Raw genomic sequence first — 71401 nt, forward strand, 5'->3', positions numbered from 1 at the left:
AGACTGAGATACCATCAGTAACATGGAGTACCATCACATCCTTACACACACTTACACAGGCTCTGACTTTACTCAGGAATTACTAACCTCATCACACGCAGTGACTACACAATACTGAGATACCATCAGTAACATGGAGTACCATCACAGCCTCACACACACTTACACAGGCTCTGACCTTACTCAGGAATTACTAACCTCATCACACACAGTGATTACACAACACTGAGATACCATCAGTAACATGGAGTACCATCACAGCCTCACACACACTTACACAGGCTCTGACCTTACTCAGGAATTTCTAACCTCATCACACAAAGGGATTATACAAGACTGAGATACCATCAGTAACATGGAGTACCATCACATCCTCACACACACTTACACAGGCTCTGACTTTACTCAGGAATTACTAACCTCATCACACGCAGTGACTACACAATACTGAGATACCATCAGTAACATGGAGTACCATCACAGCCTCACACACACTTACACAGGCTCTGACCTTACTCAGGAATTACTAACCTCATCACACGCAGTGATTACACAAGACTGAGAAAACATCAGTAACATGGAGTACCATCACAGCCTCACACACACTTACACAGGCTCTGACCTTACTCAGGAATTACTAACCTCATCACACACAGTGACTACACAAGACTGAGATACCATCAGTAACATGGAGTACCATCACATCCTCACACACACTTACACAGGCTCTGACCTTACTCAGGAATTACTAACATCTTCAGACGCAGTGAATACACAAGACTGAGAAACCATCAGTAACATGGAGTACCATCACAGCCTCACACACACTAACACAGGCTCTGACCTTACTCAGGAATTACTAACCTCAACACATGCAGTGACTACACAAGACTGAGATACCATCAGTAACATGGAGTACCATCACATCCTCACACACACTTACACAGGCTCTGACCTTACTCAGGAATTACTAACCTCATCACACACATTGACTACACAAGACTGAGAAACCATCAGTAACATGGAGTACCATCACAGCCTCACACACACTTACACAGGCTCTGACCTTACTCAGGAATTACTAACCTCATCACACGCAGTGATTACACAAGACTGAGATACCATCAGTAACATGGAGTACCATCACAGCCTCACACACACTTACACAGGCTCTGACCTTACGCAGGAATTACTAACCTCATCACACACAGTGATTACACAAGACTGAGAACCCATCAGTAACATGGAGTACCATCTCAGCCTCTCACACACTTACACAGGCTCTGACCTTACTCAGGAATTACTAACCTCATCACACACAGTGATTACACAAGACTGAGATACCATCAGTAACATGGAGTACCATCACAGCCTCACACACACTTACACTGGCTCTGACCTTACTCAGGAATTACTAACCTCATCACACAAAGTGATTATACAAGACTGAGATACCATCAGTAACATGGAGTACCATCACATCCTCACACACACTTACACAGGCTCTGACCTTACTCAGGAATTACTAACCTCATCACAAACATTGATTACACAAGACTGAGATACCATCAGTAACATGGAGTACCATCACAGCCTCACACACACTTACACAGGCTCTGACCTTACTCAGGAATTACTAACCTCATCACACAAAGTGATTATACAAGACTGAGATACCATCAGTAACATGGAGTACCATCACATCCTTACACACACTTACACAGGCTCTGACTTTACTCAGGAATTACTAACCTCATCACACGCAGTGACTACACAATACTGAGATACCATCAGTAACATGGAGTACCATCACAGCCTCACACACACTTACACAGGCTCTGACCTTACTCAGGAATTACTAACCTCATCACACACAGTGATTACACAACACTGAGATACCATCAGTAACATGGAGTACCATCACAGCCTCACACACACTTACACAGGCTCTGACCTTACTCAGGAATTACTAACCTCATCACACAAAGGGATTATACAAGACTGAGATACCATCAGTAACATGGAGTACCATCACATCCTCACACACACTTACACAGGCTCTGACTTTACTCAGGAATTACTAACCTCATCACACGCAGTGACTACACAATACTGAGATACCATCAGTAACATGGAGTACCATCACAGCCTCACACACACTTACACAGGCTCTGACCTTACTCAGGAATTACTAACCTCATCACACGCAGTGATTACACAAGACTGAGAAAACATCAGTAACATGGAGTACCATCACAGCCTCACACACACTTACACAGGCTCTGACCTTACTCAGGAATTACTAACCTCATCACACACAGTGACTACACAAGACTGAGATACCATCAGTAACATGGAGTACCATCACATCCTCACACACACTTACACAGGCTCTGACCTTACTCAGGAATTACTAACATCTTCAGACGCAGTGAATACACAAGACTGAGAAACCATCAGTAACATGGAGTACCATCACAGCCTCACACACACTAACACAGGCTCTGACCTTACTCAGGAATTACTAACCTCAACACATGCAGTGACTACACAAGACTGAGATACCATCAGTAACATGGAGTACCATCACATCCTCACACACACTTACACAGGCTCTGACCTTACTCAGGAATTACTAACCTCATCACACGCAGTGACTACACAAGACTGAGACACCGTCAGTAACATGGTGTACCATCACATCCTCACACACACTAACACAGGCTCTGACCTTACTTAGGAATTACTAACCTCATCACTCGCAGTGACTACACAAGACTGAGACACCGTCAGTAACATGGAGTACCATCACAGTCTCACACACACTTACACAGGCTCTGACATTACTTAGGAATTACTAACCTCATCACTCGCAGTGACTACACATGACTGAGATACCATCAGTAACAAGGAGTACCATCACATCCTCACACACACTTACACAGGCTCTGACCTTACTCAGGAATTACTAACCTCATCACACACAGTGACTACACAAGACTGAGAAACCATCAGTAACATGGAGTCCCATCACAGCCTCACACACACTTACACAGGCTCTGACCTTACTCAGGAATTACTAACCTCATCACACGCATTGACTACACAATACTGAGATACCATCAGTAACATGGAGTACCATCACAGCCTCACACACACTTACACAGGCTCTGACCTTACTCAGGAATTACTAACCTCATCACATGCAGTGATTACACAAGACTGAGAAACCGTCAGTAACATGGAGTACCATCACAGCCTCACACACACTTACCCAGGCTCTGACCTTACTCAGGAATTACTAACCTCATCACACACAGTGACTACACAAGACTGAGATACCATCAGTAACATGGAGTACCATCACATCCTCACACACACTTACAAAGGCTCTGACCTTACTCAGTAATTACTAACATCTTCACACGCAGTGATTACACAAGACTGAGAAACCATCAGTAACATGGAGTACCATCACAGCCTCACACACACTTAAACAGGCTCTGACCTTACTCAGGAATTGCTAACCTCATCACACGCAGTGACTACACAAGACTGAGATACCATCAGTAACATGGAGTACCATCACAGCCTCACACACACTTACACAGGCTCTGACCTTACTCAGGAATTACTAACCTCATCACTCGGAGTGACTACACAAGACTGAGATACCATCAGTAACCTGGAGTACCATCACAGCCTCACACACACTTACACAGGCTCTGACCTTACTTAGGAATTACTAACCTCATCACTCGCAGTGACTACACAAGACTGAGATACCATCAGTAACATGGAGTACCATCACATCCTCACACACACTTACACAGGCTCTGACCTTACTCAGGAATTACTAACCTCATCACACACAGTGACTACACAAGACTGAGAAACCATCAGTAACATGGAGTACCATCACAGCCTCACACACACTTACACAGGCTCTGACCTTACTCAGGAATTAGTAACCTCATCACACACAGTGATAACACAAGACTGAGAGACCATCAGTAACATGGAGTACCATCACAGCCTCACACACTTACACAGGCTCTAACCTTACTCAGGGATTACTAACCTCATCACACACACTGATTACACAAGACTGAGATACCATCAGTAACATGGAGTACCATCGCAGCCTCACACACACTTACACAGGCTCTGACCTTACTCAGGAATTACTAACCTCATCACACACAGTGACTACACAAAATTGAGAAACCATCAGTAACATGGAGTACCATCACAGCCTCACACACACTTACACAGGCTCTGACCTTACTCAGGAATTACTAGCCTCATCACACACAGTGATTACACAAGACTGAGATACCATCAGTAACATGGAGTACCATCACAGCCTCACACACACTTACACAGGCTCTGACCTTACTCAGGAATTACTAACCTCATCACACACAGTGATTACACAAGACTGAGATACCATCAGTAACATGGAGTACCATCACAGCCTCACACACACTTACACAGGCTCTGACCTTACTCAGGAATTACTAACCTCATCACACGCAGTGATTACACAAGACTGAGATACCATCAGTAACATGGAGTACCATCACAGCCTCACACACACTTACACAGGCTCTGACCTTACGCAGGAATTACTAACCTCATCACACACAGTGATTATACAAGACTGAGAACCCATCAGTAACATGGAGTACCATGTCAGCCTCTCACACACTTACACAGGCTCTGACCTTACTCAGGAATTACTAACCTCATCACACACAGTGATTACACAAGACTGAGATACCATCAGTAACATGGAGTACCATCACAGCCTTACACACACTTACACAGGCTCTGACCTTACTCAGGAATTACTAACCTCATCACACAAAGTGATTATACAAGACTGAGATACCATCAGTAACATGGAGTACCATCACATCCTCACACACACTTACAGAGGCTCTGACCTTACTTAGGAATTACTAACCTCATCACACACAGTGATTACACAAGACTGAGATACCATCAGTAACATGGAGTACCATCACAGCATCACACACACTTACACAGGCTCTGACCTTACTCAGGAATTACTAACCTCATCACACGCAGTGATTACACAAGACTGAGATACCATCAGTAACATGGAGTACCATCACAGCCTCACACACACTTACACAGGCTCTGACCTTACGCAGGAATTACTAACCTCATCACACACAGTGATTACACAAGACTGAGAACCCATCAGTAACATGGAGTACCATCTCAGCCTCTCACACACTTACACAGGCTCTGACCTTACTCAGGAATTACTAACCTCATCACACACATTGATTACACAAGACTGAGATACCATCAGTAACATGGAGTACCATCACAGCCTCACACACACTTACACAGGCTCTGACCTTACTCAGGAATTACTAACCTCATCACACAAAGTGATTATACAAGACTGAGATACCATCAGTAACATGGAGTACCATCACATCCTCACACACACTTACACAGGCTCTGACCTTACTCAGGAATTACTAACCTCATCACACACAGTGATTACACAAGACTGAGATACCATCAGTAACATGGAGTACCATCACAGCCTCACACACACTTACACAGGCTCTGACCTTACTCAGGAATTACTAACCTCATCACACAAAGTGATTATACAAGACTGAGATACCATCAGTAACATGGAGTACCATCACATCCGCACACACACTTACACTGGCTCTGACTTTACTCAGGAATTACTAACCTCATCACACGCATTGACTACACAATACTGAGATACCATCAGTAACATGGAGTACATTCACAGCCTCACACACACTTACACAGGCTCTGACCTTACTCAGGAATTACTAACCTCATCACACGCAGTGATTACACAAGACTGAGAAACCATCAGTAACATGGAGTACCATCACAGCCTCACACACACTTACCCAGGCTCTGACCTTACTCAGGAATTACTAACCTCATCACACACAGTGACTACACAAGACTGAGATACCATCAGTAACATGGAGTACCATCACATCCTCACACACACTTACACAGGCTCTGACCTTACTCAGGAATTACTAACATCTTCACACGCAGTGATTACACAAGACTGAGAAACCATCAGTAACATGGAGTACCATCACAGCCTCACACACACTTACACAGGCTCTGACCTTACTCAGGAATTACTAACCTCATCACACGCAGTGACTACACAAGACTGAGATACCATCAGTAACATGGAGTCCCATCACATCCTCACACACACTTACACAGGCTCTGACCTTACTTAGGAATTACTAACCTCATCACTCACAGTGACTACACAAGACTGAGACACCGTCAGTAACATGGAGTACCATCACAGCCTCACACACACTTACACAGGCTCTGACCTTACTCAGGAATTGCTAACCTCATCACACGCAGTGACTACACAAGACTGAGATACCATCAGTAACATGGAGTACCATCACAGCCTCACACACACTTACACAGGCTCTGACCTTACTTAGGAATTACTAACCTCATCACTCGCAGTGACTACACAAGACTGAGATACCATCAGTAAGATGGAGTACCATCACATCCTCACACACACTTACACAGGCTCTGACCTTACTCAGGAATTACTAACCTCATCACACACAGTGACTACACAAGACTGAGAAACCATCAGTAACATGGAGTACCATCACAGCCTCACACACACTTACACAGGCTCTGACCTTACTCCGGAATTACTAACCTCATCACACGTAGTGATTACACAAGACTGAGAAACCATTAGTAACATGGAGTACCATCACATCCTCACACACACTTACACAGGCTCTGACCTTACTCAGGAATTACTAACCTCATCACACACAGTGATTATACAAGACTGAGAAACCATCAGTAACATGGAGTACCATCACAGCCTCACACACACTTACACAGGCTCTGATCTTACTCAGGAATTACTAACCTCACCACACACAGTGATTACACAAGTCTGAGATACCATCAGTAACATGAAGTACCATCACAGCCTCACACACACTTACACAGGCTCTTACCTTACTCAGGAATTACTAACCTCATCACACACAGTGATAACACAAGACTGAGAAACCATCAGTAACATGGAGTACCATCACAGCCTCACACACTTACACAGGCTCTAACCTTACTCAGGGATTACTAACCTCATCACACACACTGATTACACAAGACTGAGATACCATCAGTAACATGGAGTACCATCGCAGCCTCACACACACTTACACAGGCTCTGACCTTACTCAGGAATTACTAACCTCATCACACACAGTAACTACACAAAGTTGAGAAACCATCAGTAACATGGAGTACCATCACAGCCTCACACACACTTACACAGGCTCTGACCTTACTCAGGAATTACTAGCCTCATCACACACAGTGATTACACAAGACTGAGATACCATCAGTAACATGGAGTACCATCACAGCCTCACACACACTTACACAGGCTCTGACCTTACTCAGGAATTACTAACTTCATCACACACAGTGATTACACAAGACTGAGATACCATCAGTAACATGGAGTACCATCACAGCCTCACACACACTTACACAGGCTCTGACCTTACTCAGGAATTACTAACCTCATCACATGCAGTGATTACACAAGACTGAGATACCATCAGTAACATGGAGTACCATCACAGCCTCACACACACTTACACAGGCTCTGACCTTACGCAGGAATTACTAACCTCATCACACACAGTGATTACACAAGACTGAGAACCCATCAGTAACATGGAGTACCATCTCAGCCTCTCACACACTTACACAGGCTCTGACCTTACTCAGGAATTACTAACCTCATCACACACAGTGATTACACAAGACTGAGATACCATCAGTAACATGGAGTACCATCACAGCCTTACACACACTTACACAGGCTCTGACCTTACTCAGGAATTACTAACCTCATCACACAAAGTGATTATACAAGACTGAGATACCATCAGTAACATGGAGTACCATCACATCCTCACACACACTTACACAGGCTCTGACCTTACTTAGGAATTACTAACCTCATCACACACAGTGATTACACAAGACTGAGATACCATCAGTAACATGGAGTACCATCACAGCATCACACACACTTACACAGGCTCTGACCTTACTCAGGAATTACTATCCTCATCACACGCAGTGATTACACAAGACTGAGATACCATCAGTAACACGGAGTACCATCACAGCCTCACACACACTTACACAGGCTCTGACCTTACGCAGGAATTACTAACCTCATCACACACAGTGATTACACAAGACTGAGAACCCATCAGTAACATGGAGTACCATCTCAGCCTCTCACACACTTACACAGGCTCTGACCTTACTCAGGAATTACTAACCTCATCACACAAAGTGATTATACAAGACTGAGATACCATCAGTAACATGGAGTACCATCACATCCTCACACACACTTACACAGGCTCTGACCTTACTCAGGAATTACTAACCTCATCACACACAGTGATTACACAAGACTGAGATACCATCAGTAACATGGAGTACCATCACAGCCTCACACACACTTACACAGGCTCTGACCTTACTCAGGAATTACTAACCTCATCACACAAAGTGATTATACAAGACTAAGATACCATCAGTAACATGGAGTACCATCACATCCTCACACACACTTACACTGGCTCTGACTTTACTCAGGAATTACTAACCTCATCACACGCAGTGACTACACAATACTGAGATACCATCAGTAACATGGAGTACATTCACAGCCTCACACACACTTACACAGGCTCTGACCTTACTCAGGAATTACTAACCTCATCACACGCAGTGATTACACAAGACTGAGAAACCATCAGTAACATGGAGTACCATCACAGCCTCACACACACTTACCCAGGCTCTGACCTTACTCAGGAATTACTAACCTCATCACACACAGTGACTACACAAGACTGAGATACCATCAGTAACATGGAGTACCATCACATCCTCACACACACTTACACAGGCTCTGACCTTACTCAGGAATTACTAACATCTTCACACGCAGTGATTACACAAGACTGAGAAACCATCAGTAACATGGAGTACCATCACAGCCTCACACACACTTACACAGGCTCTGACCTTACTCAGGAATTACTAACCTCATCACACGCAGTGACTACACAAGACTGAGATACCATCAGTAACATGGACTCCCATCACATCCTCACACACACTTACACAGGCTCTGACCTAACTCAGAAATTACTAACCTCATCACACGCAGTGACTACACAAGACTGAGACACCGTCAGTAACATGGAGTACCATCACATCCTCACACACACTAACACAGGCTCTGACCTTACTCAGAAATTACTAACCTCATCACACGCAGTGACTACACAAGACTGAGACACCGTCAGTAACATGGAGTACCATCACATCCTCACACACACTAACACAGGCTCTGACCTTACTTAGGAATTACTAACCTCATCACTCACAGTGACTACACAAGACTGAGACACCGTCAGTAACATGGAGTACCATCACAGCCTCACACACACTTACACAGGCTCTGACCTTACTCAGGAATTACTAACCTCATCACACGCAGTGACTACACAAGACTGAGATACCATCAGTAACATGGAGTACCATCACAGCCTCACACACACTTACACAGGCTCTGACCTTACTCAGGAATTACTAACCTCATCACACGCAGTGACTACACAATACTGAGATACCATCAGTAACATGGAGTACCATCACAGCCTCACACACACTTACACAGGCTCTGACCTTATTCAGGAATTACTAACCTCATCACACGCAGTGATTACACAAGACTGAGAAACCATCAGTAACATGGAGTACCATCACAGCCTCACACACACTTACACAGCCTCTGACCTTACTCAGGAATTACTAACCTCATCACTCGCAGTGACTACACAAGACTGAGATACCATCAGTAACATGGAGTACCATCACAGCCTCACACACACTTACACAGGCTCTGACCTTACTCAGGAATTACTAACCTCATCACACACAGTGACTACACAAGACTGAGAAACCATCAGTAACATGGAGTACCATCACAGCCTCACACACACTTACACAGGCTCTGACCTTACTCAGGAATTACTAACCTCATCACACAAAGTGATTATACAAGACTGAGATACCATCAGTAACATGGAGTACCATCACATCCTCACACACACTTACACAGGCTCTGACCTTACTCAGGAATTACTAACCTCATCACACACAGTGATTACACAAGACTGAGATACCATCAGTAACATGGAGTAGCATCACAGCCTCACACACACTTACACAGGCTCTGACCTTACTCAGGAATTACTAACCTCATCACACAAAGTGATTATACAAGACTGAGATACCATCAGTAACATGGAGTACCATCACATCCTCACACACACTTACACTGGCTCTGACTTTACTCAGGAATTACTAACCTCATCACACGCAGTGACTACACAATACTGAGATACCATCAGTAACATGGAGTACATTCACAGCCTCACACACACTTACACAGGCTCTGACCTTACTCAGGAATTACTAACCTCATCACACGCAGTGATTACACAAGACTGAGAAACCATCAGTAACATGGAGTACCATCACAGCCTCACACACACTTACCCAGGCTCTGACCTTACTCAGGAATTACTAACCTCATCACACACAGTGACTACACAAGACTGAGATACCATCAGTAACATGGAGTACCATCACATCCTCAAACACACTTAAACAGGCTCTGACCTTACTCAGGAATTACTAACATCTTCACACGAAGTGATTACACAAGACTGAGAAACCATCAGTAACATGGAGTACCATCACAGCCTCACACACTTACACAGGCTCTAACCTTACTCAGGGATTACTAACCTCATCACACACACTGATTACACAAGACTGAGATACCATCAGTAACATGGAGTACCATCGCAGCCTCACACACACTTACACAGGCTCTGACCTTACTCAGGAATTACTAACCTCATCACACACAGTGACTACACAAAATTGAGAAACCATCAGTAACATGGAGTACCATCACAGCCTCACACACACTTACACAGTCTCTGACCTTACTCAGGAATTACTAGCCTCATCACACACAGTGATTACACAAGACTGAGATACCATCAGTAACATGGAGTACCATCACAGCCTCACACACACTTACACAGGCTCTGACCTTACTCAGGAATTACTAACCTCATCACACACAGTGATTACACAAGACTGAGATACCATCAGTAACATGGAGTACCATCACAGCCTCACACACACTTACACAGGCTCTGACCTTACTCAGGAATTACTAACCTCATCACACGCAGTGATTACACAAGACTGAGATACCATCAGTAACATGGAGTACCATCACAGCCTCACACACACTTACACAGGCTCTGACCTTACGCAGGAATTACTAACCTCATCACACACAGTGATTACACAAGACTGAGATACCATCAGTAACATGGAGTACCATCACAGCCTTACACACACTTACACAGGCTCTGACCTTACTCAGGAATTACTAACCTCATCACACAAAGTGATTATACAAGACTGAGATACCATCAGTAACATGGAGTACCATCACATCCTCACACACACTTACACAGGCTCTGACCTTACTTAGGAATTACTAACCTCATCACACACAGTGATTACACAAGACTGAGATACCATCAGTAACATGGAGTACCATCACAGCATCACACACACTTACACAGGCTCTGACCTTACTCAGGAATTACTAACCTCATCACACGCAGTGATTACACAAGACTGAGATACCATCAGTAACATGGAGTACCATCACAGCCTCACACACACTTACACAGGCTCTGACCTTACGCAGGAATTACTAACCTCATCACACACAGTGATTACACAAGACTGAGAACCCATCAGTAACATGGAGTACCATCTCAGCCTCTCACACACTTACACAGGCTCTGACCTTACTCAGGAATTACTAACCTCATCACACACATTGATTACACAAGACTGAGATACCATCAGTAACATGGAGTACCATCACAGCCTCACACACACTTACACAGGCTCTGACCTTACTCAGGAATTACTAACCTCATCACACAAAGTGATTATACAAGACTGAGATACCATCAGTAACATGGAGTACCATCACATCCTCACACACACTTACACAGGCTCTGACCTTACTCAGGAATTACTAACCTCATCACACACAGTGATTACACAAGACTGAGATACCATCAGTAACATGGAGTACCATCACAGCCTCACACACACTTACACAGGCTCTGACCTTACTCAGGAAATACTAACCTCATCACACAAAGTGATTATACAAGACTGAGATACCATCAGTAACATGGAGTACCATCACATCCTCACACACACTTACACTGGCTCTGACTTTACTCAGGAATTACTAACCTCATCAAACGCAGTGACTACACAAGACTGAGATACCATCAGTAACATGGAGTACATTCACAGCCTCACACACACTTACACAGGCTCTGACCTTACTCAGGAATTACTAACCTCATCACACGCAGTGATTACACAAGACTGAGAAACCATCAGTAACATGGAGTACCATCACAGCCTCACACACACTTACCCAGGCTCTGACCTTACTCAGGAATTACTAACCTCATCACACGCAGTGACTACACAAGACTGAGACACCGTCAGTAACATGGAGTACCATCACATCCTCACACACACTAACACAGGCTCTGACCTTACTTAGGAATTACTAACCTCATCACTCACAGTGACTACACAAGACTGAGACACCGTCAGTAACATAGAGTACCATCACAGCCTCACACACACTTACACAGGCTCTGACCTTACTCAGGAATTGCTAACCTCATCACACGCAGTGACTACACAAGACTGAGATACCATCAGTAACATGGAGTACCATCACAGCCTCACACACACTTACACAGGCTCTGACCTTACTCAGGAATTACTAACCTCATCACACGCAGTGACTACACAATACTGAGATACCATCAGTAACATGGAGTACCATCACAGCCTCACACACACTTACACAGGCTCTGACCTTACTCAGGAATTACTAACCTCATCACACGCAGTGATTACACAAGACTGAGAAACCATCAGTAACATGGAGTACCATCACAGCCTCACACACACTTACACAGCCTCTGACCTTACTCGGGAATTACTAACCTCATCACTCGCAGTGACTACACAAGACTGAGATACCATCAGTAACATGGAGTACCATCACAGCCTCACACACACTTACACAGGCTCTGACCTTACTCAGGAATTACTAACCTCATCACACACAGTGACTACACAAGACTGAGAAACCATCAGTAACATGGAGTACCATCACAGCCTCACACACACTTACACAGGCTCTGACCTTACTCAGGAATTACTAACCTCATCACACAAAGTGATTATACAAGACTGAGATACCATCAGTAACATGGAGTACCATCACATCCTCACACACACTTACACAGGCTCTGACCTTACTCAGGAATTACTAACCTCATCACACACAGTGATTACACAAGACTGAGATACCATCAGTAACATGGAGTACCATCACAGCCTCACACACACTTACACAGGCTCTGACCTTACTCAGGAATTACTAACCTCATCACACAAAGTGATTATACAAGACTGAGATACCATCAGTAACATGGAGTACCATCACATCCTCACACACACTTACACTGGCCCTGACTTTACTCAGGAATTACTAACCTCATCACACGCAGTGACTACACAATACTGAGATACCATCAGTAACATGGAGTACATTCACAGCCTCACACACACTTACACAGGCTCTGACCTTACTCAGGAATTACTAACCTCATCACACGCAGTGATTACACAAGACTGAGAAACCATCAGTAACATGGAGTACCATCACAGCCTCACACACACTTACCCAGGCTCTGACCTTACTCAGGAATTACTAACCTCATCACACACAGTGACTACACAAGACTGAGATACCATCAGTAACATGGAGTACCATCACATCCTCAAACACACTTACACAGGCTCTGACCTTACTCAGGAATTACTAACATCTTCACACGCAGTGATTACACAAGACTGAGAAACCATCAGTAACATGGAGTACCATCACAGCCTCACACACTTACACAGGCTCTAACCTTACTCAGGGATTACTAACCTCATCACACACACTGATTACACAAGACTGAGATACCATCAGTAACATGGAGTACCATCGCAGCCTCACACACACTTACACAGGCTCTGACCTTACTCAGGAATTACTAACCTCATCACACACAGTGACTACACAAAATTGAGAAACCATCAGTAACATGGAGTACCATCACAGCCTCACACACACTTACACAGTCTCTGACCTTACTCAGGAATTACTAGCCTCATCACACACAGTGATTACACAAGACTGAGATACCATCAGTAACATGGAGTACCATCACAGCCTCACACACACTTACACAGGCTCTGACCTTACTCAGGAATTACTAACCTCATCACACACAGTGATTACACAAGACTGAGATACCATCAGTAACATGGAGTACCATCACAGCCTCACACACACTTACACAGGCTCTGACCTTACTCAGGAATTACTAACCTCATCACACGCAGTGATTACACAAGACTGAGATACCATCAGTAACATGGAGTACCATCACAGCCTCACACACACTTACACAGGCTCTGACCTTACGCAGGAATTACTAACCTCATCACACACAGTGATTACACAAGACTGAGAACCCATCAGTAACATGGAGTACCATCTCAGCCTCTCACACACTTACACAGGCTCTGACCTTACTCAGGAATTACTAACCTCATCACACACAGTGATTACACAAGACTGAGATACCATCAGTAACATGGAGTACCATCACAGCCTTACACACACTTACACAGGCTCTGACCTTACTCAGGAATTACTAACCTCATCACACAAAGTGATTATACAAGACTGAGATACCATCAGTAACATGGAGTACCATCACATCCTCACACACACTTACACAGGCTCTGACCTTACTTAGGAATTACTAACCTCATCACACACAGTGATTACACAAGACTGAGATACCATCAGTAACATGGAGTACCATCACAGCATCACACACACTTACACAGGCTCTGACCTTACTCAGGAATTACTAACCTCATCACACGCAGTGATTACACAAGACTGAGATACCATCAGTAACATGGAGTACCATCACAGCCTCACACACACTTACACAGGCTCTGACCTTACGCAGGAATTACTAACCTCATCACACACAGTGATTACACAAGACTGAGAACCCATCAGTAACATGGAGTACCATCTCAGCCTCTCACACACTTACACAGGCTCTGACCTTACTCAGGAATTACTAACCTCATCACACACATTGATTACACAAGACTGAGATACCATCAGTAACATGGAGTACCATCACAGCCTCACACACACTTACACAGGCTCTGACCTTACTCAGGAATTACTAACCTCATCACACAAAGTGATTATACAAGACTGAGATACCATCAGTAACATGGAGTACCATCACATCCTCACACACACTTACACAGGCTCTGACCTTACTCAGGAATTACTAACCTCATCACACAAAGTGATTATACAAGACTGAGATACCATCAGTAACATGGAGTACCATCACATCCTCACACACACTTACACTGGCTCTGACTTTACTCAGGAATTACTAACCTCATCACACGCAGTGACTACACAATACTGAGATACCATCAGTAACATGGAGTACATTCACAGCCTCACACACACTTACACAGGCTCTGACCTTACTCAGGAATTACTAACCTCATCACACGCAGTGATTACACAAGACTGAGAAACCATCAGTAACATGGAGTACCATCACAGCCTCACACACACTTACCCAGGCTCTGACCTTACTCAGGAATTACTAACCTCATCACACACAGTGACTACACAAGACTGAGATACCATCAGTAACATGGAGTACCATCACATCCTCACACACACTTACACAGGCTCTGACCTTACTCAGGAATTACTAACATCTTCACACGCAGTGATTACACAAGACTGAGAAACCATCAGTAACATGGAGTACCATCACAGCCTCACACACACTTACACAGGCTCTGACCTTACTCAGGAATTCCTAACCTCATCACACGCAGTGACTACACAAGACTGAGATACCATCAGTAACATGGAGTCCCATCACATCCTCACACACACTTACACAGGCTCTGACCTAACTCAGAAATTACTAACCTCATCACACGCAGTGACTACACAAGACTGAGACACCGTCAGTAACATGGAGTACCATCACATCCTCACACACACTAACACAGGCTCTGACCTTACTCAGAAATTTCTAACCTCATCACACGCAGTGACTACACAAGACTGAGACACCGTCAGTAACATGGAGTACCATCACATCCTCACACACACTAACACAGGCTCTGACCTTACTTAGGAATTACTAACCTCATCACTCACAGTGACTACACAAGACTGAGACACCGTCAGTAACATGGAGTACCATCACAGCCTCACACACACTTACACAGGCTCTGACCTTACTCAGGAATTGCTAACCTCATCACACGCAGTGACTACACAAGACTGAGATACCATCAGTAACATGGAGTACCATCACAGCCTCACACACACTTACACAGGCTCTGACCTTACTCAGGAATTACTAACCTCATCACACGCAGTGACTACACAATACTGAGATACCATCAGTAACATGGAGTACCATCACAGCCTCACACACACTTACACAGGCTCTGACCTTACTTAGGAATTACTAACCTCATCACACGCAGTGATTACACAAGACTGAGAAACCATCAGTAACATGGAGTACCATCACAGCCTCACACACACTTACACAGCCTCTGACCTTACTCAGGAATTACGAACCTCATCACTCGCAGTGACTACACAAGACTGAGATACCATCAGTAACATGGAGTACCATCACAGCCTCACACACACTTACACAGGCTCTGACCTTACTCAGGAATTACTAACCTCATCACACACAGTGACTACACAAGACTGAGAAACCATCAGTAACATGGAGTACCATCACAGCCTCACACACACTTACACAGGCTCTGACCTTACTCAGGAATTACTAACCTCATCACACGCAGTGACTACACAAGACTGAGATACCATCAGTAACATGGAGTACCATCACAGCCTCACACACACTTACACAGGCTCTGACCTTACTCAGGAATTACTAACCTCATCACACGCAGTGACTACACAAGACTGAGATACCATCAGTAACATGGAGTACCATCACATCCTCACACACACTTACACAGGCTCTGACCTTACTCAGGAATTACTAACCTCATCACACACAGTGACTACACAAGACTGAGAATTCATCAGTAACAGGGAGTACCATCACAGCCTCACAAACACTTACACAGGCTCTGACCTTACTCAGGAATTACTAACAGCCATGTACACGTTATGAGGCCTCAGGCTGCATAGGGCATCGCAGTGGCTAATTTATGCAAGCCCCTGTAACAGCGTTCAAATTCACTGGCACGCCTGAGTTTCTCTGATACCCCCCCCCCTTCACCACCCACAAATGATGCTACCTGTCAATCAATCTGCGATTGGTCTGTGTAGCCTCTGCGTACGCAGTCCCGATCGCAATAACTAGTTCACACACGCATACTGCGAGGCATACGCATGCCCAGAACCCAACAATCGGCGATTGCATGCGTATTAGCAACTGCGTACGGTAGTGAATCGAGCTCCGTAGGCAGCAAAGACCAAATGAACATTGAGTGAGCAGTCATCACAGTGGGGTAATTAAATTGCTCTTGTACAGATGTTTGCTGAAGCCTATTACATTGTATAAAGGCTGGGAGACCTCTGTAACACTGCAACAGTAACTTTATAACAATGTAGCAGCTGTCAGAAATTAATTGAACTCAGCTTCAAACTTAGGAGCTCATTCAGAGCCGGTCGCTAGCAAGCGGCTGCTCGTTGCAGACGATGTTTACTAATGTGCGCATGCATGTAGTTCGTGGTGCGCGTGTGCAAACTAGTGCTAGCGATAGGAAATTTCTCGCTCGCCCTGCAAAGACAGCCCAGTGGAATGAGTGACAGGAGAGGATGTTTGTGGGTGGTAACAGGGGCAGGGCAGTAGTAATGGGGGAGTGGAGTTGCGGTCGCAGGCGCGCCAGAGTGTTTTTACGCTGTTTCTGGGGTGTGCATAATTAACCGGCAGCGTCATAGTACACGTCCCCTGGTTGATTTTTACACTGAAGTGCTCGCATGGCTTTTGGTAGGGTACAGTCAACCGCAAGCGCTGTGGTCAGATCCGATGGAACCCGATGTACCGACGATGTATATACTTCCTGGAGATGACATATGCAAGTGGGCAGCTAAGGACATCCTGGTAGGCATCTATAAACACAAAGTGATCGCTCGCCAAGACATAGTGGGCGTGCTTATGCCTTACCGTGCGATCGCCTGCCTTGACGTCACTTAGCTGATTTACCATACGCTGGGAGCGAGCGGCCGCAACTAGCGAACGGGTCTGAATCAGGTCCTTAGTACTGAGCTCTATGGCAACCAAAACCCTATTAATATTGTGGACTATAAACTGTGAGTAATGTAACATTATACGCAGCCGCTCTCCTCCCCGCTGTCACCTGTTCTCTATGACTACGGCAAAGCTTATTAAAGGAATACACAATAAAAGAGACATCTCTCAGCCTTAGTAAATAACTGAATCAAGCCCTGTAAGCAGCAGAGACCAAATGAACATTATGGGCTCTATTTACTACAATTCGCATTTGTAATGCAGATTGTAGTGTGATACTACTGACTGCAATTGCATTGTGAATTCAGGCAATATCACAGGGATTTACTACAAATCCCTTGCAGGGACGGAGCTTGCGATAAAGCTCTGTCCCTGCGAATCCCCTCCGCACACTTATCACAGTATTGAAAAAAAAAATACAGTGACATGGTTCCGTGCATGCAATGACCAGCTGCTGCTATCCCCCCCGCGGTCACCCCTCCCTCCTGAGTCCCCCCCTCACGACCGCCCCTCCCCCCCTCCCCCCGCGACACCCCTTACTTTTACTTACCTCTGGTCAGGTCATCACTGTTCCGGTGATGTCCTCCCTCTGGGGCTGTGGTCAGCTGGTCTCCCATCCTGCATGGGAGACCAGCTGACCGGAGGGAGGACATCACCGGTGCACTGACCACCAGCCCTGGACTCAGGTAAGATTTTTTTAGCAGTGATCAGCTTGTGGTCTGTTTAGACCACACAACTGATCACTGGGGCCAGCTCCGGGCTCTGCTCTGCATGTTAGAGCGGAGCAGGAGTCCGGTAACCAGGGGAGACCCTGGAGGTGGCGTTATTATCACAGGGTTTTCCCCAGTATTTTTTCACATTTTATTTTTATTAAATACCAGGCAGATCGCATTTCCCATTACAATTATGGGAAATGCAATCTGATTACTAAAAATAAGTGATAATTAGGGCTTGGAGTAGAATTTTACGAATTCTACTCCAATTGCCCTTTACTAAATTTAGGTGAAACTAAAATAATGTGAAATGGATATGAAAACACAATTTTCACTTCATTTTAGTAAAATTAATGTTAATAAATAGAGCCCTGAGTGAGCAGTCATCAGGGCCGGCCCGACCTATACATCAGGTACGCGTCCATGTAGAGCGCCAGACTGCTGAGGGTGCCGCGGCACTTACCAGGCCGGAGGCTCGAGTCCCTGCTGGAGGCAGGGGAGGGACCGCTCTCCTGCCCTCCCATCTATAGAGCGATGAAGCGATCGGAATAGCAGCTGGCCGCGGATAATCACTTAGGTAATCTGGTCCGAGCAGTGCTGGCTGCACTGAGACCTACGCGGGAGGGGGCGCGGCCAGGTGACGGGTCATGTACCTCCGGGCAGACTGTGTCACTGTGACATAGCTGCCTGCGCAGGCGCGCCGCAGCACTCAGGAGGGCGTCCGCCGATGTCACTGCCAGCCAGACCTGTTCCCCACCTTCAGTCCTCTGCTGCCGCTGTTGGAGCCAGCAGGTAAGTCTGAGTAAGGGGCTGTGATGGAGGGGCTGTGATGGAGAGGTGCTATGATGGAGACAGGGTTGGACTGGCCCACAGGGTTACAGGGGAAATCCCCGGTGGGCCCCACTGCCTGTGGGCCCACCCTCCACCTCTAGGTGTCAGGTTCCAGACCTCAAAATATAGATTGTTACTCTACTAGATGGTCAGTCACGAGGTGGAGCAGTACCACTGATCAACATGGGGGCTTGGTTCCCTTCAATAGTAACTACACCAAGATTTGTCTAATTGTGAGTTATTAACCTGTGGTGGCTGGCCACACCCCCACTGGTGAAAGACCACTCCCCTTAAGCATGGGCCTCTAGAACTGTATTCCCCCAGTGGGCCCTTCTTGTCCCAGTCCGACACTGGATGGAGGGGCTGTAATGGAGAGGCTGTGATGGAGGGGCTGTAATGGAGGGGCTGTGATGGAGGGGCTGTAATGGAGAGGCTGTGATGGAGGGGCTGTAATGGAGAGGCTGTGATGGAGGGGTGCTGTAATGGAGGAGCTGTGATGGAGGTAACTGTGATGAGGGTGAGTGAGAGGGGCTATGTTGAGGGGCTGTGATGAGGGGGATATGGGGGCTGATATGAAGGGAGTGAGAGGGACTTTGTTGAGGGGCTGTGATGAGGGGGATATGGGGGCTGATATGAAGGGAGTGAGAGGGGCTATGTTGAGGGGCTGTGATGAGGGGGATATGGGGGCTGTTATCAGGGGATATGAGGGGAGTGAGAGAGGCTGTGATGAGGAGGGTTGGCATGACTGGGGTTGTGGTGAGGGGTGCTGTGAGGGGGATATGGGGGCTGTGATAAGGGGATATGAGGGGAGTGTGAGGGGCTGTGATGAGGGGGTTATGGGGGCTGTGATGAGGGGGGTTGTCATGACTGGGGCTGTGGTGAGGGGTGCTGTGAGGGGCTGTGATGAGGGGGATATGGGGGCTGTTATCAGGAGATATGAAGGGAGTGAGAGAGGCTGTGATGAGGGAGTGAGAGGGGCTATGTTGAGGGGCTGTGATGAGGGGGATATGGGGGCTGATATGAAGGGAGTGAGAGAGGCTGTGATGAGGGGGGTTGGCATGACTGGGGTTGTGGTGAGGGGTGCTGTGAGGGGGATGTGGGGGCTGTGATAAGGGGATATGAGGGGAGTGTGAGGGGCTGTGATGAGGGGGTTATGGGGGCTGTAATGAGGGGAGTGTGAGGGGCTGTGATGAGGGGGATATGGGGGCTGTGATGTCATGACTGGGGCTGTGGTTAGGGGTGCTGTGAGGGGCTGTAATGAGGGGTGCTGGGCTGTGAGGGGCTCCATGGGGGGGGATGAGTGAGCTAGGATGAATGTCCACTGAGGGGCGCCAAAATCTATTCCCGCTTACCAAAAAACTTTGGCTCGTGCCGGCCCTGGCAGTCATCACAGTGGGGTAAATAAACTGCTCTTGTACAGTTGTTTGCTGAAGACTATTACAATGTATAAAGGCTGGGAGACCTCTGTAACACTGCAACAGTAACTTTATATCAATGTAGCAGCTGCCAGAAATTTATTGAACTCAGCTTCAAGCTTAGTACTGAGCTCTTTGGCAACGAGAACCCTATTAAATATTGTGGACTATAAACATAAGAAATATAACATTATACAGAGCCGCTCTCCTTCACACTGTCAACTGTTCTCTATGACTATGGCAAAGCTTATTACAGGAATACACAATAAAAGAGACATCTCTCAGGCTGAGTAAATAACTAGTGTGCGCTCTTATACCAAAGTCATGATTAGGCAGTAGTCACATTTCTGTCAAGCAGTGAAGGACTTAGGGCCTGATTCAGAGCCGCTCGTAAGCAGCCACTCGTTCGCTCCGAGCAATGTTTGCCCAACTGCGCATGCGTACGGATCGTAATACGCATGCATGAACCAGTCAGTGCGGCCGAAAATCGTTTGTTCGCTAAATAGCGAATGCCTGCTATTTTGAGTGACAGAATGAGGCGTATGTGGGTGGTAACAGAGGAAGGTGCTTGAAAACGGGGAGTGGAGATCCGAACGCAGGCGTGCTTAAAGGTCAAAACGGGCGTTTTAAGGGTGTGCATAATTAATACAGCAGCGTCATTGACCACGTCATTGGGTTATTTTATAGCCAGAACTGCTCGCAAGATTGTGGTAGCAAAAACCAACCACAAGAATAGCGAGCAGTTCATACGCTGGTCGATGTACTCGATTAATCTAATAAATAGCGGACATGACGTAGGATGCGAGCGGCCAGGGGGTGTATTTTTTAAAAAAATTACCGCAAGTTTTGTTCGCTCGTTCAGACTTAGAGGCGTGAACAGACCGCAAAGAGCGAACAGTTCATCCTATTTTCTGGACGAACGACTGCAAATAGCGTCCGGCTCTGAATCAGGCCCTTAATTCTATATTGTTATTTATAGTATAGTGTATGTGGTAGTGTAATTATAGGAGGTATGGGAGTATTCACAGAAATATTATTTTAAACTATATAATTTGTATATTATATGGAGTTTGTGCTGGAGATTTAGTGGGATATCTGTTAGGGTTAGATTGTGGCTAGTGCTGTTAGGGTTAGATTGTGTCTAGTGCTGTTAGGGTTAGATTGTGGCTAGTGCTGTTAGGGTTAGATTGTGGTTAGAGCTGTTAGGGTTAGATTGCGGCTAGTGCTGTTAGGGTTAGATTGTGGCTAGCGCTGTTAGGGTTAGATTGTGGCTAGCGCTGTTAGGGTAAGATTGTGGCTAGTGCTGTTAGGGTTAGATTGTGGCTAGTGCTGGTAGGGTTAGATTGTGGCTAGTGCTGTTATGGTTAGATTGTGGCTAGTGCTGTTAGGGTTAGATTGTGGCTAGTGCTGTTATGGTTAGATTGTGGCTAGTGCTGTTAGGGTTAGATTGTGGCTAGCGCTGTTAGGGTTAGATTGCGGCTAGCGCTGTTAGGGTTAGATTGTGTCTAGTGCTGTTAGGGTTAGATTGTGGCTAGTGCTGTTAGGGTTATATTGTGGCTAGTGCTGTTAGGGTTATATTGTGGCTAGTGCTGTTAGGGTTAGATTGTAGTTAGAGCTGTTAGGGTTAGATTGTGGCTAGTGCTATTAGGGTTAGGATTAGATTGTGGCTAGTGTTGTTAGGGTTAGATTGTGGCTAGCGCTGTTAGGGTTAGATTGTGGCTAGCGCTGTTAGGGTTAGATTGTGGCTAGTGCTGTTATGGTTAGATTGTGGCTAGTGCTGTTAGGGTTAGATTGTGGTTAGAGCTGTTAGGGTTAGATTGTGGCTAGTGCTGTTAGGGTTAGATTGTGTCTAGCGCTGTTAGGGTTAGATTGTGGCTAGTGCTGTTAGGGTTATTTTGTGGTTAGAGCTGTTAGGGTTAGATTGTGGCTAGTGCTGTTAGGGTTAGATTGTGGCTAGCGCTGTTAGGGTTAGATTGTGGCTAGCGCTGTTAAGATTAGATTGTGGCTAGCGCTGTTAGGGTTAGATTGTGGCTAGTGCTGTTAGGGTTAGATTGTGGCTAGTGCTGTTATGGTTAGATTGTAGCTAGTGCTGTTAGGGTTAGATTGTGGCTAGTGCTGTTAGGGTTAGATTGTGTCTAGTGCTGTTAGGGTTAGATTGTGGTTAGAGCTGTTAGGGTTAGATTGTGGCTAGTACTGTTAGGGTTAGATTGTGGCTAGTGCTGTTAGGGTAAGATTGTGGCTAGTGCTGTTAGGGTTAGATTGTGGCTAGTGCTGTTAGGGTTAGATTGTGGCTAGTGCTGTTATGGTTAGATTGTGGCTAGCGCTGTTAGGGTTAAATTGTGGATAGCGCTGTTAGGGTTAGATTGTGGCTAGCGCTGTTATGGTTAGATTGTTGCTAGTGCTGTTAGGGTTAGATTGTGGCTAGTGCTGTTAGGGTTAGATTGTGGCTAGTGCTGTTAGGGTTAGATTGTGGCTAGTGCTGTTAGGGTTAGATTGTGGCTAGCGCTGTTAGGGTTAGATTGTGGTTAGAGCTGTTAGGGTTAGATTGTGGCTAGCGCTGTTAGGGTTAGATTGTGGCTAGCGCTGTTAGGGTTAGATTGTGGCTAGTGCTGTTAGAGTTAGATTGTGGCTAGTGCTGTTAGGGTTAGATTGTGGTTAGAGCTGTTAGGGTTAGATTGTGGCTAGTGCTGTTAGGGTTAGATTGTGGTTAGAGCTGTTAGGGTTAGATTGTGGCTAGTGCTGTTAGAGTTAGATTGTGGCTAGTGCTGTTAGGGTTAGATTGTGGCTAGCGCTGTTAGGGTTAGATTGTGGCTCGCGCTGTTAGGGTTAGATTGTGGCTAGTGCTGTTTGGGTTAGATTGTGGATAGCGCTGTTAGGGTTAGATTGCGGCTAGCGCTGTTAGGGTTAGATTGCGGCTAGCGCTGTTAGGGTTAGATTGCGGTTAGAGCTGTTAGGGTTAGATTGTGGCTAGCGCTGTTAGGGTAAGATTGTGGCTAGCGCTGTTAGGGTTAGATTGTGGCTAGCGCTGTTAGGGTTAGATTGTGGCTAGCGCTGTTAGGGTTACATTGTGGCTAGTGCTGTTAGGGTTATATTGTGGCTAGTGCTGTTAGGGTTAGATTGTGGCTAGCGCTGTTAGGGTTAGATTGTGGCTAGCGCTGTTAGGGTTATATTGTGGCTAGCGCTGTTAGGGTTAGATTGTGGCTAGCGCTGTTAGGTTTAGATTGTGGCTAGCGCTGTTAGGGTTAGATTGTGGCTAGCGCTGTTAGGGTTAGATTGTGGCTAGCGCTGTTAGGGTTAGATTGTGGCTAGCGCTGTTAGGGTAAGATTGTGGCTAGCGCTGTTAGGGTTAGATTGTGGCTAGCGCTGTTAGGGTTAGATTGTGGCTAGCGCTGTTAGGGTTGCATTGTGGCTAGTGCTGTTAGGGTTAGATTGTGGCTAGCGCTGTTAGGGTTAGATTGTGGCTAGCGCTGTTAGGGTTGCATTGTGGCTAGTGCTGTTAGGGTTATATTGTGGCTAGTGCTGTTAGGGTTAGATTGTGGCTAGCGCTGTTAGGGTTAGATTGTGGCTAGCGCTGTTAGGGTTAGATTGTGGCTAGCGCTGTTAGGGTTAGATTGTGGCTAGCGCTGTTAGGGTTAGATTGTGGCTAGTGCTGTTAGGGTTAGATTGTGGCTAGTGCTGTTAGGGTTATATTGTGGCTAGTGCTGTTAGGGTTATATTGTGGCTAGTGCTGTTAGGGTTAGATTGTGGCTAGCGCTGTTAGGGTTAGATTGTGGCTAGCGCTGTTAGGGTTAGATTGTGGCTAGCGCTGTTAAGCTTAGATTGTGGCTAGCGCTGTTAGGGTTAGATTGTGGCTAGTGCTGTTAGGATTAGATTGTGGTTAGTGCTGTTAGGGTTCGATTGTGGCTAGTGCTGTTAGGGTTAGGATTGGAATGTGGCTAGTGCTGTTAGGGTTAGATTGTGGCTAGTGCTGTTAGGGTTAGATTGTGGCTAGCGCTGTTAGGGGTAGGGTTAGATTGTGGCTAGTGCTGTTAGGGGTAGGGTTAGATTGTGGCTAGTGCTGTTAGGGTTAGATTGTGGCTAGCGCTGTTAGGGTTAGATTGTGGCTAGTGCTGTTAGGGTTAGATTGTGGCTAGTGCTGTTAGGGTTAGAATGTGGCTAGCGCTGTTAGGGTTAGATTGTGGCTAGTGCTGTTAGGGTTAGATTGTGGCTAGTGCTGTTAGGGTTAGATTGTGGCTAGTGCTATTAGGGTTAGGATTAGATTGTGGCTTGTGCTGTTAGGGTTAGATTGTGGCTAGTGCTATTAGGGTTAGGATTAGATTGTGGCTAGTGCTGTTAGGGTTAGATTGTGGCTAGTGCTGTTAGGGTTAGATTGTGGCTAGCGCTGTTAGGATTAGATTGTGGCTAGCGCTGTTAGGGTTAGATTGTGTCTAGAGCTGTTAGGGTTAGATTGTGGCTAGCGCTGTTAGGGTTAGATTGTGGCTAGTGCTGTTAGGGTTAGATTGTGTCTAGCGCTGTTAGGGTTAGATTGTGGCTAGTGCTGTTAGGGTTAGATTGTGGCTAGTGCTGTTAGGGTTAGATTGTGGCTAGCGCTGTTAGGATTAGATTGTGACTAGTGCTGTTAGGGTTAGATTGTGGATAGTGCTGTTAGGGTTAGATTGTGGCTAGTGCTGTTAGGGTTAGATTGTGGCTAGTGCTGTTAGGATTAGATTGTGGCTAGTGCTGTTAGGGTTAGATTGTGGCTAGTGCTATTAGGGTTAGATTGTGGCTAGTGCTATTAGGGTTAGGATTAGATTGTGGTTAGCGCTGTTAGGGTTATATTGTGGCTAGTGCTGTTAGGGTTAGATTGTGGCTAGTGCTATTAGGGTTAGGATTAGATTGTGGCTAGTGCTGTTAGGGTTAGATTGTGGCTAGTGCTGTTAGGATTAGATTGTGGCTAGTGCTATTAGGGTTAGGATTAGATTGTGGCTAGTGCTGTTAGGGTTAGATTGTGTCTAGAGCTGTTAGGGTTAGATTGTGGCTAGTGCTGTTAGGGTTAGATTGTGTCTAGAGCTGTTAGGGTCAGATTGTGGCTAGCGCTGTTAGGGTTAGATTGTGGCTAGCGCTGTTAGGGTTAGATTGTGGCTAGCGCTGTTAGGGTTAGATTGTGAGTAGTGCTGTTAGGGTTAGATTGTGGCTAGTGCTGTTAGGGTTAGATTGTGGCTAGTGCTGTTAGGGTTAGATTGTGGCTAGTGCTGTTAGGATTAGATTGCGGCTAGCGCTGTTAGGGGTAGGGTTAGATTGTGGCTAGTGCTGTTAGGGGTAGGGTTAAATTGTGGCTAGTGCTGTTAGGGTTAGATTGTGGCTAGCGCTGTTAGGGTAAGATTGTGGCTAGCGCTGTTAGGGTTAGATTGTGGCTAGTGCTGTTAGGATTAGATTGTGGCTAGTGCTGTTAGGGTTAGATTGTGGCTAGTGCTTTTAGGGTTAGATTGTTGATAGTGCTGTTAGGGTTAGATTGTGGCTAGTGCTGTTAGGGTTAGATTGTGGCTAGTGCTATTAGGGTTAGGATTAGATTGTGGCTTGTGCTGTTAGGGTTAGATTGTGGCTAGTGCTATTAGGGTTAGGATTAGATTGTGGCTAGTGCTATTACGGTCAGGGTTAGATTGTGGTTAGCGCTGTTAGGATTAGATTGTGGCTAGTGCTGTTAGGATTAGATTGTGACTAGTGCTGTTAGGGTTAGGTTGTGGCTAGCGCTGTTAGGGTTAGATTGTGGCTAGTGCTGTTAGGGTTAGATTGTGGCTAGTGCTATTAGGGTTAGATTGTTGCTAGTGCTATTAGGGTTAGGATTAGATTGTGGTTAGCGCTGTTAGGGTTATATTGTGGCTAGTGCTGTTAGGGTTAGATTGTGGCTAGTGCTGTTAGGGTTAGATTGTGGCTAGTGCTATTAAATTAGGATTAGATTGTGGCTAGTGCTGTTAGGGTTAGATTGTGGCTAGTGCTATTAGGGTTAGGATTAGATTGTGGCTAGTGCTGTTAGGGTTAGATTGTGGCTAGTGCTGTTAGGATTAGATTGTGGCTAGTGCTATTAGGGTTAGGATTAGATTGTGGCTAGTGCTGTTAGGGTTAGATTGTGTCTAGAGCTGTTAGGGTTAGATTGTGGCTAGTGCTGTTAGGGTTAGATTGTGTCTAGTGCTATTAGGGTTAGGATTAGATTGTGGCTAGCGCTGTTAGGGTTAGATTGTGGCTAGTGCTGTTAGGATTAGATTGTGGCTAGTGCTATTAGGGTTAGGATTAGATTGTGGCTAGTGCTGTTAGGGTTAGATTGTGTCTAGAGCTGTTAGGGTTAGATTGTGGCTAGCGCTGTTAGGGTTAGATTGCGGCTAGCGCTGTTAGGGTTAGATTGCGGCTAGCGCTGTTAGGGTTAGATTGCGGCTAGCGCTGTTAGGGTTAGATTGCGGCTAGTGCTGTTATGGTTAGAGTGTGGCTAGTGCTGTTAGGATTAGATTGTGGTTAGAGCTGTTAGGATTATATTGTGGCTAGCGCTGTTAGGGTTAGATTGTGGCTAGCGCTGTTAGGGTTAGATTGTGGCTAGGGCTCTTAGGGTTAGATTGTGGCTAGCGCTGTTAGGGTTAGATTGTGGCTAGCGCTGTTAGGGTTACATTGTGGCTAGTGCTGTTATGCTTAGATTGTGGCTAGCGCTGTTAGGGTTAGATTGTGGCTAGCGCTGTTAGGGATAGATTTTGGCTAGCGCTGTTAGGGTTAGATTGTGGCTAGTGCTGTTAGAATTAGATTGTGGCTAGTGCTGTTAGGGTTAGATTGTGGATAGAGCTGTTAGGGTTAGATTGTGGCTAGCGCTGTTAGGGTTAGATTGTGGCTAGCGCTGTTAGGGTTAGATTGTGGATAGAGCTGTTAGGGTTAGATTGTGGCTAGCGCTGTTAGGGTTAGATTGTGGATAGAGCTGTTAGGGTTAGATTGTGGATAGAGCTGTTAGGGTTAGATTGTGGCTAGCGCTGTTAGGGTTAGATTGTGGATAGAGCTGTTAGGGTTAGATTGTGGCTAGCGCTGTTAGGGTTAGATTGTGGTTAGAGCTGTTAGGGTTAGATTGCGGCTAGCGCTGTTAGGGTTAGATTGTGGCTAGCGCTGTTATTGTTAGATTGTGGCTAGCGCTGTTAGGGTTAGATTGTGGCTAGTGCTGTTAGGGTTAGATTGTGGCTAGTGCTGTTAGGGTTAGATTGTGGCTAGCGCTGTTAGGGTTAGATTGTGGCTAGCGCTGTTAGGATTAGATTGTGGCTAGCGCTGTTAGGATTAGATTGTGGCTAGTGCTGTTAGGGTTAGATTGTGGCTAGTGCTGTTAGGGTTAGATTGTGGCTAGTGCTATTAGGATTAGATTGTGGTTAGTGCTGTTAGGGTTAGATTGTGGCTAGTGCTGTTAGGATTAGATTGTGTCTAGTGCTGTTAGGGTTAGATTGTGGCTAGCGCTGTTAGGGTTAGATTGTGGCTAGCGCTGTTAGGGTTAGATTGTGTCTAGTGCTGTTAGGTTTAGATTGTGGTTAGAGCTGTTAGGGTTAGGTTGTGGTTAGTGCTGTTAGGCTTAGATTGTGGTTAGAGCTGTTAGGATTAGATTGTGGCTAGTGCTGTTAGGGTTAGATTGTGGCTAGTGCTGTTAGGGTTAGATTGTGGCTAGCGCTGTTAGGGTTAGATTGTGGCTAGTGCTGTTAGGGTTAGATTGTGGCTAGTGCTGTTAGGGTTAGATTGTGGATAGCGCTGTTAGGGTAAGATTGTGGCTAGTGCTGTTAGGGTTAGATTGTGGCTAGTGCTGTTAGGGGTAGGGTTAGATTGTGGCTAGTGCTGTTAGGGTTAGATTGTGGCTAGTGCTGTTAGGGTTAGATTGTGGCTAGCGCTGTTAGGGGTAGGGTTAGATTGAGGCTAGCGCTGTTAGGGTTAGATTGTGGCTAGGGCTCTTAGGGTTAGATTGTGGCTAGCGCTGTTAGGGGTAGGGTTAGATTGAGGCTAGCGCTGTTATGGTTAGATTGTGGCTAGGGCTCTTAGGGTTAGATTGTGGCTAGCGCTGTTAGGGGTAGGGTTAGATTGAGGCTAGCGCTGTTAGGGTTAGATTGTGGCTAGGGCTCTTAGGGTTAGATTGTGGCTAGCGCTGTTAGGGGTAGGGTTAGATTGAGGCTAGCGCTGTTAGGGTTAGATTGTGGCTTGGGCTCTTAGGGTTAGATTGTGGCTAGCGCTGTTAGGGGTAGGGTTAGATTGAGGCTAGTGCTGTTAGGGTTAGATTGTGGCTAGCGCTGTTAGGGTTAGATTGTGGCTTGCGCTGTTAGGGTTAGATTGTGGCTAGGGCTCTTAGGGTTAGATTGTGGCTAGTGCTGTTCGGGTTAGATTGTGGCTAGCGCTGTTAGGGGTAGGGTTAGATTGTGGCTAGTGCTGTTAGGGTTAGATTGTGGCTAGTGCTGTTAGGGGTAAGGGTTAGATTGAGGCTAGCGCTGTTAGGGTTAGATTGTGGCTAGGACTCTTAGGGTTAGATTGTGGCTAGTGCTGTTAGGGTTAGATTGTGGCTAGCGCTGTTAGGGGTAGGGTTAGATTGTGGCTAGTGCTATTAGGGTTAGATTGTGGCTAGTGCTGTTAGGGGTAAGGGTTAGATTGTTGCTAGTGCTGTTAGGGTTAGATTGTGGCTAGTGCTGTTAGGGTTAGATTGTGGCTAGTGCTGTTAGGGTTAGATTGTGGCTAGTGCTGTTAGGGTTAGATTGTGTCTAGTGCTGTTAGGGTTAGATTGTGGCTAGTGCTGTTAGGGTTAGATTGTGGCTAGGGCTCTTAGGGTTAGATTGTGGCTAGCGCTGTTAGGGGTAGGGTTAGATTGAGGCTAGCGCTGTTAGGGTTAGATTGTGGCTAGGGCTCTTAGGGTTAGATTGTGGCTAGCGCTGTTAGGGGTAGGGTTAGATTGAGGCTAGCGCTGTTAGGGTTAGATTGTGGCTTGGGCTCTTAGGGTTAGATTGTGGCTAGCGCTGTTAGGGGTAGGGTTAGATTGAGGCTAGTGCTGTTAGGGTTAGATTGTGGCTAGCGCTGTTAGGGTTAGATTGTGGCTTGCGCTGTTAGGGTTAGATTGTGGCTAGGGCTCTTAGGATTAGATTGTGGCTAGTGCTGTTCGGGTTAGATTGTGGCTAGCGCTGTTAGGGGTAGGGTTAGATTGTGGCTAGTGCTGTTAGGGTTAGATTGTGGCTAGTGCTGTTAGGGGTAAGGGTTAGATTGAGGCTAGCGCTGTTAGGGTTAGATTGTGGCTAGGACTCTTAGGGTTAGATTGTGGCTAGTGCTGTTAGGGTTAGATTGTGGCTAGCGCTGTTAGGGGTAGGGTTAGATTGTGGCTAGTGCTATTAGGGTTAGATTGTGGCTAGTGCTGTTAGGGGTAAGGGTTAGATTGTTGCTAGTGCTGTTAGGGTTAGATTGTGGCTAGTGCTGTTAGGGTTAGATTGTGGCTAGTGCTGTTAGGGTTAGATTGTGGCTAGTGCTGTTAGGGTTAGATTGTGGCTAGTGCTGTTAGGGTTAGATTGTGTCTAGTGCTGTTAGGGTTAGATTGTGGTTAGTGCTGTTAGGGTTAGATTGTGGCTAGTGCTGTTAGGGTTAGATTGTGGCTAGTGCTGTTAGGGTTAGATTGTGGCTAGCGCTGTTAGGGTTAGATTGTGGCTAGCGCTGTTAGGGTTAGATTGTGTCTAGTGCTGTTAGGGTAAGATTGTGGCTAGCGCTGTTAGGGTTAGATTGTGGCTAGTGCTGTTAGGGTTAAATTGTGGCTAGCGCTGTTAGGGGTAGGGTTAGATTGTGGCTAGTGTAGTTAGGGTTAGATTATGGCTAGTGCTGTTAGGGTTAGATTGTGGCTAGCGCTGTTAGGGGTAGGGTTAGATTGTGGCTAGTGCTGTTAGGGTTAGATTGTGGCTAGTGCTGTTAGGGTTAGATTGTGGCTAGTGCTGTTAGGGTTAGATTCTGGCTAGTGCTGTTAGGGGTAGGGTTAGATTGTGGCTAGAGCTGTTAGGGTTAGATTGTGGCTAGTGCTGTTAGGGTTAGATTGTGGCTAGCGCTGTTAGGGGTAGGGTTAGATTGTGGCTAGTGTTGTTAGGGTTAGATTGTGGCTAGTGCTGTTAGGGTTAGATTGTGGCTAGTGCTGTTAGGGTTAGATTGTGGCTAGTGCTGTTAGGGTTAGATTGTGTCTAGTGCTGTTAGGGTTAGATTGTGGCTAGCGCTGTTAGGGTTAGATTGTGTCTAGTGCTGTTAGGGTAAGATTGTGGCTAGCGCTGTTAGGGTTAGATTGTGGCTAGTGCTGTTAGGGTTAAATTGTGGCTAACGCTGTTAGGGGTAGGGTTAGATTGTGGCTAGTGTAGTTAGGGTTAGATTGTGGCTAGTGCTGTTAGGGTTAGATTGTGGCTAGCGCTGTTAGGGGTAGGGTTAGATTGTGGCTAGTGCTGTTAGGGTTAGATTGTGGCTAGTGCTGTTAGGGTTAGATTGTGGCTAGTGCTGTTAGGGTTAGATTCTGGCTAGCGCTGTTAGGGGTAGGGTTAGATTGTGGCTAGAGCTGTTAGGGTTAGATTGTGGCTAGTGCTGTTAGGGTTAGATTGTGGCTAGCGCTGTTAGGGGTAGGGTTAGATTGTGGCTAGTGTTGTTAGGGTTAGATTGTGGCTAGTGCTGTTAGGGTTAGATTGTGGCTAGCGCTGTTAGGGGTAGGGTTAGATTGTGGTTAGTGCTATTAGGGTTAGATTGTGGCTAGCGCTGTTAGGGTTAGATTGTGGCTAGCGCTGTAAGGGTTAGATTGTGGCTTGTGCTGTTAGGGTTAGATTGTGGCTAGTGCTGTTAGGGTTAGATTGTGGCTAGCGCTGTTAGGGTTAGATTGTGGCTAGCGCTGTTAGGGTTAGATTGTGGATAGCGCTGTTAGGGTTAGATTGTGGCTAGTGCTGTTAGGGTTAGATTGTGGCTAGCGCTGTTAGGGTTAGATTGTGGCTAGCGCTGTTAGGGTTAGATTGTGGCTAGTGCTGTTAGAGTTAGATTGTGGATAGCGCTGTTAGAGTTTGATTGTGGCTAGCGCTGTTAGGGTTAGATTGTGGCTAGTGCTGTTAGAGTCTGATTGTGGCTAGCGCTGTTAGGGTTAGATTGTGGCTAGTGCTGTTAGCGCTAGCGCTGTTAGGGTTAGATTGTGGCTAGTGCTGTTAGAGTTAGATTGTGGATAGCGCTGTTAGGGTTAGATTGTGGCTAGCGCTGTTAGGGTTAGATTGTGGCTAGCGCTGTTAGGGTTAGATTGTGGCTAGTGCTGTTAGAGTTACATTGTGACTAGCGCTGTTAGGATTAGATTGTAGCTAGCGCTGTTAGGGTTAGATTGTGGCTAGTGCTGTTAGGGTTAGATTGTGGCTAGCGCTGTTAGAGTTAGATTGTGGATAGCGCTGTTAGGGTTAGATTGTGGCTAGTGCTGTTAGGGTTAGATTGTGGCTAGCGCTGTTAGGGTTAAATTGTGGCTAGCGCTGTTAGGGTTTGATTGTGGCTAGTGCTGTTAGAGTTAGATTGTGGATAGCGCTGTTACGGTTAGGGTTAGATTGTGGCTAGCGCTGTTAGGGTTAGATTGTGGCTAGCGCTGTTAGGATTAGATTGTGGTTAGTGCTGTTAGGGTTAGATTGTGGCTAGCGCTGTTAGGGTTAGATTGTGGCTAGCTCTGTTAGGATTAGATTGTGGTTAGTGCTGTTAGGGTTAGATTGTGGCTAGCGCTGTTAGGGTTAGATTGTGGCTAGTGCTGTTAGGGTTAGATTGTGGCTAGTGCTGTTAGAGTTAGATTGTGGCTAGTGCTGTTAGGGTTAGATTGTGGCTAGTGCTGTTATGGTTAGATTGTGGCTAGTGCTGTTAGGATTAGATTGTGGCTAGTGCTGTTAGGATTAGATTGTGTCTAGTGCTGTTAGGGTTAGATTGTGGCTAGCGCTGTTAGGGTTAGATTGTGGCTAGTGCTGTTAGGGTTAAATTGTGGCTAGCGCTGTTAGGGGTAGGGTTAGATTGTGGATAGTGCTGTAAGGGTTAGATTGTGGCTAGTGCTGTTAGGAGTAGGGTTAGATTGTGGCTAGCGCTGTTAGGGTTAGATTGTGGCTAGCGCTGTTAGGGTTAGATTGTGGCTAGCGCTGTTAGGGTTAGATTGTGGCTAGCGCTGTTAGGGTTAGATTGTGGCTAGGGCTCTTAGGGTTAGATTGTGGCTCGCGCTGTTAGGGTTAGATTGTGGCTAGCGCTGTTAGGGTTAGATTGTGGCTAGCGCTGTTAGGGTTAGAGTGTGGCTAGTGCTGTTAGGGTTAGATTGTGGCTAGTGCTGTTAGGGTTAGATTGTGGCTAGTGCTGTTAGGGTTAGATTGTGGCTAGCGCTGTTAGGGTTAGATTGTGGCTAGCGCTGTTAGGGTTAGATTGTGGCTAGCGCTGTTCGGGTTAGATTGTGACTAGCGCTGTTAGGGTTAGATTGTGGCTAGCGCTGTTAGGGTTAGATTGTGGTTAGAGCTGTTAGGGTTAGATTGTGGCTAGCGCTGTTAGGGTTAGATTGTGGCTAGCGCTGTTAGGGTTAGATTGTGGCTAGCGCTGTTAGGGTTAGATTGTGGCTAGCGCTGTTAGGGTTAGATTGTGGCTAGTGCTGTTAGGGTTAGATTGTGGCTAGTGCTGTTAGGGTTAGATTGTGGCTAGTGTTGTTAGGGTTAGATTGTGGCTAGTGCTGTTAGGGTTAGATTGTGGCTAGTGCTGTTAGGGTTAGATTGTGGCTAGCGCTGTTAGGGTTAGATTGTGGCTAGCGCTGTTAGGGTTAGATTGTGGCTAGTGCTGTTAGGGTTAGATTGTGGATAGCGCTGTTAGGATTAGATTGTGGCTAGTACTGTTAGAGTTACATTGTGGCTAGCGCTGTTAGGATTAGATTGTGGCTAGTGCTGTTAGGGTTAGATTGTGGCTAGCGCTGTTAGGGTTAGATTGTGGCTAGCGCTGTTAGGGTTAGATTGTGGCTAGTGCTGTTAGGGTTAGATTGTGGCTAGTGTAGTTAGGGTTAGATTGTGGCTAGTGCTGTTAGGGTTAGATTGTGGCTAGCGCTGTTAGGGGTAGGGTTAGATTGTGGCTAGTGCTGTTAGGGTTAGATTGTGGCTAGTGCTGTTAGGGTTAGATTGTGGCTAGTGCTGTTAGGGTTAGATTCTGGCTAGCGCTGTTAGGGGTAGGGTTAGATTGTGGCTAGAGCTGTTAGGGTTAGATTGTGGCTAGTGCTGTTAGGGTTAGATTGTGGCTAGCGCTGTTAGGGGTAGGGTTAGATTGTGGCTAGTGTTGTTAGGGTTAGATTGTGGCTAGTGCTGTTAGGGTTAGATTGTGGCTAGCGCTGTTAGGGGTAGGGTTAGATTGTGGTTAGTGCTATTAGGGTTAGATTGTGGCTAGCGCTGTTAGGGTTAGATTGTGGCTAGCGCTGTAAGGGTTAGATTGTGGCTTGTGCTGTTAGGGTTAGATTGTGGCTAGTGCTGTTAGGGTTAGATTGTGGCTAGCGCTGTTAGGGTTAGATTGTGGCTAGCGCTGTTAGGGTTAGATTGTGGATAGCGCTGTTAGGGTTAGATTGTGGCTAGTGCTGTTAGGGTTAGATTGTGGCTAGCGCTGTTAGGGTTAGATTGTGGCTAGCGCTGTTAGGGTTAGATTGTGGCTAGTGCTGTTAGAGTTAGATTGTGGATAGCGCTGTTAGAGTTTGATTGTGGCTAGCGCTGTTAGGGTTAGATTGTGGCTAGTGCTGTTAGAGTCTGATTGTGGCTAGCGCTGTTAGGGTTAGATTGTGGCTAGTGCTGTTAGCGCTAGCGCTGTTAGGGTTAGATTGTGGCTAGTGCTGTTAGAGTTAGATTGTGGATAGCGCTGTTAGGGTTAGATTGTGGCTAGCGCTGTTAGGGTTAGATTGTGGCTAGCGCTGTTAGGGTTAGATTGTGGCTAGTGCTGTTAGAGTTACATTGTGACTAGCGCTGTTAGGATTAGATTGTAGCTAGCGCTGTTAGGGTTAGATTGTGGCTAGTGCTGTTAGGGTTAGATTGTGGCTAGCGCTGTTAGAGTTAGATTGTGGATAGCGCTGTTAGGGTTAGATTGTGGCTAGTGCTGTTAGGGTTAGATTGTGGCTAGCGCTGTTAGGGTTAAATTGTGGCTAGCGCTGTTAGGGTTTGATTGTGGCTAGTGCTGTTAGAGTTAGATTGTGGATAGCGCTGTTACGGTTAGGGTTAGATTGTGGCTAGCGCTGTTAGGGTTAGATTGTGGCTAGCGCTGTTAGGATTAGATTGTGGTTAGTGCTGTTAGGGTTAGATTGTGGCTAGCGCTGTTAGGGTTAGATTGTGGCTAGCTCTGTTAGGATTAGATTGTGGTTAGTGCTGTTAGGGTTAGATTGTGGCTAGCGCTGTTAGGGTTAGATTGTGGCTAGTGCTGTTAGGGTTAGATTGTGGCTAGTGCTGTTAGAGTTAGATTGTGGCTAGTGCTGTTAGGGTTAGATTGTGGCTAGTGCTGTTATGGTTAGATTGTGGCTAGTGCTGTTAGGATTAGATTGTGGCTAGTGCTGTTAGGATTAGATTGTGTCTAGTGCTGTTAGGGTTAGATTGTGGCTAGCGCTGTTAGGGTTAGATTGTGGCTAGTGCTGTTAGGGTTAAATTGTGGCTAGCGCTGTTAGGGGTAGGGTTAGATTGTGGATAGTGCTGTAAGGGTTAGATTGTGGCTAGTGCTGTTAGGAGTAGGGTTAGATTGTGGCTAGCGCTGTTAGGGTTAGATTGTGGCTAGCGCTGTTAGGGTTAGATTGTGGCTAGCGCTGTTAGGGTTAGATTGTGGCTAGCGCTGTTAGGGTTAGATTGTGGCTAGGGCTCTTAGGGTTAGATTGTGGCTAGCGCTGTTAGGGTTAGATTGTGGCTAGCGCTGTTAGGGTTAGATTGTGGCTAGCGCTGTTAGGGTTAGAGTGTGGCTAGTGCTGTTAGGGTTAGATTGTGGCTAGTGCTGTTAGGGTTAGATTGTGGCTAGTGCTGTTAGGGTTAGATTGTGGCTAGCGCTGTTAGGGTTAGATTGTGGCTAGCGCTGTTAGGGTTAGATTGTGGCTAGCGCTGTTCGGGTTAGATTGTGACTAGCGCTGTTAGGGTTAGATTGTGGCTAGCGCTGTTAGGGTTAGATTGTGGTTAGAGCTGTTAGGGTTAGATTGTGGCTAGCGCTGTTAGGGTTAGATTGTGGCTAGCGCTGTTAGGGTTAGATTGTGGCTAGCGCTGTTAGGGTTAGATTGTGGCTAGCGCTGTTAGGGTTAGATTGTGGCTAGTGCTGTTAGGGTTAGATTGTGGCTAGTGCTGTTAGGGTTAGATTGTGGCTAGTGTTGTTAGGGTTAGATTGTGGCTAGTGCTGTTAGGGTTAGATTGTGGCTAGTGCTGTTAGGGTTAGATTGTGGCTAGCGCTGTTAGGGTTAGATTGTGGCTAGCGCTGTTAGGGTTAGATTGTGGCTAGTGCTGTTAGGGTTAGATTGTGGATAGCGCTGTTAGGATTAGATTGTGGCTAGTACTGTTAGAGTTACATTGTGGCTAGCGCTGTTAGGATTAGATTGTGGCTAGTGCTGTTAGGGTTAGATTGTGGCTAGCGCTGTTAGGGTTAGATTGTGGCTAGCGCTGTTAGGGTTAGATTGTGGCTAGTGCTGTTAGGGTTAGATTGTGGCTAGTGTTGTTAGGGTTAGATTGTGGCTAGAGCTGTTAGGGTTAGATTGTGGCTAGTGCTGTTAGGATTAGATTGTGGCTAGTGCTGTTAGGGTTAGATTGTGGCTAGTGCTGTTAGGGTTAGATTGTGGCTAGTGCTGTTATTATTAGATTGTGGCTAGCGCTGTTAGGATTATATTGTGGCTAGCGCTGTTAGGGTTAGATTGTGGCTAGTGCTGTTAGGGTTAGATTGTGGCTAGTGCTGTTAGGGTTAGACTGTGGCTAGTGCTGTTAGGGGTAGGGTTAGATTGTGGCTAGCGCTGTTAGGATTAGATTGTGGCTAGCGCTGTTAGGGTTAGATTGTGGCTAGCGCTGTTAGGGTTAGATTGTGGCTAGTGCTGTTAGGGTTAGATTGTGGCTAGTGCTGTTAGGGTAAGATTGTGGCTAGTGCTGTTAGGGTTAGATTGTGGCTAGTGCTGTTAGGGTTAGATTGTGGCTAGTGCTGTTAGGGTTAGATTGTGGCTAGTGCTGTTAGGGTTAGATTGTGGCTAGCGCTGTTAGGGGTAGCGTTAGATTGTGGCTAGTGCTGTTAGGGTTAGATTGTGGCTAGTGCTGTTAGGGTTAGATTGTGGCTAGTGCTGTTAGGGTTAGATTGTGGCTAGTGCTGTTAGGGTTAGATTGTGGCTAGTGCTGTTAGGGTTAGATTGTGACTAGTGCTGTTAGGGTTAGATTGTGGCTAGCGCTGTTAGGGTTAGATTGCGGCTAGTGCTGTTAGGGTTAGATTGTGGTTAGCTCTGTTAGGGTTAGATTGTGGCTAGTGCTGTTAGGGTTAGATTGTGGTTAGCTCTGTTAGGGTTAGATTGTGGCTAGCGCTGCTAGGGTTAGATTGTGGTTAGTGCTGTTAGGGTTAGATTGTGGCTAGCGCTATTAGGGTTAGATTGTGGATAGTGCTGTTAGGGTTAGATTGTGGCTTGCGCTGTTAGGGTTAGATTGTGGCTAGCGCTGTTAGGGTTAGATTGTGGCTAGTGCTGTTAGGGGTAGGGTTAGATTGTGGCTAGCGCTGTTAGGGTTAGATTGTGGCTAGCGCTGTTAGGGTTAGATTGTGGCTAGCGCTGTTAGGGTTAGATTGTGGCTAGCGCTGTTAGGGTTAGATTGTGGCTAGCGCTGTTAGGGTTAGATTGTGGCTAGCGCTGTTAGGGTTAGATTGTGGTTAGAGCTGTTAGGGTTAGATTGTGGCTAGTGCTGTTAGGGTTAGATTGTGGATAGTGCTGTTAGGGTTAGATTGTGGATAGTGCTGTTAGGGTTAGATTGTGGCTAGTGCTGTTAGGGTTAGATTGTGGATAGTGCTGTTAGGGTTAGATTGTGGCTAGTGCTGTTAGGGTTAGATTGTGGCTAGCGCTGTTAGGGTTAGATTGTGGTTAGAGCTGTTAGGATTAGATTGTGGCTAGCGCTGTTAGGGTTATATTGTGGCTAGTGCTGTTAGGGTTAGATTGTGGCTAGTGCTGTTAGGGTTAGATTGTGGCTAGCGCTGTTAGGGTTAGATTGTGGCTAGCGCTGTTAGGGTTAGATTGTGGCTAGTGCTGTTAGGGTTAGATTGTGGCTAGCGCTGTTAGGGTTAGATTGTGGCTAGTGCTGTTAGGGTTAGATTGTGGCTAGTGCTGTTAGGGTTAGATTGTGGCTAGTGCTGTTAGGGTTAGATTGTGGCTAGCGCTGTTAGGGTTAGATTGTGGCTAGCGCTGTTAGGGTTAGATTGTGGCTAGTGCTGTTAGGCTTAGATTGTGGATAGCGCTGTTAGGATTAGATTGTGGCTAGTACTGTTAGAATTACATTGTGGCTAGCGCTGTTAGGATTAGATTGTGGCTAGTGCTGTTAGGATTAGATTGTGGCTAGTGCTGTTAGGGTTAGATTGTGGCTAGCGCTGTTAGGGTTAGATTGTGGCTAGTGCTGTTAGGGTTAGATTGTGGCTAGTGTTGTTAGGGTTAGATTGTGGCTAGAGCTGTTAGGGTTAGATTGTGGCTAGTGCTGTTAGGATTAGATTGTGGCTAGTGCTGTTAGGGTTAGATTGTGGCTAGTGCTGTTAGGGTTAGATTGTGGCTAGTGCTGTTATTATTAGATTGTGGCTAGCGCTGTTAGGATTATATTGTGGCTAGCGCTGTTAGGGTTAGATTGTGGCTAGTGCTGTTAGGGTTAGATTGTGGCTAGTGCTGTTAGGGTTAGACTGTGGCTAGTGCTGTTAGGGGTAGGGTTAGATTGTGGCTAGCGCTGTTAGGATTAGATTGTGGCTAGCGCTGTTAGGGTTAGATTGTGGCTAGCGCTGTTAGGGTTAGATTGTGGCTAGTGCTGTTAGGGTAAGATTGTGGCTAGTGCTGTTAGGGTTAGATTGTGGCTAGTGCTGTTAGGGTTAGATTGTGGCTAGTGCTGTTAGGGTTAGATTGTGGCTAGTGCTGTTAGGGTTAGATTGTGGCTAGCGCTGTTAGGGGTAGCGTTAGATTGTGGCTAGTGCTGTTAGGGTTAGATTGTGGCTAGTGCTGTTAGGGTTAGATTGTGGCTAGTGCTGTTAGGGTTAGATTGTGGCTAGTGCTGTTAGGGTTAGATTGTGGCTAGTGCTGTTAGGGTTAGATTGTGACTAGTGCTGTTAGGGTTAGATTGTGACTAGCGCTGTTAGGGTTAGATTGTGGCTAGCGCTGTTAGGGTTAGATTGCGGCTAGTGCTGTTAGGGTTAGATTGTGGTTAGCTCTGTTAGGGTTAGATTGTGGCTAGTGCTGTTAGGGTTAGATTGTGGTTAGCTCTGTTAGGGTTAGATTGTGGCTAGTGCTGTTAGGGTTACATTGTGGCTAGCGCTGTTAGGGTTACATTGTGGCTAGCGCTGTTAGTGTTAGATTGTGGCTAGCGCTGCTAGGGTTAGATTGTGGTTAGTGCTGTTAGGGTTAGATTGTGGCTAGCGCTATTAGGGTTAGATTGTGGATAGTGCTGTTAGGGTTAGATTGTGGCTAGCGCTGTTAGGGTTAGATTGTGGCTAGCGCTGTTAGGGTTAGATTGTGGCTAGTGCTGTTAGGGGTAGGGTTAGATTGTGGCTAGCGCTGTTAGGGTTAGATTGTGGCTAGCGCTGTTAGGGTTAGATTGTGGCTAGCGCTGTTAGGGTTAGATTGTGGCTAGTGCTGTTAGGGTTAGATTGTGGCTAGTGCTGTTAGGGTTAGATTGTGGCTAGTGCTGTTAGGGTTAGATTGTGGCTAGTGCTGTTAGGGTTAGATTGTTGCTAGTGCTGTTAGGGTTAGATTGTGGCTAGCACTGTTAGGGTTAGATTGTGGCTAGCGCTGTTAGGGTTAGATTGTGGCTAGCGCTGTTAGGGTTAGATTGTGGTTAGAGCTGTTAGGGTTAGATTGTGGCTAGTGCTGTTAGGGTTAGATTGTGGATAGTGCTGTTAGGGTTAGATTGTGGATAGTGCTGTTAGGGTTAGATTGTGGTTATCGCTGTTAGGGTTATATTGTGGCTAGCGCTGTTAGGATTAGATTGTGGCTAGCGCTGTTAGGGTTATATTGTGGCTAGTGCTGTTAGGGTTAGATTGTGTCTAGTGCTGTTAGGGTTAGATTGTGGCTAGTGCTGTTAGGGTTAGATTGTGGTTAGAGCTGTTAGGGTTAGATTGTGGCTAGCGCTGTTAGGGTTAGATTGTGGCTAGCGCTGTTAGGGTTAGATTGTGGCTAGTGCTGTTAGGGTTAGATTGTGGCTAGCGCTGTTAGGGTTAGATTGTGGCTAGTGCTGTTAGGGTTAGATTGTGGTTAGCGCTGTTAGGGTTAGATTGTGGCTAGTGCTGTTAGGGTAAGATTGTGGCTAGCGCTGTTAGGGTTAGATTGTGGCTAGTGCTGTTAGGGGTAGATTGTGGCTAGTACTGTTAGGGGTAGATTGAGGCTAGTGCTGTTAGGGTTAGGTTGTGGCTAGCACTGTTAGGGTTAGATTGTGACTAGCGCTGTTAGGGTTAGATTTTGCCTAGTGCTGTTAGGGTTAGATTGTGGCTTGCGCTGTTAGGGTTAGATTGTGGCTAGCGCTGTTAGGGTTAGATTGTGGCTAGTGCTGTTAGGGTTAGATTGTGGCTAGTGTTGTTACGGTTAGATTGTGGCTAGTGCTGTTACGGTTAGGGTTAGATTGTGGCTAGCGCTGTTAGGGTTAGATTGTGGTTAGTGCTGTTAGGGTTAGATTGTGGCTAGTGCTGTTAGGGTTAGATTGTGGCTAGTGCTGTTAGGGTAAGATTGTGGATAGCGCTGTTAGGGGTAGATTGTGGTTAGTGCTGTTAGGGTTAGATTGTGGCTAGCGCTGTTAGGGGTAGGGTTAGATTGTGGCTAGTGCTGTTAGGGTTAGATTGTGGCTAGTGCTGTTAGGGTTAGATTGTGGCTAGCGCTGTTAGGGTTAGATTGTGGCTAGCGCTGTTAGGATTAGATTGTGGCTAGCGCTGTTAGGGTTAGATTGTGGCTAGCGCTGTTAGGGTTAGATTGTGGCTAGCGCTGTTAGGGTTAGATTGTGGCTAGCGCTGTTAGGGTTAGATTGTGGCTAGCGCTGTTAGGGTTAGATTGTGGCTAGCGCTGTTAGGGTTAGATTGTGGCTAGCGCTGTTAGGGTTAGATTGTGGCTAGCGTTGTTAGGGTTAGATTGTGGCTAGCGCTGTTAGGGTTAGATTGTGGCTAGTGCTGTTAGGGTTAGATTGTGGCTAGTGCTGTTAGGGTTAGATTGTGGCTTGTGCTGTTAGGGTTAGATTGTGGCTAGCGCTGTTAGGGTTAGATTGTGGCTAGCGCTGTTAGGGTTAGATTGTGGCTAGCGCTGTTAGGGTTAGATTGTGACTAGCGCTTTTAGGGTTAGATTGTGGCTAGCGCTGTTAGGGTTAGATTGTGGCTAGTGCTGTTAGGGTTAGATTGTGGCTAGCGCTGTTAGGGTTAGATTGTGGCTAGCGCTGTTAGGATTAGATTGTGGCTAGCGCTGTTAGGGTTAGATTGTGGCTAGCGCTGTTAGGATTAGATTGTGGCTAGCGCTGTTAGGGTTAGATTGTGGCTAGCGCTGTTAGGGTTAGATTGTGGCTAGTGCTGTTAGGGTTAGATTGTGGCTAGTGCTGTTAGGGTTAGATTGTGGCTAGCGCTGTTAGGGTTAGATTGTGGCTAGTGCTGTTAGGGTTAGATTGTGGCTAGCGTTGTTAGGGTTAGATTGTGGCTAGCGCTGTTAGGGTTAGATTGTGGCTAGCGTTGTTAGGGTTAGATTGTGGCTAGTGCTGTTAGGGTTAGATTGTGGCTATTGCTGTTAGGGTTAGATTGTGGCTAGCGCTGTTAGGGTTAGATTGTGGCTAGTGCTGTTAGGGTTAGATTGTGACTAGTGCTGTTAGGGTTAGATTGTGACTAGCGCTGTTAGGGTTAGATTGTGGCTAGCGCTGTTAGGGTTAGATTGCGGCTAGTGCTGTTAGGGTTAGATTGTGGTTAGCTCTGTTAGGGTTAGATTGTGGCTAGTGCTGTTAGGGTTAGATTGTGGTTAGCTCTGTTAGGGTTAGATTGTGGCTAGTGCTGTTAGGGTTACATTGTGGCTAGCGCTGTTAGGGTTACATTGTGGCTAGCGCTGTTAGTGTTAGATTGTGGCTAGCGCTGCTAGGGTTAGATTGTGGTTAGTGCTGTTAGGGTTAGATTGTGGCTAGCGCTATTAGGGTTAGATTGTGGATAGTGCTGTTAGGGTTAGATTGTGGCTAGCGCTGTTAGGGTTAGATTGTGGCTAGCGCTGTTAGGGTTAGATTGTGGCTAGTGCTGTTAGGGGTAGGGTTAGATTGTGGCTAGCGCTGTTAGGGTTAGATTGTGGCTAGCGCTGTTAGGGTTAGATTGTGGCTAGCGCTGTTAGGGTTAGATTGTGGCTAGTGCTGTTAGGGTTAGATTGTGGCTAGTGCTGTTAGGGTTAGATTGTGGCTAGTGCTGTTAGGGTTAGATTGTGGCTAGTGCTGTTAGGGTTAGATTGTTGCTAGTGCTGTTAGGGTTAGATTGTGGCTAGCACTGTTAGGGTTAGATTGTGGCTAGCGCTGTTAGGGTTAGATTGTGGCTAGCGCTGTTAGGGTTAGATTGTGGTTAGAGCTGTTAGGGTTAGATTGTGGCTAGTGCTGTTAGGGTTAGATTGTGGATAGTGCTGTTAGGGTTAGATTGTGGATAGTGCTGTTAGGGTTAGATTGTGGTTATCGCTGTTAGGGTTATATTGTGGCTAGCGCTGTTAGGATTAGATTGTGGCTAGCGCTGTTAGGGTTATATTGTGGCTAGTGCTGTTAGGGTTAGATTGTGTCTAGTGCTGTTAGGGTTAGATTGTGGCTAGTGCTGTTAGGGTTAGATTGTGGTTAGAGCTGTTAGGGTTAGATTGTGGCTAGCGCTGTTAGGGTTAGATTGTGGCTAGCGCTGTTAGGGTTAGATTGTGGCTAGTGCTGTTAGGGTTAGATTGTGGCTAGCGCTGTTAGGGTTAGATTGTGGCTAGTGCTGTTAGGGTTAGATTGTGGTTAGCGCTGTTAGGGTTAGATTGTGGCTAGTGCTGTTAGGGTAAGATTGTGGCTAGCGCTGTTAGGGTTAGATTGTGGCTAGTGCTGTTAGGGGTAGATTGTGGCTAGTACTGTTAGGGGTAGATTGAGGCTAGTGCTGTTAGGGTTAGGTTGTGGCTAGCACTGTTAGGGTTAGATTGTGACTAGCGCTGTTAGGGTTAGATTTTGCCTAGTGCTGTTAGGGTTAGATTGTGGCTTGCGCTGTTAGGGTTAGATTGTGGCTAGCGCTGTTAGGGTTAGATTGTGGCTAGTGCTGTTAGGGTTAGATTGTGGCTAGTGTTGTTACGGTTAGATTGTGGCTAGTGCTGTTACGGTTAGGGTTAGATTGTGGCTAGCGCTGTTAGGGTTAGATTGTGGTTAGTGCTGTTAGGGTTAGATTGTGGCTAGTGCTGTTAGGGTTAGATTGTGGCTAGTGCTGTTAGGGTAAGATTGTGGATAGCGCTGTTAGGGGTAGATTGTGGTTAGTGCTGTTAGGGTTAGATTGTGGCTAGCGCTGTTAGGGGTAGGGTTAGATTGTGGCTAGTGCTGTTAGGGTTAGATTGTGGCTAGTGCTGTTAGGGTTAGATTGTGGCTAGCGCTGTTAGGGTTAGATTGTGGCTAGCGCTGTTAGGATTAGATTGTGGCTAGCGCTGTTAGGGTTAGATTGTGGCTAGCGCTGTTAGGGTTAGATTGTGGCTAGCGCTGTTAGGGTTAGATTGTGGCTAGCGCTGTTAGGGTTAGATTGTGGCTAGCGCTGTTAGGGTTAGATTGTGGCTAGCGCTGTTAGGGTTAGATTGTGGCTAGCGCTGTTAGGGTTAGATTGTGGCTAGCGTTGTTAGGGTTAGATTGTGGCTAGCGCTGTTAGGGTTAGATTGTGGCTAGTGCTGTTAGGGTTAGATTGTGGCTAGTGCTGTTAGGGTTAGATTGTGGCTTGTGCTGTTAGGGTTAGATTGTGGCTAGCGCTGTTAGGGTTAGATTGTGGCTAGCGCTGTTAGGGTTAGATTGTGGCTAGCGCTGTTAGGGTTAGATTGTGACTAGCGCTTTTAGGGTTAGATTGTGGCTAGCGCTGTTAGGGTTAGATTGTGGCTAGTGCTGTTAGGGTTAGATTGTGGCTAGCGCTGTTAGGGTTAGATTGTGGCTAGCGCTGTTAGGATTAGATTGTGGCTAGCGCTGTTAGGGTTAGATTGTGGCTAGCGCTGTTAGGATTAGATTGTGGCTAGCGCTGTTAGGGTTAGATTGTGGCTAGCGCTGTTAGGGTTAGATTGTGGCTAGTGCTGTTAGGGTTAGATTGTGGCTAGTGCTGTTAGGGTTAGATTGTGGCTAGCGCTGTTAGGGTTAGATTGTGGCTAGTGCTGTTAGGGTTAGATTGTGGCTAGCGTTGTTAGGGTTAGATTGTGGCTAGCGCTGTTAGGGTTAGATTGTGGCTAGCGTTGTTAGGGTTAGATTGTGGCTAGTGCTGTTAGGGTTAGATTGTGGCTATTGCTGTTAGGGTTAGATTGTGGCTAGCGCTGTTAGGGTTAGATTGTGGATAGCGTTGTTAGGGTTAGATTGTGGCTAGCGCTGTTAGGGTTAGATTGTGGCTAGCGCTGTTTGGGTTAGATTGTGGTTATTGCTGTTAGGCTTAGGGTTAGATTGTGGCTAGCGCTGTTAGGGTTAGATTGTGGCTAGCGCTGTTAGGATTAGATTGTGGCTAGTGCTGTTAGGGTTAGATTGTGGCTAGTGCTGTTAGGGTTAGATTGTGGCTAGTGCTGTTAGGGTTAGATTGTGGCTAGCGCTGTTAGGGATAGATTGTGGCTAGTGCTGTTAGGGTTAGATTGTGGCTAGTGCTGTTAGGGTTAAATTGTGGCTAGCGCTGTTAGGGGTAGGGTTAGATTGTGGCTAGTGCTGTAAGGGTTAGATTGTGGCTAGTGCTGTTAGGAGTAGGGTTAGATTGTGGCTAGTGCTGTTAGGGTTAGATTGTGGCTAGCGCTGTTAGGGTTAGATTGTGGCTAGTGCTGTTAGGGTTAGATTGTGGCTAGCGCTGTTAGGGTTAGATTGTGGCTAGTGCTGTTAGGGTTAGATTGTGGCTAGCGTTGTTAGGGTTAGATTGTGGCTAGCGCTGTTAGGGTTAGATTGTGGCTAGCGTTGTTAGGGTTAGATTGTGGCTAGTGCTGTTAGGGTTAGATTGTGGCTATTGCTGTTAGGGTTAGATTGTGGCTAGCGCTGTTAGGGTTAGATTGTGGATAGCGTTGTTAGGGTTAGATTGTGGCTAGCGCTGTTAGGGTTAGATTGTGGCTAGCGCTGTTTGGGTTAGATTGTGGTTATTGCTGTTAGGCTTAGGGTTAGATTGTGGCTAGCGCTGTTAGGGTTAGATTGTGGCTAGCGCTGTTAGGATTAGATTGTGGCTAGTGCTGTTAGGGTTAGATTGTGGCTAGTGCTGTTAGGGTTAGATTGTGGCTAGTGCTGTTAGGGTTAGATTGTGGCTAGCGCTGTTAGGGATAGATTGTGGCTAGTGCTGTTAGGGTTAGATTGTGGCTAGTGCTGTTAGGGTTAAATTGTGGCTAGCGCTGTTAGGGGTAGGGTTAGATTGTGGCTAGTGCTGTAAGGGTTAGATTGTGGCTAGTGCTGTTAGGAGTAGGGTTAGATTGTGGCTAGTGCTGTTAGGGTTAGATTGTGGCTAGCGCTGTTAGGGTTAGATTGTGGCTAGCGCTGTTAGGGTTAGATTGTGGCTAGGGCTCTTAGGGTTAGATTGTGGCTAGCGCTGTTAGGGTTAGATTGTGGCTAGCGCTGTTAGGGTTAGATTGTGGCTAGCGCTGTTAGGGTTAGATTGTGGCTAGAGCTGTTAGGGTTAGATTGTGGCTAGCGCTGTTAGGGTTAGATTGTGGCTAGCGCTGTTAGGGTTAGATTGTGGCTAGCGCTGTTAGGGTTAGATTGTGGCTAGCGCTGTTAGGGTTAGATTGTGGCTAGCGCTGTTCGGGTTAGATTGTGACTAGCGCTGTTAGGGTTAGATTGTGGCTAGCGCTGTTAGGGTTAGATTGTGGTTAGAGCTGTTAGGGTTAGATTGTGGCTAGCGCTGTTAGGGTTAGATTGTGGCTAGCGCTGTTAGGGTTAGATTGTGGCTAGCGCTGTTAGGGTTAGATTGTGGCTAGCGCTGTTAGGGTTAGATTGTGGCTAGCGCTGTTAGGGTTAGATTGTGGCTAGTGCTGTTAGGGTTAGATTGTGGCTAGTGCTGTTAGGGTTAGATTGTGGCTAGTGTTGTTAGGGTTAGATTGTGGCTAGTGCTGTTAGGGTTAGATTGTGGCTAGTGCTGTTAGGGTTAGATTGTGGCTAGCGCTGTTAGGGTTAGATTGTGGCTAGCGCTGTTAGGGTTAGATTGTGGCTAGTGCTGTTAGAGTTAGATAGTGGATAGCGCTGTTAGGATTAGATTGTGGCTAGTACTGTTAGAGTTACATTGTGGCTAGCGCTGTTAGGATTAGATTGTGGCTAGTGCTGTTAGGATTAGATTGTGGCTAGCGCTGTTAGGGTTAGATTGTGGCTAGCGCTGTTAGGGTTAGATTGTGGCTAGTGCTGTTAGGGTTAGATTGTGGCTAGTGCTGTTAGGGTTAGACTGTGGCTAGTGCTGTTAGGGGTAGGGTTAGATTGTGGCTAGCGCTGTTAGGATTAGATTGTGGCTAGCGCTGTTAGGGTTAGATTGTGGCTAGCGCTGTTAGGGTTAGATTGTGGCTAGTGCTGTTAGGGTAAGATTGTGGCTAGTGCTGTTAGGGTTAGATTGTGGCTAGCGCTGTTGGGTTAGATTGTGGCTAGTGCTGTTAGGGTTAGATTGTGGCTAGTGCTGTTAGGGTTAGATTGTGGCTAGTGCTGTTAGGGTTAGATTGTGGCTAGCGCTGTTAGGGGTAGCGTTAGATTGTGGCTAGTGCTGTTAGGGTTAGATTGTGGCTAGTGCTGTTAGGGTTAGATTGTGGCTAGTGCTGTTAGGGTTAGATTGTGACTAGTGCTGTTAGGGTTAGATTGTGACTAGTGCTGTTAGGGTTAGATTGTGGCTAGCGCTGTTAGGGTTAGATTGTGGCTAGTGCTGTTAGGGTTAGATTGTGGTTAGCTCTGTTAGGGTTAGATTGTGGCTAGTGCTGTTAGGGTTAGATTGTGGTTAGCTCTGTTAGGGTTAGATTGTGGCTAGTGCTGTTAGGGTTACATTGTGGCTAGCGCTGTTAGGGTTACATTGTGGCTAGCGCTGTTAGTGTTAGATTGTGGCTAGCGCTGCTAGGGTTAGATTGTGGCTAGTGCTGTTAGGGTTAGATTGTGGCTAGCGCTATTAGGGTTAGATTGTGGATAGTGCTGTTAGGGTTAGATTGTGGCTAGCGCTGTTAGGGTTAGATTGTGGCTAGCGCTGTTAGGGTTAGATTGTGGCTAGTGCTGTTAGGGGTAGGGTTAGATTGTGGCTAGCGCTGTTAGGGTTAGATTGTGGCTAGCGCTGTTAGGGTTAGATTGTGGCTAGCGCTGTTAGGGTTAGATTGTGGCTAGTGCTGTTAGGGTTAGATTGTGGCTAGTGCTGTTAGGGTTAGATTGTGGCTAGCGCTGTTAGGGTTAGATTGTTGCTAGCGCTGTTAGGGTTAGATTGTGGCTAGTGCTGTTAGGGTTAGATTGTGGTTAGAGCTGTTAGGGTTAGATTGTGGCTAGTGCTGTTAGGGTTAGATTGTGGATAGTGCTGTTAGGGTTAGATTGTGGATAGTGCTGTTAGGGTTAGATTGTGGTTATCGCTGTTAGGGTTAGATTGTGGCTAGCGCTGTTAGGATTAGATTGTGGCTAGCGCTGTTAGGGTTATATTGTGGCTAGTGCTGTTAGGGTTAGATAGTGTCTAGTGCTGTTAGGGTTAGATTGTGGCTAGTGCTGTTAGGGTTAGATTGTGGTTAGAGCTGTTAGGGTTAGATTGTGGCTAGCGCTGTTAGGGTTAGATTGTGGCTAGCGCTGTTAGGGTTAGATTGTGGCTAGTGCTGTTAGGGTTAGATTGTGGCTAGCGCTGTTAGGGTTAGATTGTGGCTAGCGCTGTTAGGGTTAGATTGTGGTTAGCGCTGTTAGGGTTAGATTGTGGCTAGCGCTGTTAGGGTAAGATTGTGGCTAGCGCTGTTAGGGTTAGATTGTGGCTAGTGCTGTTAGGGGTAGATTGTGGCTAGTACTGTTAGGGGTAGATTGTGGCTAGTGCTGTTAGGGTTAGGTTGTGGCTAGCACTGTTAGGGTTAGATTGTGACTAGCGCTGTTAGGGTTAGATTTTGCCTAGTGCTGTTAGGGTTAGATTGTGGCTAGCGCTGTTAGGGTTAGATTGTGGCTAGCGCGGTTAGGGTTAGATTGTGGCTAGTGCTGTTAGGGTTAGATTGTGGCTAGTGTTGTTAGGGTTAGATTGTGGCTAGTGCTGTTACGGTTAGGGTTAGATTGTGGCTAGCGCTGTTAGGGTTAGATTGTGGTTAGTGCTGTTAGGGTTAGATTGTGGCTAGTGCTGTTAGGGTAAGATTGTGGATAGCGCTGTTAGGGGTAGATTGTGGTTAGTGCTGTTAGGGTTAGATTGTGGCTAGCGCTGTTAGGGGTAGGGTTAGATTGTGGCTAGTGCTGTTAGGGTTAGATTGTGGCTAGTGCTGTTAGGGTAAGATTGTGGCTAGTGCAGTTAGGGTTAGATTGTGGCTAGCGCTGTTAGGGTTAGATTGTGGCTAGCGCTGTTAGGGTTAGATTGTGGCTAGCGCTGTTAGGATTAGATTGTGGCTAGCGCTGTTAGGGTTAGATTGTGGCTAGCGCTGTTAGGGTTAGATTGTGGCTAGTGCTGTTAGGGTTAGATTGTGGCTAGCGCTGTTAGGGTTAGATTGTGGCTAGCGCTGTTAGGGTTAGATTGTGGCTAGCGCTGTTAGGGTTAGATTGTGGCTAGCGCTGTTAGGGTTAGATTGTGGCTAGCGTTGTTAGGGTTAGATTGTGGCTAGCGCTGTTAGGGTTAGATTGTGGCTAGTGCTGTTAGGGTTAGATTGTGGCTAGTGCTGTTAGGGTTAGATTGTGGCTTGTGCTGTTAGGGTTAGATTGTGGCTAGCGCTGTTAGGGTTAGATTGTGGCTAGCGCTGTTAGGGTTAGATTGTGGCTAGCGCTGTTAGGGTTAGATTGTGACTAGCGCTTTTAGGGTTAGATTGTGGCTAGCGCTGTTAGGGTTAGATTGTGGATAGCGCTGTTAGGATTAGATTGTGGCTAGTACTGTTAGAGTTACATTGTGGCTAGCGCTGTTAGGATTAGATTGTGGCTAGCGCTGTTAGGATTAGATTGTGGCTAGCGCTGTTAGGGTTAGATTGTGGCTAGCGCTGTTAGGGTTAGATTGTGGCTAGTGCTGTTAGGGTTAGATTGTGGCTAGTGTTGTTAGGGTTAGATTGTGGCTAGAGCTGTTAGGGTTAGATTGTGGCTAGTGCTGTTAGGATTAGATTGTGGCTAGTGCTGTTAGGGTTAGATTGTGGCTAGCGCTGTTAGGGTTAGATTGTGGCTAGCGCTGTTAGGGTTAGATTGTGGCTAGCGCTGTTAGGGTTAGATTGTGGCTAGCGCTGTTAGGGTTAGATTGTGGCTAGCGCTGTTAGGGTTAGATTGTGGCTAGCGCTGTTAGGGTTAGATTGTGGCTAGCGTTGTTAGGGTTAGATTGTGGCTAGCGCTGTTAGGGTTAGATTGTGGCTAGTGCTGTTAGGGTTAGATTGTGGCTAGTGCTGTTAGGGTTAGATTGTGGCTTGTGCTTTTAGGGTTCGATTGTGGCTAGCGCTGTTAGGGTTAGATTGTGGCTAGCGCTGTTAGGGTTAGATTGTGGCTAGCGCTGTTAGGGTTAGATTGTGGCTAGTGTTGTTAGGGTTAGATTGTGGCTAGTGCTGTTACGGTTAGGGTTAGATTGTGGCTAGCGCTGTTAGGGTTAGATTGTGGTTAGTGCTGTTAGGGTTAGATTGTGGCTAGTGCTGTTAGGGTAAGATTGTGGATAGCGCTGTTAGGGGTAGATTGTGGTTAGTGCTGTTAGGGTTAGATTGTGGCTAGCGCTGTTAGGGGTAGGGTTAGATTGTGGCTAGTGCTGTTAGGGTTAGATTGTGGCTAGTGCTGTTAGGGTAAGATTGTGGCTAGTGCAGTTAGGGTTAGATTGTGGCTAGCGCTGTTAGGGTTAGATTGTGGCTAGCGCTGTTAGGGTTAGATTGTGGCTAGCGCTGTTAGGATTAGATTGTGGCTAGCGCTGTTAGGGTTAGATTGTGGCTAGCGCTGTTAGGGTTAGATTGTGGCTAGCGCTGTTAGGGTTAGATTGTGGCTAGCGCTGTTAGGGTTAGATTGTGGCTAGCGCTGTTAGGGTTAGATTGTGGCTAGCGCTGTTAGGGTTAGATTGTGGCTAGCGCTGTTAGGGTTAGATTGTGGCTAGCGTTGTTAGGGTTAGATTGTGGCTAGCGCTGTTAGGGTTAGATTGTGGCTAGTGCTGTTAGGGTTAGATTGTGGCTAGTGCTGTTAGGGTTAGATTGTGGCTTGTGCTGTTAGGGTTAGATTGTGGCTAGCGCTGTTAGGGTTAGATTGTGGCTAGCGCTGTTAGGGTTAGATTGTGGCTAGCGCTGTTAGGGTTAGATTGTGACTAGCGCTTTTAGGGTTAGATTGTGGCTAGCGCTGTTAGGGTTAGATTGTGGATAGCGCTGTTAGGATTAGATTGTGGCTAGTACTGTTAGAGTTACATTGTGGCTAGCGCTGTTAGGATTAGATTGTGGCTAGCGCTGTTAGGATTAGATTGTGGCTAGCGCTGTTAGGGTTAGATTGTGGCTAGCGCTGTTAGGGTTAGATTGTGGCTAGTGCTGTTAGGGTTAGATTGTGGCTAGTGTTGTTAGGGTTAGATTGTGGCTAGAGCTGTTAGGGTTAGATTGTGGCTAGTGCTGTTAGGATTAGATTGTGGCTAGTGCTGTTAGGGTTAGATTGTGGCTAGCGCTGTTAGGGTTAGATTGTGGCTAGCGCTGTTAGGGTTAGATTGTGGCTAGCGCTGTTAGGGTTAGATTGTGGCTAGCGCTGTTAGGGTTAGATTGTGGCTAGCGCTGTTAGGGTTAGATTGTGGCTAGCGCTGTTAGGGTTAGATTGTGGCTAGCGTTGTTAGGGTTAGATTGTGGCTAGCGCTGTTAGGGTTAGATTGTGGCTAGTGCTGTTAGGGTTAGATTGTGGCTAGTGCTGTTAGGGTTAGATTGTGGCTTGTGCTTTTAGGGTTCGATTGTGGCTAGCGCTGTTAGGGTTAGATTGTGGCTAGCGCTGTTAGGGTTAGATTGTGGCTAGCGCTGTTAGGGTTAGATTGTGACTAGCGCTTTTAGGGTTAGATTGTGGCTAGCGCTGTTAGGGTTAGATTGTGGCTAGTACTGTTAGAGTTACATTGTGGCTAGCGCTGTTAGGATTAGATTGTGGCTAGTGCTGTTAGGATTAGATTGTGGCTAGTGCTATTAGGGTTAGATTGTGGCTAGCGCTGTTAGGGTTAGATTGTGGCTAGTGCTGTTAGGGTTAGATTGTGGCTAGTGTTGTTAGGGTTAGATTGTGGCTAGAGCTGTTAGGGTTAGATTGTGGCTAGTGCTGTTAGGATTAGATTGTGGCTAGTGCTGTTAGGGTTAGATTGTGGCTAGTGCTGTTAGGGTTAGATTGTGGCTAGCGCTGTTATTGTTAGATTGTGGCTAGCGCTGTTAGGGTTAGATTGTGGCTAGCGCTGTTAGGGTTAGATTGTGGCTAGTGCTGTTAGTGTTAGACTGTGGCTAGTGCTGTTAGGGTTAGATTGTGGCTAGTGCTGTTAGGGTTAGATTGTGGCTAGCGCTGTTAGGGTTAGATTGTGTCTAGCGCTGTTAGGATTAGATTGTGGCTAGCGCTGTTAGGGTTAGATTGTGGCTAGCGCTGTTAGGGTTAGATTGTGGCTAGTGCTGTTAGGGTTAGATTGTGGCTAGTGCTGTTAGGGTAAGATTGTGGCTAGTGCTGTTAGGGTTAGATTGTGGCTAGTGCTGTTAGGGTTAGATTGTGGCTAGTGCTGTTAGGGTTAGATTGTGGCTAGTGCTGTTAGGGTTAGATTGTGGCTAGCGCTGTTAGGGGTAGCGTTAGATTGTGGCTAGTGCTGTTAGGGTTAGATTGTGGCTAGTGCTGTTAGGGTTAGATTGTGGCTAGTGCTGTTAGGGTTAGATTGTGGCTAGTGCTGTTAGGGTTAGATTGTGGCTAGTGCTGTTAGGGTTAGATTGTGACTAGTGCTGTTAGGGTTAGATTGTGACTAGTGCTGTTAGGGTTAGATTGTGGCTAGCTCTGTTAGGGTTAGATTGTGGCTAGTGCTGTTAGGGTTAGATTGTGGCTAGCGCTGTTAGGGTTACATTGTGGCTAGCGCTGTTAGTGTTAGATTGTGGCTAGCGCTGCTAGGGTTAGATTGTGGCTAGTGCTGTTAGGGTTAGATTGTGGCTAGCGCTATGAGGGTTAGATTGTGGATAGTGCTGTTAGGGTTAGATTGTGGCTAGCGCTGTTAGGGTTAGATTGTGGCTAGCGCTGTTAGGGTTAGATTGTGGCTAGTGCTGTTAGGGGTAGGGTTAGATTGTGGCTAGCGCTGTTAGGGTTAGATTGTGGCTAGCGCTGTTAGGGTTAGATTGTGGCTAGCGCTGTTAGGGTTAGATTGTGGCTAGTGCTGTTAGGGTTAGATTGTGGCTAGTGCTGTTAGGGTTAGATTGTGGCTAGCGCTGTTAGGGTTAGATTGTGGCTAGTGCTGTTAGGGTTAGATTGTGGCTAGCGCTGTTAGGGTTAGATTGTGGCTAGTGCTGTTAGGGTTAGATTGTGGTTAGTGCTGTTAGGGTTAGATTGTGGCTAGCGCTGTTAGGGTTAGATTGTGGCTAGCGCTGTTAGGGTTAGATTGTGGCTAGCGCTGTTAGGGTTAGATTGTGGCTAGCGCTGTTAGGGTTAGATTGTGGTTAGAGCTGTTAGGGTTAGATTGTGGCTAGTGCTGTTAGGGTTAGATTGTGGATAGTGCTGTTAGGGTTAGATTGTGGATAGTGCTGTTAGGGTTAGATTGTGGTTATCGCTGTTAGGGTTAGATTGTGGCTAGCGCTGTTAGGATTAGATTGTGGCTAGCGCTGTTAGGGTTAGATTGTGGCTAGTGCTGTTAGGGTTATATTGTGGCTAGTGCTGTTAGGGTTAGATTGTGGCTAGTGCTGTTAGGGTTAGATTGTGGTTAGAGCTGTTAGGGTTAGATTGTGGCTAGCGCTGTTAGGGTTAGATTGTGGCTAGCGCTGTTAGGGTTAGATTGTGGCTAGTGCTGTTAGGGTTAGATTGTGGCTAGCGCTGTTAGGGTTAGATTGTGGCTAGCGCTGTTAGGGTTAGATTGTGGTTAGCGCTGTTAGGGTTAGATTGTGGCTAGCGCTGTTAGGGTAAGATTGTGGCTAGCGCTGTTAGGGTTAGATTGTGGCTAGTGCTGTTAGGGGTAGATTGTGGCTAGTACTGTTAGGGGTAGATTGTGGCTAGCGCTGTTAGGGTTAGATTGTGGCTAGTGCTGTTAGGGTTAGATTGTGGCTAGTGCTGTTACGGTTAGGGTTAGATTGTGGCTAGCGCTGTTAGGGTTAGATTGTGGTTAGTGCTGTTAGGGTTAGATTGTGGCTAGTGCTGTTAGGGTTAGATTGTGGCTAGTGCTGTTAGGGTAAGATTGTGGATAGCGCTGTTAGGGGTAGATTGTGGTTAGTGCTGTTAGGGTTAGATTGTGGCTAGCGCTGTTAGGGGTAGGGTTAGATTGTGGCTAGTGCTGTTAGGGTTAGATTGTGGCTAGTGCTGTTAGGGTAAGATTGTGGCTAGTGCAGTTAGGGTTAGATTGTGGTTAGAGCTGTTAGGGTTAGATTGTGGCTAGCGCTGATAGGGTTAGATTGTGGCTAGCGCTGTTAGGGTTAGATTGTGGCTAGCGCTGTTAGGGTTAGATTGTGGCTAGCGCTGTTAGGGTTAGATTGTGGCTAGCGCTGTTAGGGTTAGATTGTGGCTAGCGCTGTTAGGGTTAGATTGTGGCTAGCGCTGTTAGGGTTAGATTGTGGCTAGCGCTGTTAGGGTTAGATTGTGGCTAGCGCTGTTAGGGTTAGATTGTGGCTAGCGCTGTTAGGGTTAGATTGTGGCTAGCGCTGTTAGGGTTAGATTGTGGCTAGCGCTGTTAGGGTTAGATTGTGGCTAGCGCTGTTAGGGTTAGATTGTGGCTAGCGTTGTTAGGGTTAGATTGTGGCTAGCGCTGTTAGGGTTAGATTGTGGCTAGTGCTGTTAGGGTTAGATTGTGGCTAGTGCTGTTAGGGTTAGATTGTGGCTTGTGCTGTTAGGGTTCGATTGTGGCTAGCGCTGTTAGGGTTAGATTGTGGCTAGCGCTGTTAGGGTTAGATTGTGGCTAGCGCTGTTAGGGTTAGATTGTGACTAGCGCTTTTAGGGTTAGATTGTGGCTAGCGCTGTTAGGATTAGATTGTGGATAGCGCTGTTAGGATTAGATTGTGGCTAGTACTGTTAGGATTAGATTGTGGCTAGTGCTGTTAGGATTAGATTGTGGCTAGTGCTGTTAGGGTTAGATTGTGGCTAGCGCTGTTAGGGTTAGATTGTGGCTAGTGCTGTTAGGGTTAGATTGTGGCTAGTGTTGTTAGGGTTAGATTGTGGCTAGTGCTGTTAGGATTAGATTGTGGCTAGTGCTGTTAGGGTTAGATTGTGGCTAGTGCTGTTAGGGTTAGATTGTGGCTAGCGCTGTTATTGTTAGATTGTGGCTAGCGCTGTTAGGGTTAGATTGTGGCTAGCGCTGTTAGGGTTAGATTGTGGCTAGTGCTGTTAGTGTTAGACTGTGGCTAGTGCTGTTAGGGTTAGATTGTGGCTAGTGCTGTTAGGGTTAGATTGTGGCTAGCGCTGTTAGGGTTAGATTGTGTCTAGCGCTGTTAGGATTAGATTGTGGCTAGCGCTGTTAGGGTTAGATTGTGGCTAGCGCTGTTAGGGTTAGATTGTGGCTAGTGCTGTTAGGGTTAGATTGTGGCTAGTGCTGTTAGGGTAAGATTGTGGCTAGTGCTGTTAGGGTTAGATTGTGGCTAGTGCTGTTAGGGTTAGATTGTGGCTAGTGCTGTTAGGGTTAGATTGTGGCTAGTGCTGTTAGGGTTAGATTGTGGCTAGCGCTGTTAGGGGTAGCGTTAGATTGTGGCTAGTGCTGTTAGGGTTAGATTGTGGCTAGTGCTGTTAGGGTTAGATTGTGGCTAGTGCTGTTAGGGTTAGATTGTGGCTAGTGCTGTTAGGGTTAGATTGTGGCTAGTGCTGTTAGGGTTAGATTGTGACTAGTGCTGTTAGGGTTAGATTGTGACTAGTGCTGTTAGGGTTAGATTGTGGCTAGCGCTGTTAGGGTTAGATTGTGGCTAGTGCTGTTAGGGTTAGATTGTGGTTAGCTCTGTTAGGGTTAGATTGTGGCTAGTGCTGTTAGGGTTAGATTGTGGCTAGCGCTGTTAGGGTTACATTGTGGCTAGCGCTGTTAGTGTTAGATTGTGGCTAGCGCTGCTAGGGTTAGATTGTGGCTCGTGCTGTTAGGGTTAGATTGTGGCTAGCGCTATGAGGGTTAGATTGTGGATAGTGCTGTTAGGGTTAGATTGTGGCTAGCGCTGTTAGGGTTAGATTGTGGCTAGCGCTGTTAGGGTTAGATTGTGGCTAGTGCTGTTAGGGGTAGGGTTAGATTGTGGCTAGCGCTGTTAGGGTTAGATTGTGGCTAGCGCTGTTAGGGTTAGATTGTGGCTAGCGCTGTTAGGGTTAGATTGTGGCTAGTGCTGTTAGGGTTAGATTGTGGCTAGTGCTGTTAGGGTTAGATTGTGGCTAGTGCTGTTAGGGTTAGATTGTGGCTAGCGCTGTTAGGGTTAGATTGTGGCTAGCGCTGTTAGGGTTAGATTGTGGCTAGCGCTGTTAGGGTTAGATTGTGGCTAGCGCTGTTAGGGTTAGATTGTGGTTAGAGCTGTTAGGGTTAGATTGTGGCTAGTGCTGTTAGGGTTAGATTGTGGATAGTGCTGTTAGGGTTAGATTGTGGATAGTGCTGTTAGGGTTAGATTGTGGTTATCGCTGTTAGGGTTAGATTGTGGCTAGCGCTGTTAGGATTAGATTGTGGCTAGCGCTGTTAGGGTTAGATTGTGGCTAGTGCTGTTAGGGTTATATTGTGGCTAGTGCTGTTAGGGTTAGATTGTGGCTAGTGCTGTTAGGGTTAGATTGTGGTTAGAGCTGTTAGGGTTAGATTGTGGCTAGCGCTGTTAGGGTTAGATTGTGGCTAGCGCTGTTAGGGTTAGATTGTGGCTAGTGCTGTTAGGGTTAGATTGTGGCTAGCGCTGTTAGGGTTAGATTGTGGCTAGCGCTGTTAGGGTTAGATTGTGGTTAGCGCTGTTAGGGTTAGATTGTGGCTAGCGCTGTTAGGGTAAGATTGTGGCTAGCGCTGTTAGGGTTAGATTGTGGCTAGTGCTGTTAGGGGTAGATTGTGGCTAGTACTGTTAGGGGTAGATTGTGGCTAGTGCTGTTAGGGTTAGGTTGTGGCTAGCACTGTTAGGGTTAGATTGTGACTAGCGCTGTTAGGGTTAGATTTTGCCTAGTGCTGTTAGGGTTAGATTGTGGCTAGCGCTGTTAGGGTTAGATTGTGGCTAGCGCTGTTAGGGTTAGATTGTGGCTAGTGCTGTTAGGGTTAGATTGTGGCTAGTGTTGTTAGGGTTAGATTGTGGCTAGTGCTGTTACGGTTAGGGTTAGATTGTGGCTAGCGCTGTTAGGGTTAGATTGTGGTTAGTGCTGTTAGGGTTAGATTGTGGCTAGTGCTGTTAGGGTTAGATTGTGGCTAGTGCTGTTAGGGTAAGATTGTGGATAGCGCTGTTAGGGGTAGATTGTGGTTAGTGCTGTTAGGGTTAGATTGTGGCTAGCGCTGTTAGGGGTAGGGTTAGATTGTGGCTAGTGCTGTTAGGGTTAGATTGTGGCTAGTGCTGTTAGGGTAAGATTGTGGCTAGTGCAGTTAGGGTTAGATTGTGGTTAGAGCTGTTAGGGTTAGATTGTGGCTAGCGCTGATAGGGTTAGATTGTGGCTAGCGCTGTTAGGGTTAGATTGTGGCTAGCGCTGTTAGGGTTAGATTGTGGCTAGCGCTGTTAGGGTTAGATTGTGGCTAGCGCTGTTAGGGTTAGATTGTGGCTAGCGCTGTTAGGGTTAGATTGTGGCTAGCGCTGTTAGGGTTAGATTGTGGCTAGCGCTGTTAGGGTTAGATTGTGGCTAGCGCTGTTAGGGTTAGATTGTGGCTAGCGCTGTTAGGGTTAGATTGTGGCTAGCGCTGTTAGGGTTAGATTGTGGCTAGCGCTGTTAGGGTTAGATTGTGGCTAGCGCTGTTAGGGTTAGATTGTGGCTAGCGCTGTTAGGGTTAGATTGTGGCTAGTGCAGTTAGGGTTAGATTGTGGTTAGAGCTGTTAGGGTTAGATTGTGGCTAGCGCTGATAGGGTTAGATTGTGGCTAGCGCTGTTAGGGTTAGATTGTGGCTAGTGCTGTTAGGGTTAGGTTGTGGCTAGCACTGTTAGGGTTAGATTGTGACTAGCGCTGTTAGGGTTAGATTTTGCCTAGTGCTGTTAGGGTTAGATTGTGGCTAGCGCTGTTAGGGTTAGATTGTGGCTAGCGCTGTTAGGGTTAGATTGTGGCTAGTGTTGTTAGGGTTAGATTGTGGCTAGTGCTGTTACGGTTAGGGTTAGATTGTGGCTAGCGCTGTTAGGGTTAGATTGTGGTTAGTGCTGTTAGGGTTAGATTGTGGCTAGTGCTGTTAGGGTTAGATTGTGGCTAGTGCTGTTAGGGTAAGATTGTGGATAGCGCTGTTAGGGGTAGATTGTGGTTAGTGCTGTTAGGGTTAGATTGTGGCTAGCGCTGTTAGGGGTAGGGTTAGATTGTGGCTAGTGCTGTTAGGGTAAGATTGTGGCTAGTGCAGTTAGGGTTAGATTGTGGTTAGAGCTGTTAGGGTTAGATTGTGGCTAGCGCTGATAGGGTTAGATTGTGGCTAGCGCTGTTAGGGTTAGATTGTGGCTAGCGCTGTTAGGGTTAGATTGTGGCTAGCGCTGTTAGGGTTAGATTGTGGCTAGCGCTGTTAGGGTTAGATTGTGGCTAGCGCTGTTAGGGTTAGATTGTGGCTAGCGCTGTTAGGGTTAGATTGTGGCTAGCGCTGTTAGGGTTAGATTGTGGCTAGCGCTGTTAGGGTTAGATTGTGGCTAGCGCTGTTAGGGTTAGATTGTGGCTAGCGCTGTTAGGGTTAGATTGTGGCTAGCGCTGTTAGGGTTAGATTGTGGCTAGCGCTGTTAGGGTTAGATTGTGGCTAGCGCTGTTAGGGTTAGATTGTGGCTAGTGCAGTTAGGGTTAGATTGTGGTTAGAGCTGTTAGGGTTAGATTGTGGCTAGCGCTGATAGGGTTAGATTGTGGCTAGCGCTGTTAGGGTTAGATTGTGGCTAGCGCTGTTAGGATTAGATTGTGGCTAGCGCTGTTAGGGTTAGATTGTGGCTAGTGCTGTTAGGGTTATATTGTGGCTAGTGCTGTTAGGGTTAGATTGTGGCTAGTGCTGTTAGGGTTAGATTGTGGTTAGAGCTGTTAGGGTTAGATTGTGGCTAGCGCTGTTAGGGTTAGATTGTGGCTAGCGCTGTTAGGGTTAGATTGTGGCTAGTGCTGTTAGGGTTAGATTGTGGCTAGCGCTGTTAGGGTTAGATTGTGGCTAGCGCTGTTAGGGTTAGATTGTGGTTAGCGCTGTTAGGGTTAGATTGTGGCTAGCGCTGTTAGGGTAAGATTGTGGCTAGCGCTGTTAGGGTTAGATTGTGGCTAGTGCTGTTAGGGGTAGATTGTGGCTAGTACTGTTAGGGGTAGATTGTGGCTAGTGCTGTTAGGGTTAGGTTGTGGCTAGCACTGTTAGGGTTAGATTGTGACTAGCGCTGTTAGGGTTAGATTTTGCCTAGTGCTGTTAGGGTTAGATTGTGGCTAGCGCTGTTAGGGTTAGATTGTGGCTAGCGCTGTTAGGGTTAGATTGTGGCTAGTGCTGTTAGGGTTAGATTGTGGCTAGTGTTGTTAGGGTTAGATTGTGGCTAGTGCTGTTACGGTTAGGGTTAGATTGTGGCTAGCGCTGTTAGGGTTAGATTGTGGTTAGTGCTGTTAGGGTTAGATTGTGGCTAGTGCTGTTAGGGTTAGATTGTGGCTAGTGCTGTTAGGGTAAGATTGTGGATAGCGCTGTTAGGGGTAGATTGTGGTTAGTGCTGTTAGGGTTAGATTGTGGCTAGCGCTGTTAGGGGTAGGGTTAGATTGTGGCTAGTGCTGTTAGGGTTAGATTGTGGCTAGTGCTGTTAGGGTAAGATTGTGGCTAGTGCAGTTAGGGTTAGATTGTGGTTAGAGCTGTTAGGGTTAGATTGTGGCTAGCGCTGATAGGGTTAGATTGTGGCTAGCGCTGTTAGGGTTAGATTGTGGCTAGCGCTGTTAGGGTTAGATTGTGGCTAGCGCTGTTAGGGTTAGATTGTGGCTAGCGCTGTTAGGGTTAGATTGTGGCTAGCGCTGTTAGGGTTAGATTGTGGCTAGCGCTGTTAGGGTTAGATTGTGGCTAGCGCTGTTAGGGTTAGATTGTGGCTAGCGCTGTTAGGGTTAGATTGTGGCTAGCGCTGTTAGGGTTAGATTGTGGCTAGCGCTGTTAGGGTTAGATTGTGGCTAGCGCTGTTAGGGTTAGATTGTGGCTAGCGCTGTTATGGTTAGATTGTGGCTAGCGCTGTTAGGGTTAGATTGTGGCTAGTGCAGTTAGGGTTAGATTGTGGTTAGAGCTGTTAGGGTTAGATTGTGGCTAGCGCTGATAGGGTTAGATTGTGGCTAGCGCTGTTAGGGTTAGATTGTGGCTAGTGCTGTTAGGGTTAGGTTGTGGCTAGCACTGTTAGGGTTAGATTGTGACTAGCGCTGTTAGGGTTAGATTTTGCCTTGTGCTGTTAGGGTTAGATTGTGGCTAGCGCTGTTAGGGTTAGATTGTGGCTAGCGCTGTTAGGGTTAGATTGTGGCTAGTGTTGTTAGGGTTAGATTGTGGCTAGTGCTGTTACGGTTAGGGTTAGATTGTGGCTAGCGCTGTTAGGGTTAGATTGTGGTTAGTGCTGTTAGGGTTAGATTGTGGCTAGTGCTGTTAGGGTTAGATTGTGGCTAGTGCTGTTAGGGTAAGATTGTGGATAGCGCTGTTAGGGGTAGATTGTGGTTAGTGCTGTTAGGGTTAGATTGTGGCTAGCGCTGTTAGGGGTAGGGTTAGATTGTGGCTAGTGCTGTTAGGGTAAGATTGTGGCTAGTGCAGTTAGGGTTAGATTGTGGTTAGAGCTGTTAGGGTTAGATTGTGGCTAGCGCTGATAGGGTTAGATTGTGGCTAGCGCTGTTAGGGTTAGATTGTGGCTAGCGCTGTTAGGGTTAGATTGTGGCTAGCGCTGTTAGGGTTAGATTGTGGCTAGCGCTGTTAGGGTTAGATTGTGGCTAGCGCTGTTAGGGTTAGATTGTGGCTAGCGCTGTTAGGGTTAGATTGTGGCTAGCGCTGTTAGGGTTAGATTGTGGCTAGCGCTGTTAGGGTTAGATTGTGGCTAGCGCTGTTAGGGTTAGATTGTGGCTAGCGCTGTTAGGGTTAGATTGTGGCTAGCGCTGTTAGGGTTAGATTGTGGCTAGCGCTGTTAGGGTTAGATTGTGGCTAGCGCTGTTAGGGTTAGATTGTGGCTAGTGCAGTTAGGGTTAGATTGTGGTTAGAGCTGTTAGGGTTAGATTGTGGCTAGCGCTGATAGGGTTAGATTGTGGCTAGCGCTGTTAGGGTTAGATTGTGGCTAGCGCTGTTAGGATTAGATTGTGGCTAGCGCTGTTAGGGTTAGATTGTGGCTAGCGCTGTTAGGGTTAGATTGTGGCTAGCGCTGTTAGGGTTAGATTGTGGCTAGCGCTGTTAGGGTTAGATTGTGGCTAGCGCTGTTAGGGTTAGATTGTGGCTAGCGCTGTTAGGGTTAGATTGTGGCTAGCGCTGTTAGGGTTAGATTGTGGCTAGCGCTGTTAGGGTTAGATTGTGGCTAGCGCTGTTAGGGTTAGATTGTGGCTAGCGCTGTTAGGGTTAGATTGTGGCTAGCGCTGTTAGGATTAGATTGTGGCTAGCGCTGTTAGGGTTAGATTGTGGCTAGCGCTGTTAGGGTTAGATTGTGGCTAGTGCTGTTAGGGTTAGATTGTGGCTAGTGCTGTTAGGGTTAGATTGTGGCTAGCGCTGTTAGGGTTAGATTGTGGCTAGTGCTGTTAGGGTTAGATTGTGGCTAGCGTTGTTAGGGTTAGATTGTGGCTAGCGCTGTTAGGGTTAGATTGTGGCTAGCATTGTTAGGGTTAGATTGTGGCTAGTGCTGTTAGGGTTAGATTGTGGCTAGTGCTGTTAGGGTTAGATTGTGGCTAGCGCTGTTAGGGTTAGATTGTGGCTAGCGCTGTTAGGGTTAGATTGTGGCTAGTGCTGTTACGGTTAGATTGCTGCTAGCGTTGTTAGGGTTAGATTGTGGCTAGCGCTGTTAGGGTTAGATTGTGGCTAGCGCTGTTTGGGTTAGATTGTGGTTATTGCTGTTAGGCTTAGGGTTAGATTGTGGCTAGCGCTGTTTGGGTTAGATTGTGGCTAGCGCTGTTAGGATTAGATTGTGGCTAGTGCTGTTAGGGTTAGATTGTGGCTAGTGCTGTTAGGGTTAGATTGTGGCTAGTGCTGTTAGGGTTAGATTGTGGCTAGCGCTGTTAGGGATAGATTGTGGCTAGTGCTGTTAGGGTTAGATTGTGGCTAGTGCTGTTAGGGTTAAATTGTGGCTAGCGCTGTTAGGGGTAGGGTTAGATTGTGGCTAGTGCTGTAAGGGTTAGATTGTGGCTAGTGCTGTTAGGGGTAGGGTTAGATTGTGGCTAGTGCTGTAAGGGTTAGATTGTGGCTAGCGCTGTTAGGGTTAGATTGTGGCTAGCGCTGTTAGGGTTAGATTGTGGCTAGGGCTCTTAGGGTTAGATTGTGGCTAGTGCTGTTAGGGGTAGGGTTAGATTGTGGCTAGTGCTGTTAGGGTTAGATTGTGGCTAGTGCTGTTAGGGTCTAGATTGTGGCTAGCGCTGTTAGGGTTAGATTGTGGCTAGGGCTCTTAGGGTTAGATTGTGGCTAGCGCTGTTAGGGTTAGATTGTGGCTAGCGCTGTTAGGGTTAGATTGTGGCTAGTGCTGTTAGGGTTAAATTGTGGCTAGCGCTGTTAGGGGTAGGGTTAGATTGTGGCTAGTGCTGTAAGGGTTAGATTGTGGCTAGTGCTGTTAGGGGTAGGGTTAGATTGTGGCTAGTGCTGTAAGGGTTAGATTGTGGCTAGCGCTGTTAGGGTTAGATTGTGGCTAGCGCTGTTAGGGTTAGATTGTGGCTAGGGCTCTTAGGGTTAGATTGTGGCTAGTGCTGTTAGGGTTAGATTGTGGCTAGGGCTCTTAGGGTTAGATTGTGGCTAGTGCTGTTAGGGGTAGGGTTAGATTGTGGCTAGTGCTGTTAGGGTTAGATTGTGGCTAGTGCTGTTAGGGTTAGATTGTGGCTAGCGCTGTTAGGGTTAGATTGTGGCTAGGGCTCTTAGGGTTAGATTGTGGCTAGCGCTGTTAGGGTTAGATTGTGGCTAGCGCTGTTAGGGTTAGATTGTGGCTAGCACTGTTAGGGTTAGATTGTGGCTAGCGCTGTTAGGGTTAGATTGTGGCTAGCGCTGTTAGGGTTAGATTGTGGCTAGCGCTGTTAGGGTTAGATTGTGGCTAGCGCTGTTAGGGTTAGATTGTGGCTAGCGCTGTTAGGGTTAGATTGTGGCTAGCGCTGTTCGGGTTAGATTGTGACTAGCGCTGTTAGGGTTAGATTGTGGCTAGCGCTGTTAGGGTTAGATTGTGGTTAGAGCTGTTAGGGTTAGATTGTGGCTAGCGCTGTTAGGGTTAGATTGTAGCTAGCGCTGATAGGGTTAGATTGTGGCTAGCGCTGTTAGGGTTAGATTGTGGCTAGCGTTGTTAGGGTTAGATTGTGGCTAGCGCTGTTAGGGTTAGATTGTGGCTAGCGCTGTTAGGGTTAGATTGTGGCTAGTGCTGTTAGGGTTAGATTGTGGCTAGTGTTGTTAGGGTTAGATTGTGGCTAGTGCTGTTAGGGTTAGATTGTGGCTAGGGCTGTTAGGGTTAGATTGTGGCTAGCGCTGTTAGGGTTAGATTGTGGCTAGCGCTGTTAGGGTTAGATTGTGGCTAGTGCTGTTAGGGTTAGATTGTGGATAGCGCTGTTAGGATTAGATTGTGGCTAGTACTGTTAGAGTTACATTGTGGCTAGCGATGTTAGGGTTAGATTGTGGCTAGCGCTGTTAGGGTTAGATTGTGGCTAGCGCTGTTAGGATTAGATTGTGGCTAGTGCTGTTAGGATTAGATTGTGGCTAGTGCTGTTAGGGTTAGATTGTGGCTAGCGCTGTTAGGGTTAGATTGTGGCTAGTGCTGTTAGGGTTAGATTGTGGCTAGTGTTGTTAGGGTTAGATTGTGGCTAGAGCTGTTTGGGTTAGATTGTGGCTAGTGCTGTTAGGATTAGATTGTGGCTAGTGCTGTTAGGGTTAGATTGTGGCTAGTGCTGTTAGGGTTAGATTGTGGCTAGTGCTGTTAGTATTAGATTGTGGCTAGCGCTGTTAGGATTATATTGTGGCTAGCGCTGTTAGGGTTAGATTGTGGCTAGTGCTGTTAGGGTTAGATTGTGGCTAGTGCTGTTAGGGTTAGACTGTGGCTAGTGCTGTTAGGGGTAGGGTTAGATTGTGGCTAGCGCTGTTAGGATTAGATTGTGGCTAGCGCTGTTAGGGTTAGATTGTGGCTAGCGCTGTTAGGGTTAGATTGTGGCTAGTGCTGTTAGGGTTAGATTGTGGCTAGTGCTGTTAGGGTAAGATTGTGGCTAGTGCTGTTAGGGTTAGATTGTGGATAGTGCTGTTAGGGTTAGATTGTGGCTAGTGCTGTTAGGGTTAGATTGTGGCTAGTGCTGTTAGGGTTAGATTGTGGCTAGCGCTGTTAGGGGTAGCGTTAGATTGTGGCTAGTGCTGTTAGGGTTAGATTGTGGCTAGTGCTGTTAGGGTTAGATTGTGGCTAGTGCTGTTAGGGTTAGATTGTGGCTAGTGCTGTTAGGGTTAGATTGTGACTAGTGCTGTTAGGGTTAGATTGTGACTAGTGCTGTTAGGGTTAGATTGTGGCTAGCGCTGTTAGGGTTAGATTGTGGCTAGTGCTGTTAGGGTTAGATTGTGGTTAGCTCTGTTAGGGTTAGATTGTGGCTAGCGCTGTTAGGGTTAGATTGTGGTTAGCTCTGTTAGGGTTAGATTGTGGCTAGCGCTGTTAGGGTTAGATTGTGGCTAGCGCTGTTAGGGTTAGATTGTGGCTAGTGCTGTTAGGGTTAGATTGTGGCTAGTGCTGTTAGGGTTAGATTGTGGCTAGTGCTGTTAGGGTTAGATTGTGGCTAGCGCTGTTAGGGTTAGATTGTTGCTAGCGCTGTTAGGGTTAGATTGTGGCTAGCGCTGTTAGGGTTAGATTGTGGCTAGCGCTGTTAGGGTTAGATTGTGGCTAGCGCTGTTAGGGTTAGATTGTGGTTAGAGCTGTTAGGGTTAGATTGTGGCTAGTGCTGTTAGGGTTAGATTGTGGATAGTGCTGTTAGGGTTAGATTGTGGATAGTGCTGTTAGGGTTAGATTGTGGTTATCGCTGTTAGGGTTAGATTGTGGCTAGCGCTGTTAGGATTAGATTGTGGCTAGCGCTGTTAGGGTTATATTGTGGCTAGTGCTGTTAGGGTTAGATTGTGGCTAGTGCTGTTAGGGTTAGATTGTGGTTAGAGCTGTTAGGGTTAGATTGTGGCTAGCGCTGTTAGGGTTAGATTGTGGCTAGCGCTGTTAGGGTTAGATTGTGGCTAGTGCTGTTAGGGTTAGATTGTGGCTAGCGCTGTTAGGGTTAGATTGTGGCTAGTGCTGTTAGGGTTAGATTGTGGCTAGCGCTGTTAGGGTAAGATTGTGGCTAGCGCTGTTAGGGGTAGATTGTGGCTAGTACTGTTAGGGGTAGATTGTGGCTAGCGCTGTTAGGGTTAGATTTTGCCTAGTGCTGTTAGGGTTAGATTGTGGCTAGCGCTGTTAGGGTTAGATTGTGGCTAGCGCTGTTAGGGTTAGATTGTGGCTAGTGCTGTTAGGGTTAGATTGTGGCTAGTGTTGTTAGGGTTAGATTGTGGCTAGTGCTGTTACGGTTAGGGTTAGATTGTGGCTAGCGCTGTTAGGGTTAGATTGTGGTTAGTGCTGTTAGGGTTAGATTGTGGCTAGTGCTGTTAGGGTTAGATTGTGGCTAGTGCTGTTAGGGTAAGATTGTGGATAGCGCTGTTAGGGTTAGATTGTGGCTAGCGCTGTTAGGGGTAGGGTTAGATTGTGGCTAGTGCTGTTAGGGTTAGATTGTGGCTAGTGCTGTTAGGGTAAGATTGTGGCTAGTGCAGTTAGGGTTAGATTGTGGTTAGAGCTGTTAGGGTTAGATTGTGGCTAGCGCTGTTAGGGTTAGATTGTGGCTAGCGCTGTTAGGGTTAGATTGTGGCTAGCGCTGTTAGGATTAGATTGTGGCTAGCGCTGTTAGGGTTAGATTGTGGCTAGCGCTGTTAGGGTTAGATTGTGGCTAGTGCTGTTAGGGTTAGATTGTGGCTTGTGCAGTTAGGGTTAGATTGTGGCTAGCGCTGTTAGGGTTAGATTGTGGCTAGCGCTGTTAGGGTTAGATTGTGGCTAGCGCTGTTAGGGTTAGATTGTGACTAGCGCTTTTAGGGTTAGATTGTGGCTAGCGCTGTTAGGGTTAGATTGTGGCTAGCGCTGTTAGGGTTAGATTGTGGCTAGCGCTGTTAGGGTTAGATTGTGGCTAGCGCTGTTAGGGTTAGATTGTGGCTAGCGCTGTTAGGGTTAGATTGTGGCTAGCGCTGTTAGGGTTAGATTGTGGCTAGCGCTGTTAGGATTAGATTGTGGCTAGCGCTGTTAGGGTTAGATTGTGGCTAGCGCTGTTAGGGTTAGATTGTGGCTAGTGCTGTTAGGGTTAGATTGTGGCTAGTGCTGTTAGGGTTAGATTGTGGCTAGCGCTGTTAGGGTTAGATTGTGGCTAGTGCTGTTAGGGTTAGATTGTGGCTAGTGCTGTTAGGGTTAGATTGTGGCTAGTGTTGTTAGGGTTAGATTGTGGCTAGTGCTGTTACGGTTAGGGTTAGATTGTGGCTAGCGCTGTTAGGGTTAGATTGTGGTTAGTGCTGTTAGGGTTAGATTGTGGCTAGTGCTGTTAGGGTTAGATTGTGGCTAGTGCTGTTAGGGTTAGATTGTGGCTAGTGCTGTTAGGGTTAGATTGTGGCTAGCGCTGTTAGGATTAGATTGTGGCTAGCGCTGTTAGGGTTAGATTGTGGCTAGCGCTGTTAGGGTTAGATTGTGGCTAGCGCTGTTAGGGTTAGATTGTGGCTAGCGCTGTTAGGGTTAGATTGTGGCTAGCGCTGTTAGGGTTAGATTGTGGCTAGCGCTGTTAGGGTTAGATTGTGGCTAGCGCTGTTAGGGTTAGATTGTAGCTAGCGCTGTTAGGGTTAGATTGTGGCTAGCGCTGTTAGGGTTAGATTGTGGCTAGCGCTGTTAGGGTTAGATTGTGGCTAGTGCTGTTAGGGTTAGATTGTGGCTAGTGCTGTTAGGGTTAGATTGTGGCTTGTGCTGTTAGGGTTAGATTGTGGCTAGCGCTGTTAGGGTTAGATTGTGGCTAGCGCTGTTAGGGTTAGATTGTGGCTAGCGCTGTTAGGGTTAGATTGTGACTAGCGCTTTTAGGGTTAGATTGTGGCTAGCGCTGTTAGGGTTAGATTGTGGCTAGTGCTGTTAGGGTTAGATTGTGGCTAGCGCTGTTAGGGTTAGATTGTGGCTAGCGCTGTTAGGGTTAGATTGTGGCTAGCGCTGTTAGGGTTAGATTGTGGCTAGCGCTGTTAGGGTTAGATTGTGGCTAGCGCTGTTAGGATTAGATTGTGGCTAGCGCTGTTAGGGTTAGATTGTGGCTAGCGCTGTTAGGGTTAGATTGTGGCTAGTGCTGTTAGGGTAAGATTGTGGCTAGTGCTGTTAGGGTTAGATTGTGGCTAGCGCTGTTAGGGTTAGATTGTGGCTAGTGCTGTTAGGGTTAGATTGTGGCTAGCGTTGTTAGGGTTAGATTGTGGCTAGCGCTGTTAGGGTTAGATTGTGGCTAGCGTTGTTAGGGTTAGATTGTGGCTAGTGCTGTTAGGGTTAGATTGTGGCTATTGCTGTTAGGGTTAGATTGTGGCTAGCGCTGTTAGGGTTAGATTGTGGCTAGCGCTGTTAGGGTTAGATTGTGGCTAGTGCTGTTACGGTTAGATTGCTGCTAGCGTTGTTAGGGTTAGATTGTGGCTAGCGCTGTTAGGGTTAGATTGTGGCTAGCGCTGTTTGGGTTAGATTGTGGTTATTGCTGTTAGGCTTAGGGTTAGATTGTGGCTAGCGCTGTTAGGATTAGATTGTGGCTAGTGCTGTTAGGGTTAGATTGTGGCTAGTGCTGTTAGGGTTAGATTGTGGCTAGTGCTGTTAGGGTTAGATTGTGGCTAGCGCTGTTAGGGATAGATTGTGGCTAGTGCTGTTAGGGTTAGATTGTGGCTAGTGCTGTTAGGGTTAAATTGTGGCTAGCGCTGTTAGGGGTAGGGTTAGATTGTGGCTAGTGCTGTAAGGGGTAGGGTTAGATTGTGGCTAGTGCTGTTAGGGTTAGATTGTGGCTAGCGCTGTTAGGGTTAGATTGTGGCTAGCGCTGTTAGGGTTAGATTGTGGCTAGGGCTCTTAGGGTTAGATTGTGGCTAGCGCTGTTAGGGTTAGATTGTGGCTAGCGCTGTTAGGGTTAGATTGTGGCTAGCGCTGTTAGGGTTAGTTTGTGGCTAGTGCTATTAGGGTTAGATTGTGGCTAGTGCTGTTAGGGTTAGATTGTGGCTAGTGCTGTTAGGGTTAGATTGTGGCTAGCGCTGTTAGGGTTAGATTGTGGCTAGCGCTGTTAGGGTTATATTGTGGCTAGTGCTGTTCGGGTTAGATTGTGACTAGCGCTGTTAGGGTTAGATTGTGGCTAGTGCTGTTAGGGTTAGATTGTGGTTAGAGCTGTTAGGGTTAGATTGTGGCTAGCGCTGTTAGGGTTAGATTGTGGCTAGCGCTGTTAGGGTTAGATTGTGGCTAGCGCTGTTAGGGTTAGATTGTGGCTAGCGCTGTTAGGGTTAGATTGTGGCTAGTGCTGTTAGGGTTAGATTGTGGCTAGTGCTGTTAGGGTTAGATTGTGGCTAGCGCTGTTAGGGTTAGATTGTGGCTAGTGCTGTTAGGGTTAGATTGTGGCTAGTGCTGTTAGGGTAAGATTGTGGAAAGCGCTGTTAGGGGTAGATTGTGGTTAGTGCTGTTAGGGTTAGATTGTGGCTAGCGCTGTTAGGGGTAGGGTTAGATTGTGGCTAGTGCTGTTCGGGTTAGATTGTGGCTTGTGCTGTTAGGGTTAGATTGTGGCTAGCGCTGTTAGGGTTAGATTGTGGCTAGCGCTGTTAGGGTTAGATTGTGGCTAGCGCTGTTAGGGTTAGATTGTGACTAGCGCTTTTAGGGTTAGATTGTGGCTAGCGCTGTTAGGGTTAGATTGTGGCTAGTGCTGTTAGGGTTAGATTGTGGCTAGCGCTGTTAGGGTTAGATTGTGGCTAGCGCTGTTAGGGTTAGATTGTGGCTAGCGCTGTTAGGGTTAGATTGTGGCTAGCGCTGTTAGGATTAGATTGTGGCTAGTGCTGTTAGGGTTAGATTGTGGCTATTGCTGTTAGGGTTAGATTGTGGCTAGCGCTGTTAGGGTTAGATTGTGGCTAGCGCTGTTAGGGTTAGATTGTGGCTAGCGCTGTTAGGGTTAGATTGTGGCTAGCGCTGTTAGGGTTAGATTGTGGCTAGCGCTGTTAGGATTAGATTGTGGCTAGCGCTGTTAGGGTTAGATTGTGGCTAGCGCTGTTCGGGTTAGATTGTGACTAGCGCTGTTAGGGTTAGATTGTGGCTAGTGCTGTTAGGGTTAGATTGTGGTTAGAGCTGTTAGGGTTAGATTGTGGCTAGCGCTGTTAGGGTTAGATTGTGGCTAGCGCTGTTAGGGTTAGATTGTGGCTAGCGCTGTTAGGGTTAGATTGTGACTTGTGCTGTTAGGGTTAGATTGTGGCTAGCGCTGTTAGGGTTAGATTGTGGCTAGCGCTGTTAGGGTTAGATTGTGGCTAGTGCTGTTAGGGTTAGATTGTGGCTAGTGCTGTTAGGGTTAGATTGTGGCTAGTGTTGTTAGGGTTAGATTGTGGCTAGTGCTGTTAGGGTTAGATTGTGGCTAGTGCTGTTAGGGTTAGATTGTGTCTAGCGCTGTTAGGGTTAGATTGTGGCTAGCGCTGTTAGGGTTAGATTGTGGCTAGTGCTGTTAGGGTTAGATTGTGGATAGCGCTGTTAGGATTAGATTGTGGCTAGTACTGTTAGAGTTACATTGTGGCTAGCGATGTTAGGGTTAGATTGTGGCTAGCGCTGTTAGGGTTAGATTGTGGCTAGTGCTGTTAGGGTTAGATTGTGGCTAGTGCTGTTAGGGTTAGATTGTGGCTAGCGCTGTTAGGGTTAGATTGTGGCTAGTGCTGTTAGGGTTAGATTGTGGCTAGCGTTGTTAGGGTTAGATTGTGGCTAGCGCTGTTAGGGTTAGATTGTGGCTAGCGTTGTTAGGGTTAGATTGTGGCTAGTGCTGTTAGGGTTAGATTGTGGCTATTGCTGTTAGGGTTAGATTGTGGCTAGCGCTGTTAGGGTTAGATTGTGGCTAGCGCTGTTAGGGTTAGATTGTGGCTAGTGCTGTTACGGTTAGATTGCTGCTAGCGTTGTTAGGGTTAGATTGTGGCTAGCGCTGTTAGGGTTAGATTGTGGCTAGCGCTGTTTGGGTTAGATTGTGGTTATTGCTGTTAGGCTTAGGGTTAGATTGTGGCTAGCGCTGTTAGGATTAGATTGTGGCTAGTGCTGTTAGGGTTAGATTGTGGCTAGTGCTGTTAGGGTTAGATTGTGGCTAGTGCTGTTAGGGTTAGATTGTGGCTAGCGCTGTTAGGGATAGATTGTGGCTAGTGCTGTTAGGGTTAGATTGTGGCTAGTGCTGTTAGGGTTAAATTGTGGCTAGCGCTGTTAGGGGTAGGGTTAGATTGTGGCTAGTGCTGTAAGGGTTAGATTGTGGCTAGTGCTGTTAGGGGTAGGGTTAGATTGTGGCTAGTGCTGTTAGGGTTAGATTGTGGCTAGCGCTGTTAGGGTTAGATTGTGGCTAGCGCTGTTAGGGTTAGATTGTGGCTAGGGCTCTTAGGGTTAGATTGTGGCTAGCGCTGTTAGGGTTAGATTGTGGCTAGCGCTGTTAGGGTTAGATTGTGGCTAGCGCTGTTAGGGTTAGTTTGTGGCTAGTGCTATTAGGGTTAGATTGTGGCTAGTGCTGTTAGGGTTAGATTGTGGCTAGTGCTGTTAGGGTTAGATTGTGGCTAGCGCTGTTAGGGTTAGATTGTGGCTAGCGCTGTTAGGGTTATATTGTGGCTAGTGCTGTTCGGGTTAGATTGTGACTAGCGCTGTTAGGGTTAGATTGTGGCTAGT

Source organism: Taudactylus pleione, unplaced genomic scaffold (genome assembly GCF_031769625.1).
Source record: "Taudactylus pleione unplaced genomic scaffold, aTauple2 ptg000830l, whole genome shotgun sequence".
In the NCBI taxonomy this organism is placed as follows: domain Eukaryota; kingdom Metazoa; phylum Chordata; class Amphibia; order Anura; family Myobatrachidae; genus Taudactylus; species Taudactylus pleione.